The sequence below is a fragment of the Aphis gossypii genome, chromosome X (genome assembly GCF_020184175.1).
Source record: "Aphis gossypii isolate Hap1 chromosome X, ASM2018417v2, whole genome shotgun sequence".
NCBI classification, from domain to species: Eukaryota; Metazoa; Arthropoda; class Insecta; order Hemiptera; family Aphididae; genus Aphis; species Aphis gossypii.
In genome coordinates this window covers 58,367,684-58,439,772 of record NC_065533.1, presented here as the reverse complement: position 1 = coordinate 58,439,772, position 72,089 = coordinate 58,367,684, and the positions used below count along the sequence as shown (strand labels likewise).

At 38.9% G+C, this 72,089-nt stretch overlaps 1 protein-coding gene and 4 pseudogenes across 2 annotated transcripts in view; 4 read left to right on the top strand and 1 right to left on the bottom strand.

Annotated features, from left to right (window-relative positions):
- Nucleotides 1-11,810: 11,810 nt before the first annotated feature.
- Nucleotides 11,811-14,123, top strand: LOC126552867 (uncharacterized). The gene is made up of 6 exons (XM_050207959.1): nucleotides 11,811-12,043; nucleotides 12,102-12,444; nucleotides 12,508-12,708; nucleotides 12,908-13,104; nucleotides 13,260-13,399; nucleotides 13,506-14,123. Exons 2-6 carry the CDS (start codon nucleotides 12,151-12,153, stop codon nucleotides 14,078-14,080), a joined length of 1,407 nt encoding a protein of 468 aa, XP_050063916.1. The 5' UTR covers nucleotides 11,811-12,043; nucleotides 12,102-12,150; the 3' UTR covers nucleotides 14,081-14,123.
- An 8,493-nt stretch (nucleotides 14,124-22,616) lies between these two features.
- Nucleotides 22,617-23,895, bottom strand: LOC114120625 (uncharacterized; annotated as a pseudogene).
- A 15,748-nt stretch (nucleotides 23,896-39,643) lies between these two features.
- LOC126552953 (5.8S ribosomal RNA) lies at nucleotides 39,644-39,801 on the top strand (annotated as a pseudogene).
- Nucleotides 39,802-47,035: 7,234 nt separating this feature from the next.
- Nucleotides 47,036-49,740, top strand: LOC126552549 (uncharacterized; annotated as a pseudogene).
- Nucleotides 49,741-71,584: 21,844 nt separating this feature from the next.
- The window catches only part of LOC126552548 (uncharacterized), a 1,903-nt pseudogene continuing 1,398 nt past the window's right edge, over nucleotides 71,585-72,089 (top strand). The window contains exons 1-2 of the transcript XR_007606087.1: nucleotides 71,585-71,767; nucleotides 72,083-72,089. The exon at nucleotides 72,083-72,089 is cut by the window's right edge and continues 1,398 nt beyond it. The product of XR_007606087.1 is annotated as an uncharacterized LOC126552548 (transcript). The remainder of the gene's footprint in view (nucleotides 71,768-72,082) is intronic.

The window sequence follows — 72,089 nt, the reverse complement described above, 5'->3', positions numbered from 1 at the left end:
CGCAGCCAAAGTGTGCCCTTTTGGTTGTGGGTAGTATTCTTTTATAAAAATTACAGGATCTTACAAAAACAAAATGTATGACATTTGATCCCCTAGAGTACCAACTAAATTCACTTTCCTTATTGGAGAGTTGTTGAAGTCGAAAATCGAAGAATTATTACTACCTACCTACTCCAAATTTTTTCTTCAAAAAAAAAAGGGTGATCAAGTGGGTAACACTCTGCTTTACAATAGGTATTAAGTAAACCTTGGACCTAATGTAGATCACTATAATGGATATGTTTAATTTGAATGCAATGATAAATTATATCGTATATGAAAAACGATTCTAAAGGGAGATGATTTGTCAGCCTAGAGTATATATTTTCCAATCTGCTGTGAAAAAGATGATTTATATTTTAATGACCTGACCCCAAAATTAAATGTTGTACAAAAAATTTAAATTTAAACAACTGTTGTGTGTTTCAAGTTTTTATGAGTATGAATTTTTAACTATAACAAAAATCTAAAATTATTTGATAATAAATCGTTATTTTACGCTTGAATTAGGATCCCATGTAAAAAATTAAACATGGGATAATTTTTTTTTTAAATTTGCTCAACTTTTTTTATATTATTGTTAGACAAACTATAAAAAATCCAATAAAAAAAAATGTGCCTTTGTATTCTTATAATTTTTTTATGACTTAAAGAATAATTTAGAATATTTATTAAATTTTCAAGTATTTTGACTCAGCCAAAAATATTTTATCGACACTTCAAAAAAAAAAAAAAAAATTGTCTGTAAATAGCTCATAAAAAGTCAAAAAATTTTGAAAATTAAATCATGTAAAGAAAATGCCAATTTAAATAACTGCTGAAATTTTAAATTATCTACGACTTATAAATAAAAATATAGGTATTATAACTGTGTGAGGATGACTGATATATTGTAAACCCTATTATAGGTACGAACTATTAATCAATTTATTGAATTCCTCATTAGTTTGTTATCGAAAGAATTAACTTAAGTGAAAATAATAAAGTACAAATTAAAATTACTTACCTCGACCATCACTTGTAATAATATCATTATTATGCAATAATATTATACTATACTCCGTGCCACGAGAGAGTGCGACTGGGAGGCGACCAAAACGTGTTCATTTCCGCGCATAACAGTGAGCGAACGCCACATGGTGGGGGATAATTAGCCTCTGGAAGTCGGAGCTAATTCATTTAGATGCAAGTGGCGATCGCACTCTCTCGATTTCTAAAAATTTTGAATCGACATTTGGGATTCTTCCAACCATTTTAATGAATAATATGCAATCAGCAACAAACGTCTTTGCATAATGAGATTCGTAATGGTAAGGTACATGTAAAATATACATGCATTCAAGTGTGTGTGTATCAAAAAAATCAAACAAGAACACCGGAAAATCCCAAAAATAAACAATAATTTTTCGCTTCTCGCTCGTCTCCGCCTAGTATGTCTGTTTGATATTTATTTATAGTTATCATCATGAAAAAAATTATAACAGTTTTTAATAAATAGCAGTAATAAAATAAACAGAATTAATACAAGTATAATAACATTTTAGTACTTTTAGAAAATATTAGAACGTAAAAATAAAAAAAAACTATGAAAATATATTAGGGTAATCTTCATGATATACTAAAAACTATACCAGTTAAAATGCAATGAGTAATAAAAAAAAAAACTGTGTAGAAATGTGTATATAAAAATAATTAAATTTTTAGATTAATCTATTTTAAGGAAAATTATTGTTTTTGTAGAACTATAAGTAGGTATTATATATAATATAATAGTTTAATACATTAAAAATTATGCGAAGAATAAACCATTAGAATTAAAATAATTAGGTAATTAGAAAGATCACTTAAAAGGATGTCAGTGCAATATTCGTTTTCTCTCTCTGACCCATGCGCATTGAGCAACATAGATAAAACGCATTTACTGAGAATTGTTTTATTATGTGTTTGAAAAATCTTAAGAGTAAATTCACTCATTACAAAAACGATAAAGAATAATATTTTTGAGGGTATTGTTGGCGTGGCAAGTGCCTATAATAACAGTAGGCTGGCTTCTTCGCCTTACTTAAACAAATGAATGCGCTTTATAATAATCAAATATAACAACAATGATAATAAATATATAAACAGAAAAATGCAAAAAGATTGTATTACAATTTGTTGGCCCTACAACGGCGTAACCAAGATAAGTATAATTATAAAAATAAGGACCACACGGCACAACTACAATATAAGTGAATAAACTACAAAAATGGTAACTAAAAGTAAATAATATAAATAAATGACATAATTTAATAATAATAATACAGGCCTTATAGCGGCACAGTGAATACAAGAAAATAATACAAGAAAAATATGTGGCCCATACGGCGCACAATAAATTAATAATAGGTATACATTTTTAATAATAATTAGCCTTTGACGGCTAGGCCCGTCGGCCTTTAAACAGTGAAAACAAACAAATATAGTCGACCAATACTCACATGTGATTGTGATTGATGGCGGATTTTATCCCAATGCGACCGCACCAGAAACTGTGACGACAATTGCCTAAAGACGGCACACCGCAGTGTTATAAACAAAATGTCACAGTCCAGTACGTGCGACCACCAAGTCACAATCACCAACGAAGAGAAAAAAATCTTTTTCTGCAGCCCAAACGATGACACGATTGACAAAACAACGTTATTCACAGGCGACCGCTGGCAAACTAAAAAATCAATGACAGTTAGACGCTGGACAATATCAAATTTCCTCGAACGATACTTTACCAGACGGACGATTCACAAAACTAAGAGGTGACGACAACGTGTTTTTCAATAAGAAAATGGCTGCAGATACAGGAACATGAACACTTTAGTTGATGTGCACACCACGAAAAAGAAAACACGAGAGAGCGACGGTTCCGACGACATTCTACACGAAGGCTATGCCGCTGGACACCACAAAATAAAGATAAATGCTTCAGTGCCACCACACAAAACTGAAAAAACACACGAACTTAATAAAACTTGTGGGCTGTGGCACTGAGAGCATGACTTTAACTTTTACTGAAAACATAACCGATAAAATTGAAAACGTAAAACAAAACGAACATTTCCGTGCGACGATAACAGCGCGATGGACGCATGTATATGTTCGGAAAGTATTCTCACGGACTGTAGAATTCCGGACTGTAAATTGGTAGACTGTATTGTTACGGACCGTATAAATCTGGGAAGTATACTACCGGACCGTATTCTCACGGAAAAAAAAATACGTACACCGTATAGTCTCGGACCGTAGAAATGCGGTATAAAATATTCTTCAAACAGTATTATGCCGGACTGTATTGTCATGAACCGTATAAATCTGAAAAGTATACTCTCGGACCGTATTTCCCAGGAAAAAAATACGCACACAAATCCTAATACACGATAAGCGCAGTCTATTAGTTTAAAAGTCTATTATTAATTTTAGACGCTTCATACCCCCGTGTTAAGGGGTTTGATATAGGCAATTTTATATTTATTATAATTTAGAATGGAATTTTACAGGAGCACGTTAGATATCTGGCCGGAGAAAATTGATAATGACATATTAAGAATATTTATTATTTTAAATTATATGTAGAAAAAATACGATTAGGAACTCTCTATGTTTGGAAAATTAATAAATAGAATAATAATTCTTGGAAACAAATACAGTTGAGAAATTGTATAAACGAAAACATGTTATTTGGAATCCGCATAGTTTTGCAAATTAATAATTAATGTGAAACACGTATTATTATGGGTAAATTGGAAATACATATTATGTATATTGTAACTATATTATGCAACTCGGTAACTTTTGTAAATTGTAACAAGTTACTCATCTTCAATTTAACTTGTAACATGGAACTAGTCACAAATTTTCCTATAACTTTATATGAAAGTTAAAAGTTATAAGTTATGTTATTCTTTTTGTGCTTTAATAATTTATAAATGGGTATAATTAGTTCATTCAATGTTTGTACGATTATGGTTAATATATATTTTTATAACGAGTTACAATAAATTTAGGAACTTGCCCAACCCTGCCAACATATATATGTTAACTTCAGGACTACGCAATATACAAATAGACTTAAAGTACAGTATCCCCCCCCAATTTCTACGAGGCCTAGTATATTTTAGCTTATGTATATATATATTGTATATCATAAATACATTACTTCTGAACTAAGATAAGTTTTAAACTTATTAAGTTTGAAAAATATCTTTTGGGAGTACTGTAGATACTGGAAAAGTGGCAAATGGCAATTTACTAGGTATTTTCCAACCATGGTCTGCTAAAGAATACGGTTAAGAAGAAAAAAAAGAAAATTGAAAATTGAAAATCGAGTTTAATAATTGAAGTGTCGAACATTTTTTAGCAAATTCTTGTATCGTATGATAAAATTTGTTTCCCTTAATCATATTGTAAAAATACAAAATGTACATGTACGAGTCACGAGTCAATGGCGGGAGCCCCCCCCCGTAAATACCTCACTGCCTATCACCATTAATGAAACCTATTGTAGTGATCGTGATCAATCACAAACGTTTTTTACTTTTGAGTTCTACTTTGTGTAGATGGTTGGTATTGGCATTGATTTTAGAATATACATATAATATTTATATATATTTTAGATATATTCTAAAATCAATGGTATTGGCAATGTGGATTAGGTGGAGACGAAGGAGAGGTTTAAATGAGTCAAAGGAGACAAAAGTTTGAAATATTTTAAAGTTTTATTTATTAATACTTATTAAAATAAAATAAATTTGTGGACTGAGCGAAAAGTCTCTGCCGACAAATATTAGTTACACTGTTAAAAAATACTGGGAATCGTCGAATCGACTGGTAGCTATGTGGAGGACTTGCTCCACGACCAACTAAGTCCTACAAGTGTGTAAGTGTGTTAGCTAGACCATTGATTATATAGTAAACAGATAAGCAAAAATCTAGGGATTTTCAGCTACTAAAATCATGTTTATAGTTGTTGCCGATGGATGGCGTTGTATCAATGAACAACTATTTTTATATAAAATAACGTTTATTAATTTAGTTATTAATATCCGAATTCGGTCGTAAGTTCGTGACGTCAGTTCTTGATAATTTTTAACATATAAGGTGTGTCAAATAAAGCAAATATTTTATGTTCATCCACGTAAAAAAAGGGTTTATCCACCGAAACATTTAACAATCTTAAAGCACTTAGATTATTTGTTCCTTGGTCACATATTATAAGTTTTGGAAATAAACCAACATTTAATAACTCTTGTAAAACATAAATTATAAGTGTTTTTAAAATATCATGTTTAACAGCTGAATGAGCTAAAAAATAGGCAATTGGAATTTTCCATGACATATAAACGCCCCTAGCTATGAATACTAGATCAGTATTAGCAGTTTTATTTGATCTTCCGAGTCTCCCTAAATCTTCAAACCCTTCGATAAAATCAAAATCTTTAGAATATTCAAGAAGTTCTTTAATTGAAATTTTTTTTGCTGTTTGATTATTTTGTTTAATTTTTTTTTATTGGAGTTTCAATAATTGTATCAGCGAAAATATTTTTTTTTGAAACAGGACTTGGCATATCTATTATATTATTAATTCTATTACGTTTTGGAGTATTAAGTATTTCAGATGTGAATGGACTAGGAAATAATAATTCTACTGATTCGGTGGTTCTTGATTTTGTATATGTTTTTGATGGTTTGTTGTTGAATGGAGTTGATGGTGATAATGTAACAGGACTAATGTCTACAAATTTAATTTAAAATAATGAAAAATAAAATTCAGGCTGATATAAATGTTTTTAGAAGATTATAAAAAATAAAAAATGTATTAATTAAAAAAAAGGGTGGTCAAAATTTTTTTATAAATCTTAACTACCTTCAAAATAATTTGCAAATAACTATACTTTTAACTAATTTTTATCAATATTTGAACTTCAAATGCTAATAAAAATAAAAGTGACTAACTATTTTTTAATATATATTTTTTTATTTACTACAATAAGAACAACTTATAAGAAACTTTGTATTAAACTTTCAATTTTCTTGAGCACCCAAATTTTTTTAAATAATAATAATAAAAAAAAAAAACCACTCCGTTTAGAATTGTTCTTATTGCAGTTAAAAAAAAAAAAAAATTAAAAATCGTTAGTCACAATTTATTTACAAGCGTTTAAAGTTCAAATTTTTACGAATACCTATGTCAAAATGTGTAAATTTGCAAGTAATTTTGTATTTTAAAATGCATAAAGTTTGTAGTATTTATACATTATATCTATAAGCTTAAAAAATTCAACTCAACAAAGTCTTAAATGATTCAATAATATTATAAGAATACATAGATACAATTTTTTTATTAGCATTTGAAGTTTAAATATTGACGAAAATTCGTCAAAATCATAAATATTTGCAAATTATTTTGTAGTTAAAATTTATAAAAAATTTGTTTGAGTAGCTAAGAGTTGAAAATTCAATACAAGATTTTTCATAAGTTTGGCTTACTATAATTATAAAAGAACTTAGATTTGGGAGTATTCAGGTCATTAAAACACAAACTACCTTTTTTACCACCAAATTTAAAATACATCTTAAGCTGACAAATCATTTCCGTTCAGAATCGTTTTTCGTATACAAAAATTCAATGATCCTTATCATTGGATTTAAATTTAACACTACTGTATATAATAATGATCCACACAACACCGTACTGCAAAGCCATTAGACCACCCTTTTTAACTTCACAGGTAATTAATTTAAAGCTTAAACTATATTGTATATTTATGTAATACATAAATATAACATTTAAATTCCACGTTTTTCTACTGAAAACGTCTATAATTTATTGACTAAAAAAAATATATATATAAATTTACCATTAGAAGATGAATCTTGTTTTAATTCATGATAATTATAAGGTATAGCAGAAATTGTCAGTTTTTGTTTATTAAAATTCATAAACGACTCCAAAGAAAAGTGTTCTTGATAAAGATATCTACAATTAAGTTGAATGTTGATCATCATCGAGTGATAATAACTTTGGATTTCCTTAAAAAAATAATGTTTTTAAACGTAAATTCTGAATTTTTATTAAATTTTATAAATGGGTATAAAAGAAACTAAATATTTGATTTTGTCTAGTGCACTATTTCGATTGAGCCGGCCCTGAATAAAAGTGTTGTTGTACATGGGTACTCTATAGTCGCGGCAACGAAAAATGAGCGTTGGTACCGCGACCCGTTGTTTTTACCCACTCTTACGGCCAATGATTCCCAACATAGTGCAGCTGTCGTGCGTGCTAAGTCGTGCGGGCGTTTTGTTCAAAGATTGATAACCACTACTAATAAACTGCCGCTTGGCGCATGACGGTCAGTGCTCATTTTTCGTTGCCGCGACTATACAAGAAAAATACCATAATCATTTAGCTATAAACAATATTTCGCACTGCTGAAAGAATAGTGACACAACTCCAAATTGTTGTTTTTCGGATTTTCATTGATTCTAATATAAAATTCTCTGCTCTTTATTTTAGTTTATGTGATTAAAATATGTTATTTCACTCAAACTGACTTAAAAACTGTAATATGCCATTATTCTTGCTGAACGAATTAATTACTTTCGTGCAAGAATAGTGTCACAACTCAAAATTAATTTTATTTTTTGAGTTGTGACACTATTCCTGATTCATTCGACACAATATTATTTACAGTAAAACGACACATTGTTTTTTTACAACTGGGTGTCTGGGTAATTTGTAGTTAGTGACTTGGACATAGTACGTAATATACGACGTATACGTATCCTTATCTTCAATTGCGAGAATTAAGTTTTTTAAATCCTATAAATAGCATGAATCAGATATTATACTATTATTATTACAATAATATTATGAGACATAATACCATCATTGGTTTTAGTATTATCAATATCTTGATATTTACTGTAATCTATGTCTTTAATTTTTTTTTTTATTATTAAATATTTGTAGACTAAAATGTTCATTATCTATTAGTGAAATAAGTAGACAACAACTATTCGATCATTACTGGCAATTAGGAAATGTAGATAGACAAAGAGATTTTTTATCTAAATGCATTGAATATGGTAATGTACCTAAATATAGGTATCCTCGTACAACAAATAGAGACTTAAATTATTCATATAACTTTTGCATAAATAACATTAAACATAGAGTCTGTAAATTATTTTTCAAAAATACACTTGCTATTAGTGATAGACCAATCCGTACGGTTATTTCAAGAATAAACAACTGTGGATTTATTGAGGCAGATAAACGGGGAAAACATAAAAACCATAAAAAACTTGATTTTGAAATTAAACAAAGTGTCCGAGACCACATAAACTCTATACCTCGTATTGAAAGTCATTATTTAAGAGCACAAACAACTAGGGAGTATATTGAAGGCGGAAAATCTTTGGCTGACTTATTTAGAGATTATTCATTTCATATGACCTAACCTTTTTTATAAATGTATTATTATTTTTATTTAATTCAATTACGAGGTTATTTAAATTTATTTTATTATAATATGATCCTGTTAAAATAAAATATTTGTCGCATTACCTATTGTTGTTGATTGATATTTAATAACTTCCTAATATAAATGCATGGTTAAGTTTTAAAAATGGGCTTATTTTAATTAATATAATAATATTATATTATTTTAATTTACAATAAAATGTTTATTTCCTACTTGATAGAAAGATACATATAGTTATAAAAAATGATAATTTCAGTCACGAATAGACGTACAAACAGCTGGTTACCAAAAAATATGCTTTTTGAGTTGTGTCATTATTCTTTCAGCAGTGTGATTTATTTTTATTCCGCCGTTCCGCGTATCGCCCGTTAGGTATATTGAGATTTATTTTTAGATTAGAATTATAGAAAACCGTATTTAATATCGGTAGATTATAGCTATACTATAATATCTATTAATATTTTATAATATATTAATATCCACAATATTATATTAGGAAGTATATTACAATTTTGAATACTTGACGATATACCTTGAAGAAGTCCGTCTCAATTTATTTTCGTGATCAGTGTTTTCACTTATCATATTATTCTCAATAATTATAATTAATAATATATTTTTTTATATATTTTATAAATATTTGTTTTTGGTGTTGCGATAGTTTTTTTTTTATTTGACAATGGAACATGAAGGATTTATGTACAGAAGTAACGGCTGTAAAAATGGAATCTTGTAAGTATTTATTAATAATAATTAATATTAGGTAGTCTGTATTATAACATAAATAATTAAAACAATCGAAAAAATTCCTTCTATAAATAAATAAAAAATTAAGATTTTCTATAAGTTAATAAATTATTATATAATTGCAATTAACCAGATGAGCTTCAGAATAGTTTTATCAAAAATAATCATTTAGTTTAATTCAAATGTAATATAATATAATAAATAAATATCTATTATGATCGTAAAAAATAATGAGAAAAAGAGACAGATAGCACATACGTAGGTACATTCATTTTTTTGAGTACACTAATTTTTAAAATTAAACCACATGTTTAAGCAAATAAAGGACGGTCTCAATTCTGCAAATTTAATAGTATGTAAGTAACTTAGTACTACGTGTTAGTAATATTCATTTCTAATATGGAGGGGAAATTTTGTCACAACAACAAATTTGGACTGTTTAAAATATAATAGGTAGCTTTTTGAAGATATTATGTTATTGAACAGTAATTTTATAATATTTACAATTATTTTGATAAATTTTTCATTGTTTCTCTAACCAGACATACAATTATAAATAGTTAAATTAATAACAAATATTATTATTCTGTACATTTATACTAATTTAAATAGTTAAAATTAAAATTAAGTAATCACATGATAATCATACAATACAATTTTTCTTTAAATCAGTTTTGTTTTGTTTCATCAAAATGTAATACAAATTATATTCTATATAAAATAATTTAGATGGGGAGACTGAATAAGTTTTGAATATTATCATTTATCATTATTTGAATAAGAACAGCTGTATAGTTAATAATAGTTTTTAATTTTGATGAAAGTGTTATAATATTTTATTGCTGTAGGCACCTTTGGCTTTTTCTTAAGTTTTTTGATATATTATTGTTGCCTCAATTCACCTGCTTCTTTGTCTCATAGAACAATATAATTATTCAGTGGTGGCTATCCTCAAAAAAAATATGTGTTGCTGAAAATATATTTTCTGAGGACCCACCCACCTTCCAATATTTATTAGAAAATAAAAATTACCAATATTCAATCATCAGTGGGTATATAGTTCACATATTTTTCCAATTGTTAGGTGTTATTTAAACTGTGTGATAGTTTAAAAAAATATATACAACACTATATTATAAATTAGTTACATAATGAATTATACTTATAACCTATTACTTTAAAGTTTAAAACAAGAACAACTAAATCAAAAACTATATACTGTATAATACTATACAATATTGTATATATTATATAAAAAATAATGATGACGACAATATAATAATATTATAGTGTAGTAAATCAAAAATGATTTACTACCCTCTTATGTATATATCTGCACACATATGCAGATACATATATAAGGATTTATATTATGAAGTAAATTGACTTACCCTTGTCTGACTGTAGACTTAACAGCAATTGAATGCACCCAGTGTAGAAAAAGTGGATAGGTGTGATGTTAACTCACTCAAATATAATATCAATTAAAATAAAACACAAATGACATAACACTTACATTGAATTAAGTAATAGGTTTATTGTTTTTAAATTAAGACACGAATAAGCATTTATTTTACATGAATTGGCTCTAAACGTATGTCCATCACCAAAGGCGCACGTAGGGAGAGTGATGTCGCGCCCCAGAGCCCGATGGTTGATGGGTGTCTCCTTTGGCCGATGGTGTAATAAAACTATACAATGGTCAAAGGACATAACAGTGTCTGACCACATATGTTCACTATCGAGTGAACGATTTACTGGACACATGTGCGACTATGTACATGCAAGGGACTATAATGATGCCACCACCATAGCGTTATATGTGGCTATCATTACAATAGTCTCATAATCTCAAAAGTTTAGGTTAGTCATAGTTTAGTTTTAGATTGAGATATAATAAATTACTTCAAGGAAGAATTACCTATAGGCAATATATTAGAGCAATAAATAATTTAATATACTATATTATTACTATGTACATTTCTATGCTACTTTTATAAAATCTTTATTTATTTATAACTAAGCATAAAAAATTACATAACATAATTATTTATTAATCATAACATATTTGTCTGAAAACGATTTATTCCAGAACTTGTATTTAGTAGAGTATTTAGTATTGTTTTGTTTTAATTATAAGTCATCCATCCAATCACCCAACCGGATACCCACCACCCACCTACCAAATTTTGTGTGTGTTGCTCAATTAACATATCCACCATAGGATAGCCGCTACTGCAATTATTAATGTACCGGCCCAACGCCCATGTTTATACTCTAATTAATTGTGTAAAAATGTTGTTAATAGAATAATTACAATATAGGTAGATAATAATATTAATAAATTATCACCATTTTATTAATAAAAATTATAATATATAAAAATTGATAATAATTAATTTTTTCTTATTTATAATAATTAGAGACAGGATTTATATGTGCTTAAAATTATAATATTGTAAACAAAAAAAAAAATTAGAAAATTAGATAAATACAATTCCAACATAACAATACTTTTTTTTTAGATACTTTAAATGTAATAAAGCTTCATCACATTTATTTACGGGATCAATTAAAAAACTGAGAGATAATAGCATTGTTATAATTCAGCCACATACAAATCATGTGGGGGATGCAAACAATACCGTCCTCATCAACCGCTTTAGAAATGTATTAAAACAAAGAGGATCAACGGAAAATACATTGTTAAAAACCATTTATGATGAGGAAGCTAGAAGGTATATTACATATAATATAATAAATTGAACATTGTGTAATAATAAGTATAATATATAGGCATTTGGTAGCTGCATCTTTATACCCCTGGTCAACTGCAGAGTCTGTTATGCGTTTGGCCAGACGAAAATCATTGCCCAGATTACCGAATAATTTAAGGGAACTTGCCACACTCTTTGATGACGAGCAACTTGGAAGATTTAGTTGTTGTGAAGCAAATTTTTTCAGATGTTGTGTACAAGACACTGATGGTAAAACAAACATCATATTTGCTTGTACTCAACTTATTCATACAGTGTTACTGAACGATGTAAATGAAATCCATGCAGACGCCACCTTCAAAATAATCCCAGCTAATATGGGATATCAATTATTGGTTTTGCATTGCATGATTCAAAATTATGTAAGACAAACAAAATTATGAATGTCTTTATAAAATAATAATACTTTTAAACATTTTTTATAGTCCATACCTATCATTTACGTTCTGACGGAGAGTAAAACGAGAAGATCATATGAATGTGTCTTTCAATTTGTAAAAAATAATTTACTACCTACATCAAGACCAAGTATAATTATAACAGATTATGAAAGTGCTTTGAGGGATGTACTATTATCAGTTTTTCCTGGAGCCCGATCTGTTGGGTGCTGGTTCCATCACAACCAAGTAAGAGTTATATTATGTTACCTACTTTTAAAATTTTCATAAACATTTATAACATATAGGCATTAACGGACTGGCAAGGGTTGCCAAGATGTGATTGCCCGTGTACACTTTGAAAAATAATTTAAATTAACTGCTTCTAAGAATTATTTTTATTAGGTACCTATATATTACCTAATCTATATTTGTTTCAATTTTAAAGGCTGTATGGAGAAAATTGAAGAAACTGGGTTATTTAAACCATATCAATAATAATGACAATGCTCTAAAAGCGTTAAAATTATTAATGTGCCTTCCTCTATTGCACGCTCTTAGTATTGAAAATGGTTTTTCATTTATAACAGCATTTGCTCGAAACCATGGAATTCATTTGGAACAACTATTTCAGTATTACCAAATGTAGGTATTTTATGCACTAGAAACTAAAAACACAAAATATTAAATTTAAAAATAAATACTAACTAGAGTATAAAAATTTAAACTACAATGTATCAAAACAATACTAGTATTTACAATTATGTACAGTACAATGTATATACAATTTTATGGCATAGGTACTGGTTAAGAAATGTTGGACCACACATCATATCAGTTTATGGATTACCTAGGAGAACCAACAACAACGTTGAGAGTTTCCACAATTCTCTGAAAGCTAAATTTTGCACCAACCATCCAAGTTTATGGATATTTTTAGGTAAGTTAATATAGGTATAATGATTTTATTGTTATTTCATAACACATCAAAATATTCTTTTGAAGTTTACAATATAAATTATAATGGTTAATTTTATTTATTTCAGATCATTTAACTAATTTAAATAAAAACTACCACATTATTGTCAATCAGCTGAACAATAATTTAAATCCAACTAGGCATTTAAGAGTCAAATTTATAGCCAATTCAATGCGAATCAAAAATGCGAGTCAACAACTAAATTTAGGATTGATTTCCATTTGGCAATTTTTGCAGAGATGTTCTTATGTCACTGAAGGGTACGAACAGAGACAACGGATTTGGGCTCTGCGCAACAATGACGAGATGGCCGATGAAGGACAGATTGAACATTTTGAACAAATACCTCCTGAAGAATTACCTATAGAGGTTGATCTTAATGTTGGAGACCCACCAGCACGAAGGTCTAGAGAATTACCTTTAGAAGAAAGGGTTGATGTTGCTGATCCGCCAGCAGAAAGTTCTGTATGCATGGTGTGTATGGTAGTAACGGTAAATGGCACTGCAGCCGAGTATATAATTTTGCCATGCGGCCATGCATGGGTATGTGCATCATGTGTGGAACGCTTAGAGGTGCCAAACTCGGTTTGTCCGTTGTGCCGAATACCTAATATTTCCTTTCAAAGAATTGTTTTCTCTTAAATTAATATATTATAATAAAATATTATAATAATATATTGTTAGATTGTATTATATTATTATGTTATTAATTATAAGATGACAAAATAAAAGGTTAGATGTTGTCATGAGTTTGTTATCTGTTTTTTATCTTAGTAATATTTTATTTAACTTGGTTTCACAGAAAATATAGTATAGCAGTATATTTACTTATTAGTTGTTGACATTTAAAAAAAGTATAATAATAATTTTAGCAATTTTTAAGAAATATAAGTAACTGATTTAAGTACTTTCATTATCCACCATTTGTTTAATTTTGATTTAAGACATTTACAAATCTATTTTTTAGACATTTTTGAAATAGACAGTGTGAGAGACTAAGAGAAGTAAGTCTATAATCAGTAAAATTTTCAGAAACCCCTGATTTATATGAAGGAATGATAAGGGATTTTTTAAAATTTTATAGGAAATATTCCAGATGCCTTATTGTAAAAAAATATTTTAAGGTATCGATATAGTTTTGCATGTATTCTATTAACCATCAAAAAAAGAGGAATTTACTGTTATGTTTATAATATTTTCTTCTATTTAATTTAAAGTAATATGTGTTAAGAAGATTGAGTCACTAATATGACATTTATCATGCATAATAAACCCCTGTACATTTATGTAACCATGAAATAAAAATATGAAATATTATTTCCAACATTGCTAAAGAATAAGTTAAATTCATAATACCATTAATATGTTTATAGTCACAAGAATAAGGATTAGCAACATCTTAGAGACCAGACCTTTAAGCAATAAGTTCCTGTATTTAATGTAATAATTATTAGCTTTCATATCAAATGGATTTTTTAGTTTTTTGGAATTTAAACATTAGGCACCTATATGGCATATTTAATATGTTACGTCACCGTCGTCACGATATAAACTGTAAACCTATTTTTTTTTTTATTAAACATGACCATTATTCTATTGTTTAAATAGTTTTAAATTAGTATCTTTAGTAGTTTAGTAGCTTACAAAGATCAAATGATGATAATAATAAATAATAATAAACATTTTAAATTGCCTATTTAAAATTGCATTAGAATGTTAAAACCATATTATTTGATTGTAGTAATAAACTACACCGCTTGATGGCATTAGTATCATTTAAAATTAAGTTTCCGCAGTTATACGGTCCGGCCTAATACGGTTCGAAGAATATTTTATTCCGCATTTCTACGGTCCGCGACCATACGGTGTACGTATTTTTTTTTCCGCGAGAATATGGTCCGTGAGTATACTTTCCAGATTTATACGATCCTTGACAATACAGTCCGCATATTTTGAAATTCCGCTATTATACGGTCCGGAATAATACTGTTTGAAGAATATTTTATTCCCCATTTCTACGGTCCGGGGCTATACGTTTTTGTTCCTTATTTATACGGTCCATGCGAATACATTCCGAGATTTTACGGCCCCCCGGTATATTGTATTACCTTTGATTGCGTCATCGTGGTTAAAAATAGCGCGGGCTACCGCGGCGGACTGCTGTCGACCGCAGCGAGCAGCAATTTACAGTGATCGCGGCGGTCAAAAATTATTTGATTATAATATTATACACAATTTTAATTAAATACAATATTTTAATTTAAAATTATTCGTTTATTTATTTTATTAATTATAATATAGTATGGCAGATGAGACTGAATAGTTAATTGATCTTGTACATAACTATCCATATTTATATGATACTAGTCATTGTGAATACAAAAACATTGTGACAAAAGTAGAGAAATGGAATGAAATTGCCGGAATACTCAATCTTTCAAGTAAGTAAAAATAGTTTACAAATTATAATTATTATCAAAATAATAAAGTAGAAAACGTTTTGGTTTCAATTTTTCAGTAGTATATTAATTGATTAACAATATAATTATATTATTACTTATTATACTTTTACATTATTACATATTAATAACTAATTATTATTACTATTACTATTAGATACTATACTTGTTAAGTAACTAGAAAAATTTTTTAGAAAAAACTCTAGAAAATTATGTATATAATTGAAATAATTAAGGAAATTTTATCTAATAGAAGTGGCTACATTACTAGATCTCTCTCTTACTCGTTGAGTGTTTGAAAATGCGTTATCCGCAAGCCAAATATTCTCTTCTTCTGACTCATCTGTGTTTGCAATTGTAGAGGTACTTCTAAGATAATTGTGTAAGCAACAAGCTGCCTTGACAACATGTTCTGTAGTATTTACATCCAATTCAATAGGTCAAAAAAAACTCGCCACTTTTGAGTTAAAATACTAAAGACATTTTCGACTACACGCCGTGCTCTACTAAGTCGTTTATTGAACACTTTTTTGCTTCGTCTTGTGCAACTACAGTTCTCGGAAAGGGGCGCATTAAAAAAGTTTCCAGTTTAAAACCTTCATCTCCGACGAAAACATGAGGGAGAGGTGTGGTTGTTACAGGTAAAGGTTTTGGTTATAAAATAGTTTTGCCTCGTATAAACTCACGATAAAATGAGGAATTTTCAAAAATACTGCTTTCACTATGACGACCATAACTACCTATATCGACAATTAAAAACTTGTAATCGGGATCTACTATTCCAAGCAAAACAATTGAAAAAAAATTCTTGTAACAAAAAAAATTTGATCCGTTCTTAGGAGGACATTTTATTCTAACGTGTTTTCCGTCAATGCTGCCAATACAGTTAGGAAAATTCCAACGCTCTCTGAATCCAATTTCTGATTGTTTCCATGCCTCTTCCGTAGGTGTAGCCAAATATAATGGTTGTAAAACATTCCATAGTTCTGCACATACTTCTTTCACAATACTAGAGTCAGTAGTGCGTCCGACTCTGAAAGAAAATGCTATGGTATGGTGCGAGTCTCCTGTTGACAAATATCTGAAATAACAAGTAAATTGTACATTTCGGTTTCTCCAAGGGGCGTTAAATGGGGGAGGGGGTGGATGACCTTTCTCTAGTACAGAGATTAATAAAAATAAAAATAATAATAAAGTATTTATATTTAAATTGTATTTATATGTAAATTGTATTTAAAATGCATTTATATATATATATTTGAACTTTGTTTTAATTGACAGGTGAAGCTGTGAAGCACAAATGGAAGAATCTACGTGATTCGTATATTAAATATATTAAGTTTTTAAAGGGATCTACCGGATCTGCTAGGAAATACCAAAATTGGCCATGGGCAGCTCATTTAAAATTTTTGAAAGACACAATAGTACCTAGAGCGACTACTTCAAATGTATCACAGACCCATGAAATATCACACGTTGATGAAACTTACGAGCAGGATGACACGGTAGATAACGAATTTATTGATACTTCGCCATCTCAAATGCGACCACCTACAAAAACACCTAAAAGGAAAGAAGTTACTGGAGACGTGGCTGCGGTAATAACATATCTTCAAAACAAAAAAAAAAGTAAAACTGATACAAAACCTGACCACATAGATAATCTGTTATTGTCATATGCACACACTTTTAAAACATTTTTGCCAAGAACACAAGCCATTCTTAAAATGGAGATATCGCAGTTGTTTGGACGAGCTGAACTCAACGAAGTTGACGCTTTAACTCCATCCTCTCCAATGTTCTCAACAACTTCGTCTTATTCGGATAATAACTCAAATGTGGCTGATAATTTCACTGGTAATACCATCCAATCACTCAACTATTCAAACCTAGAACTAAGTACCGACACACCAATCTCGTCGCCACTCGGATTATACCAGGTTTCTCAGTCAACCAGAGATATATACGAAAACGCGGCAATGTTCATTGATACACAACCAAATAACACTCAGACACAGTAAAAAATTTTTAAAATATACTAAATACTACTTTACACCACAGGATTGATTCATTTTTATTAATTTTTAATTTTTATTAATATTAAAGACTACTTTTTCATTTTTATAAATATTAAATACTACTTTTTCATTTTTATAAATATTAAATACTACTTTTTCATTTTTATAAATATTAAATACTACATACTACCACAATATTGTTGTATTTTTATTCCTTACCAAGGGACCTACTTAATTTTATATCAAAAAATCGATTCCTACATCAATTAAAATAAAAACTTATTTTTAGTTCATAATGTGCATATATATTCATAAAAACTTACCTTAAACAAATTGCCAGCCTTTCTTTTGAACAAATAGGCTTTCTCCAGTTTGTGGTGATTTTTGATATCCCCGGTGATACAAGTTCGTGTAATTTCTCGAACTGTTCTCGAGTCATACGGAAATAACTTACAAAACGGTCTTCGTAAGAACTTAATTCTTTGCAGAGGCGATGAAACTCACCAAACTCTTCTCTTCCTTCATTTAATTCATGCACCCATTTTCTTCTTTTCTTGGTTTTCTTCAGTGCAAGGAAAAGAAGAAGTTCTTCGTCAGAACTGCTACTAGATATCATTTTTCAGTTTCAAATTAGGTAATTTTAGTCACCATATTAACTAGCTTATACCAGAACGAAAACGGTGTAACAAACGTGTGTAACACAAATGGTGGAATACCAAACAACAGACCACGCTAAATTGCCCGCGCGTTGTTTGACATCACAGATCGCGGCGGGCAGCCCGCGTTCTGTTTGACCGAGCCTTTATCGCCGCCGCCGACAATGACCGCGGTTACACAACGCACCGCTACGCAACGCATCGCATGAAAATGATAAAACGAAACCAAACGAATACAACACAATGACATATGAACGCGAACAGGGTGTAATATATCGATTTATCTAAAAAATACTGTTACAAAACAATTTAAACATCATTTAAATTTACTACATTTTTTTATTATTTTAAGAGATGAATATTAAAATCAATTAATAATAAAATATAAAACCGATATGTCATATATTCAAAAATAGTATTCTCTTTTTGTAATGGGTGATATTACTCTTGGATTTTTTAAACACTTAAAAAACCGACTCTTGGTAAATGCGTTTTGCCGACGTTGCGTGTGGGTTAGAGAGAGAAAAAAATATTGCGCTGACATTTTCTTAAATATTAAAACAGTATAGTTAAAACCTATTTTATTGCAAAGTGTGAAAAAAGTTAATCCTGGGCAGGTTTACAGTTATATCATATAGGAACATAATAAAATTATGTATTTTTTTATACAGTACAAATTATTTTACATAATGAGAGTATTTACTTTAAAATAACCACCTTTTAAGAGACAATTATTTTTTTTATTTTTGGGGGTGCAGAAGTTAAAATTGGTTTTAGACAAATAAATTTAAATTACAAATGTCAAATTTGTAGTTACGAATTATTACGAATTGATACCTAATTTGTGAAACCATTTCGAACACTGTACGACGTTTTTCCGAGTTTCGGGTGCTGGAGACAACCGACACTGGCACCCGCAAATAGAAAATGGATTTTGGGCGGATATACCTAGGTTACACATTCCAAATTTGTGGCTACAAATTATTACGAATTGGTTACTAATTTTTGAAACCATTTTTTCACCAAAAATTTTACTTTGTGGTGCCGGGGTCAGTGACCTGTTTCCAAAAAAAGTCTACCAAAACAGTTATGAAAAAGAAAGAATGTTCAACTCAGGGAATCAGACATTTCGGCACGGCTGTTTCGGTGCTGAAAATTTCGGCGCGTCGTTTTTTTTTTTTAAATTAACTATTACTATTATGAAAAATAATCTTAATAAAATCTTCAATAGTGCAATACTACCAAATATAGCTGTTATTTTGTAACGTAAAAACCGATTATATAGGTAAGATAAAGGTGTAGGTTATTAACCCACATATATTTAAAAAATACAAAATAAATAATATAACAATAAAGTTTTATATGTTTAATAATACATGATTACATGGTTGAAATATATATATTGATACCTGACGTTTTTATAATTATCTATTTAAAAAAAATGAATTAATAATATACAATTGAAATTTATTTTACAGAAATATTATGAGCGATTCCCTTTAAATATTCCATACAATTTCTCATATTATATTCACTAACTAGTTTATGTAATCGATAATTTAGGTCGGTATATTTTTTTTATTTTTTAGGGGGACTGCCTTCGGCAGTTAGTTGCGCCATAAAAACATCGAGGCTTGTTTGAACCCTTCTTAGGCAATTTATAAATGTCCAAATTGTTGGGCCATATACTCCCATTTCAATATTCAACCTTCTATTTGCTGCTTCGGCATGATTATTTATCCTATTTTCTGAATTTAAGACTATCATATAAATTTCAAATTTCTGGAGGGAAACGCGCATTTCTTCTTCTTCGACCATTACGGTTAATTCGACCTATATAATTATCGTCGATCCATTTTAATAAATTATTTAATTCTTCATCAAGATTTTGAGCTAATAAATCAACTGCAAAATCAAGGTCTTCTATTTTTACAAATGCTAATGAAATTATCATTTTAACAGTTATAGAAAAATCAGCGTCATTGTTATATCGAGTTGTGAGATTTAATGCACCAACTTGCTTTTTAAAATTTTTCGACAAATGAAATAAACACCCATATTTTTTAACATTAGGAAATGCTTTTTTTTATTGATTTTATGGCAGCTTGTTCATAATCGCATGAAATTGATTTAGGATTTTTAGTTGGTCTTAAATTTTTCATATGATCATATGTTACTGATTGTTTATCGAGGATTTAAATATAAACCATGGGCAGTATACCATATAAATATTCAACTAATATTACATACACTTGACTGAATAATGGAGGTGCAACTTTAAATGTACCAACTATGTACCAAACTCTCAAATTTTCCAAAATATCAAGGCTCTTAGATCGAGCAAAAAATAATATTCTATTAGAACCTGGACCACTATTACTTTGTAAAAATATTTCCTCATTACCGTTTGATGGAGAATACATAGTATACGCGGGTGGGATGTGTAGTGTAGTTAAGTCGATTGGATTATGTGGTGCCATTTGGATTTCTTGACGTTTTCGGCGAATCGTTTTTTTTTAAAGTTGAATTATTTGGCAAAGTATCCTGAATTCAAACAACAAAGAATATCTTTTTAAATAATTTAATAAATATATATATATATATATATATATGTATATAATATTTTTTTCTAATTAAACAGGCCTAGTAAAAACAAAAAGCTGTCCGAAATTTGTACTTACTTTAGCTGCTTCGGATAAAGGTTCAACACATTCGTTTATTACAACTGATGTAGGCTCCATTGTTTGAAGTGCACGTATCTTAATTTTTGTAATTGCAGCCTTTACTTCAATTTTAGCTGCTTCAGAATCATGAGTATGGTCGTTAATTTTTTTTTGTATAATAACCGAATAGCATTTTCAGTGCTGCCAGTATTTAATATATTAAGATGTGTTGGTGCAGAGTACGGTGTAAATCCTGTTCAGTGAACCGTTTATTTTTCTGATTTTGAATACCGATTTTTTTATACAGGTTAAACCGTGTATTTAGAGTGCTCATATCGGTGTAATAACCATGCATCAGTGTACCTTGATATATAATACACCGTGTTCCTTTGGTTTAATTTCTTGTGTAATAACAGTTCAATTTTCTTTGATTCAACGGGGTTCATACATTGTATTATCAACTGGTATATAACAGTTCAATGTTTAATACAGTAACAGTCCATACTATATAATATATACATTGTACATTGTACATGTATATGTATATACTATAATATATTAGCAATGAATTTCGTATTCTATGTTCCCCTCAACTCTATCATGAAGACCTAAAGGTCTGACCTTTATTTAAAAATGTCTATGCTAGATTGACCATTTACTACTTCCTCTCCCCCATAAAAAAATTAAATTAAATCCTGACTATAAAATAGGTTGATTATCTTATAATTTTAACCAGATTGAAAGGGTTTAACAAAAGTTTTTCAGATTCGACAACTGTATTATATATAGTTTCAGAATATATAATATATATATTAGGTATATAATATATTGCTTGTCACCCACATAGTTCCATTATTATTATATAATAGGTACTTATTTAACTATAAAATTAAACTAAAAAACATGAATGAGGAACAAATATTTATTAAATTCATTATAAAATGTGTATAATAATATGTTTAGTAAGATTAATAATATACAAATTGCTTTTGTCTTGAAAATTATAAATACATAATTATAGTAGGTTTACCTTAACCTAACTAAAAGAACATAATATAAACAGTACATAATTATTTGAAATGTTAAAATATATAGTAGCAATGGCATATTAGCTATTTATATAACCAATATAGAAATATAAATTTCAATATAAGAAAAAATCATAGTTGATATAATAGAATAAAAGTAAAAACCTTAACAAAACACTTTCAAAATTAAGAATGTACATTATTAACATGTAGTAATAATATATGTATATAAAATTACTATAATAATACTTGCACTCAATAGGTACATTTTTTTATAAATAAGAATAAAATATAAAAGAAAAAATTTGAACTTTTTTATACGATCCATAAAGGTGATTATTTACTAAATAATAATTACAACATTAAAGATGGTATTTCTTTTGAGACTAGAAAGCCAGAATGTCTAATGTAATTGTCTGTAACAAATAATTTTAATAATATTTTAATATTTTTAAACTATTATAATATATTATATAAATGTAAATACTCACCATAAATGATAAATGATGGAGAATAATTTTAAATTAATAAAACTTCGTTTTGTTTTTCCTTTATAACTGAAAGCAGATAATATTTTATAATTAAAGCATGTGTCAATTGCTTGTTTTATTGCTGCACTGAAGGAATTAATACTTCCAACTTTCATATAAACATAAGTTTTCTGAAATTTCAAAAATTATGGTATATATATTAAAGTATTTTAAATAGATATTTAAACTATAACAATATTTATGCATAGTAGTTAGTTCAAGTTTTAGACATGAAGTAAGTTATTTAAGTAAATATTTAAAATATACAAAAATATGATTCAAAAAGTATATATACTCACTAATTCTTCTTGATTCTTTAACCCATCAGTCTCATCTGATAAAAGAGATTCTAGTAAATCTACTTCTTCAATGGATTTTGCCGGTAATAAATTAATGAAAGCAGTAGGTAATGTGGGAATTGGTAGAGCTAAAGATTTCTTCTAGAATCCGATTTCATAATAATTTGTCCAAATTTTTTATGGCATTCACTATTATAGTGTTTGAAGTATTTGTCATATGTAATTGTATTAAGATCTGTTTTAACATTGATTTTGTCGTCTTTCTATCTATGATTTAATGGCCAACAGATTTTTGCAACAATAGTTATCTAAAACAAACATTCTAAATAATATTTTTCCAACTACAATTAATTTAATGGAATACAAACCATTTATGTTCACACTTTCAGTCAAACTACAATTAGTAGAATTTTCAACATTTTTAATTACATCATTGTCAATCATAAAATTGCATTCATTACCAGAGTTTCATATAAATTCAACTATTTCATTAATGTCATCTAAATGATCGTTTAATATCAGAACAAATTTAAAAAAAGCAATTTAGGTATGTTATTTGAAAATAACTTAGCACTTAAGTAGTATTTAGTTGTACCTTCATAATTAACAGAGTTTTCTTGAAATACATTATTTAAAGATGTATACTCTGGTGTCAATAAAAGATCATCATATGGTTCACCTTAAAAATAAATTTGATCTTATTATTTAACTATTTGAAGCTAATAAAACCTATGATCAATTTTATGCATTACTTATAAGTATTTATAACCTACTTGTTGAATGAGTTTCATTAAGATAATTCATTGAAGCTGAATTATTTTGTTCATAACTAGAACAGGCTGGCCTAACAAATCAGGTAGTAACTAATAATTTTTAAAAATGATAAGTAGGGCTCGGAAGTTGATGACCTTAAAAACAATAAAAATGACCATAAAAAAGGTAAAAAATGTCCTAAAAAAATTACAAATATTAGTTTTACATTAATAAAAATACATTTTTTTTTTAAATATTTTACTCTATTTTACTATAAAATTCAAAATATAACATAAAAATGATAAAAATGTCCTTAAAATAGGAAAAAAAAATTAAAAATATTTGTTTTATAAATTTATCAATGCTTACACATTATTTAAAAATCAAAATCATTGCATTATATAATTATAGGGTATTTTATGTTATTGAAAGTAAATGAAAGACGATTATCTGTTAATAAATTTTTATATTTGGAAAAACTTCTCTCCACGTCTACTGAAGTGATTGGGGCAAATCTGAAATGGACCAAATCATCAGCACTGAAATCATCCGGAAAACACTCACTTGAAGCTTCTTCATCATTTAAAATTTTAGAAATTGTTGACATCGTTTGAAATCCAGTAATTTTGGCAAGTACCGCTTTAAATTTGTTTTTTATTTCATTTCCAATTCTATTAACTGCTGCTGATTCAATTTTTATTATAATATCTTGTACAATTTGTATTGAATCATAAAGCCTGAGTCCTGAAGTTTCTAACTTGGTAACTTGGTAAGTTCCAAAGTTTGAGTTAATGTAAATTAAATTATGTTTTACATTATCATCGCTTATAAGATCCTGTGCTTTTTCAACTGACGTAGAATCATTTTTGTTTAGTCCCATAATAATTTTCAAAATTTTAAAATGTTTACAAAAATAAGTAGCAGCTTTTAACCATGTACCCCATCTTGTCAATACCGGTTGTGGTGGTAGAGGAATATTAGGTGCCATTTCCTTGAAATATTGAACACGTGATAGACATTTCAAAAATATTTTTTTGATGTTCGATATTAACTGATCTTCTTTTGGGAAGTGTTTTCGAATCTCTTCAGCAACTCTATGTAATCTATGGGCCAAACAACTTACGTGTTCCATTTTAGAGTACAGGATTTTTAGACCTCTGCCAGCTTTCATCAAATAGGGAGCGGCATCACTTAAGAACAACAAAATATTGTCATGCTTTATTCCCTGGGGCCATAAAATATGTAGAGATGTATCTTATAATTTGGCGATGGAGGTAGGTTAGCTTTTTCTAAAATTTCTGAATTAAGCAAAACTATTTTTCCCGGGCCTCCGACTTCCTATGTACCGACAATCACGTTAGCCACATACCGTCCTACTGAATCCGTGGTTTCGTCTATAGAAACCCATAGCTTTTGGTTACGCAATAACTTCTTATTTTGTTAATACAGTCTTCGTAACATTGAACAACATAGGTTTTCCTTAGCGTTGATTCGTCAGGAATATTTTTGTGCGTGTATTTTTCCAAAAATGCACGGAATAATTCATTTGATATTTTGTGTAGGGGAATATTTTATATTTATTGGCTGATAAAAGAGCTTGACATAAATCATAATTTTTTATATACATAATGTATACGGAAAAAATGATCTATGGCAAGCTGATCTGATTGAAATGATACCATATTCGAAAAAAAATAAAAGTTACAAATATATTCTCTGCGTCATAGATTGTTTTACGAAATTTGCATGGGCGATAGCATTAAAATCAAAAACTACTAAAGAAGTGTCAAATGCAATGTCGGAAATACTACTCAAACGTTCACCAAAACTATTATAGCTTGATAACGGTAAAGAATTTTAAAATACAACATTCGATAAATTAATGAAAAAGTATAACATACACAAATATTCAACGTATAGCACCATGAAAGCATGTATTGTAGAACGTTTCAACCGTACATTAAAAGAAAAAATGTTTAGAGAGTTTAATGCACGAGGTTCATACAATTGGATTTCTATTTTACCTTCATTGATTAATGAGTAAAATAATACAAAACATAGAACAATAGGGATGACTCCGCCGCAAGCTGATTTAGACCCAACATCAGTTGAAATAAAAACACGCAAAATTATTAATAGAAAAAATAGTTTAAAAATTGGTGATTACGTTCGTATAAGTACATATAAAAGTGTATTTACAAAAGGTTATTTACCAAGTTGGTCTGCTGAAATATTCAAAATTATCAAAATTAATCAAACCATACCTATTACATATCAATTACAAGATTATACAGGAAAACCAATTGCTGGCTGTTTTTACTCTGAGGAAATATGTAAAACAAATTACCCAAACGAATATTAAATCGAAAAAATTATTCGTAGGAAGGGGACACAGATATTTGTAAAGTGGCTGGGGTTTGACAATACACATAATAGTTCGATAAATATAAGTGACACTAGAAAATAACTTTAGTTGAGTTTCTACCATGAACGTGTTCGGTAGTTCTCATTCTGGTGAAATAAAAAAATTTAATTCAAATCTTGAACATTCGATTAAATCATATTTGGATAAATTAAATAAAATTGAACATTTAATTGAAGAAAATCATACATCTATTCAATTACAAGAATAACAAACAGAAAAGTTGGAATTAACGTGTATAGATATAACAGAGCATATGATAAAAGCTGAAGTTACATTACAAACTATTCTAGAAGCTGTAAACAATTTGAAAAAAACATTACCTGCTATACATAGTCAACTCAATACTATTGAAACTTATTTTAAAGACAAGCCATAATGTCTACAGGCATCATTGACATTCAATGCATTCTTGGAGCGAATAACAAATATATGATTAAAGAGATATCTATTGTAGACACAGAAACATGGGCTACTCAACACTGGATTTTTAAAAATTCAAAATCTAATCAAGATAAAAAAAGTCGAAAAACTAACAAGTGGCTATATAATTTTCATCAGCTATCTATAGATTACGGTGATATTGAGTATGAAGAACTTGGCAGAATATTGAATTTGTTAAAGTTTAACTGTATTTACACCTAAGGCGAACAGAAAAAACAACTACTTATAGAGTATATACCACACGTCGCAGTCATCAACATTAAAGACTTGGGTTGTCCTCGACTGGATTAAATATGTGATGAAGAAAATTTACCTTGTTGTATCTTTCATAAGGACTTAAATCCTAAATATTGAACATTTTATAAAGTGTTTGCTTTAAGAAAATGGTTTGTAAATAATTCATAAAAATTGTAATCATGTTTTTAGATTCTGAACGAAGTGATGAATGTATTCATTTTACAATGGTGTGTGTTTTTTTTTTTTTTGTTTTTGTGTCTGTGTACAGCATAACTAGTCGAAATAATGCTCCAATTTCAAACAATGGGGGTGGTTTCCGATGTAAAAGTGAATATCCTTGGTGCATTATAGAGGTAAAAAGTTAACATTTTCCAACTTTTTCAAAAAAATCGAGAAAAACAAAAAAAAAATGACGGAAAAACGGCAATTTTTACGCAAAACCAGTTTTCGACCAAATCCAAATTCGACCAAAGTTTTATGGTTGTAATTCAAAAACTAATCACTGAAAATACTTGAAATTTTCACCAAATGTTAATGTCAGTGGTATCCGTATATAGTTAAATTTTCAAAAAATTTTGACTTTTTTTGAGTTATTTATAGACCACTGAAATTTTCGATTTTTTTGAGAAATTTTTTTTAAAGTGTCGATAAAAAATGTTTGGATGACCAAAAAGTTTTGAAAATTTAATACAAGGTTCCTTATGAGTTGTTTTTATTGTAGCTAAAAAAAAATTAAAAATCGTTAGTCACAATTTTTTTTTATAAGAGTTTATAGTTCAAATTTTTACGAAATCTGTCGAAAACGTGAAAATTTGCAAGTAATTTTGAAGTTGAAAAATTATAAAATTTTTTTCTTTTATAACTAAGTTTTGAAAATTTGGTACAAGGTTCTAAATACATTTTTCTTCAAATATCTGTAAAAAAAATTCTACCGGATTCAGACAAAAAATTTTTATGAGTGTTTGAAATTTAAATTTTTACAAAAACCGCGTTAAATAACAGTTTAGCCTCAAACGATTTTTGATATTTGTTATTATTCAAAAAGTGTAAATCGTAGATACTTGAAAATTTTACCAGTTTTTAAGATTCGTGTTTTATTTACGTGATTTAAATTTCAAAATATTTTGACTTTTTTTGAGCTATTTATAGACAACTGAAATTTTCAATTTTTCTGAAAAAATATTTTTGAAGTGTAGATAAAATTTTTTTGGCCATATAAAAATACTTGAAAATTTTATACAAAGTTCCTCATATGTTATTCTTATAGTGATTAAAAAATTATAAGAATACATAATCACAATTTTTTTTTATTAGCATTTGAAGTTCAAATATTGACAAAAATTCGTCAAAACCATGAATTAAATTATTTTTTAACAAAATTATTTTGTAGGTATATTTCATAAAAATTTTTGTATAAGTAGCTTAGAGTTGAAAATTTAATACAAGGTTTTTCATAAGTTTAACTTACAATTATTATAAAAGAACTTAAATTTTGTTGTATTCAGGCCATTAAAACATAAACCACCTTTTTCACCAACCACTAGAAATTATATCCTAGGCTGACAAATCATCTTCGTTCAGAATCGTTTTTCGTATACAATGATAACTATCATTGGATTCAAATTTAACACTGCTATAATATATAATAATGATCCATACGGCACCTAATGTACAGCAGAGCGGTACTCACTTGCCACCCGGCGGACCGGCGCTCGGACGCACTCGTACCGCGCGCGAGGGCGCGTATTAGCAAACCCTCTATAGCCCCAGCGCCGTACGTAAATACACGCATTTCATTGGTTCATTTGAATTACCCGCCAACATATTAATCTGTGCATATTATATCAATTATTATTATCATTATTATCGTTTATCATTATTATCAAAATAGACATATTATAAATTATATTATTAACCTAAATATTAATCATATATTAATAGATATTTATAGCCCAATTTGAATTCATTATCAAAAATCAAACTAGCAACAATGCTGAAAGCTGTTTTCAATTTTGCTAATTTATTTTTTGTGACATATTATTGTTTTTTTCTATTCAATTAAAAATGTTGTTTGAAAATATCGTAAAACAAATGAATGAACATTTTATATGTGAAATCGATTGGTCAAAGTCAGATTTGGAAAAACAAAATATTATTATTAGAGCAAACATAATTGATATGGAAAATGCAATTGAATGGGTCAATTTGTTTAGTTCAATATCAAATACAAATTGGATTGTCAATTTTGAATTAAATAATCCTCAGAAGTAAGTTCAGTTAATACAGTACCTAATGCATTTATTTATAGCTTTCAATTATATGTTTATATGTTAAAAAATATTTAATAAAATAAAGCAAAACAAAAAAAATGATTAGAATTTTTTAGTTGGCCTTCACAGTTAATTATAATGAAAATATTGAAAATAAAAATAAAATATATGATGTGAAAATTATTGTAGTGTAGAACAGTATTACTAAATAATTAATAGGTAGGTATCCTAATATTTAACAAAAACTGTTGTGATTTTTACTCTGATCATTCAGATAATTATAATTATGATTTTTTTTTTTTTTTACATATAATATAAAGAAACTTAAATAAATATATTAAGTTAATTTCCCTCTTAAATAATATAAATACATAATTAACTAGCTGTAGACACTAAAATAAATTATTTTTATATTTAATTATATTCAGTATTATTAATAGTAAATAAATTTAATATATTATCTTTTTAATACTTTAATAACTATTAAGGATTTAAAATGTTAATCATTGATATTTTTTTTGTGTAGTGTAAGAGACTACAATAATATGAGTTATAATTGTACTTAAAATTTATAATACTATTAATTTGAGTAAATTATTCACATAATAGGGTCATATTTCATAAATACTGGGTATGTCACCATGCAGCAAAGAATAAAACCAACGACAGTAAAAAGAAATGTCACTTGTCAAGCATCTTTGGATATATTGCTTAAAAAAAATAATAAAAATACAAAAAGAAATGATGAATATCTAAAAAGAGAACAACCACTTTGTGCAATAATTCATTTAAAATTTAATCATAACCATCCATCAATTCATGTGGAGCATTGAAATTACTTAGAGTTCCTAATGAGGTCAGTATAATTATTATTATTGACTATGTTTATTTCTTTGAAAAAATAATGTGTAAATAAATAAATAAATATTTTTATACATTAACATATATATTTTTATAACTTAAAGACTCAAGAAATATTTTTGTCATATTTTATGATGGCCTAACAGCAAGTGAGGCTATACATTTGCATGAAAGTAAGCTCATCATTCATGAAAACTCATGCTCTTTATTAGCTAATGCTTCAATAAATCCAACAAAACGTCAGATATTATCTTCATGATGAATGGATAAAAAACAATTTTGGATCTATTCATGAACCACTTACACAATTAAAAGAAAAAATAGAAGCGTATAAAAACATTGGTATTAAAGTTAATTTGTTTTATTACAATATGTATTATTTTAATGTACAAATAAAATTAATATAATAGTTTATAATTAATATATTTTAATTTAAATAATAATTTTGGTTTTATGAAGGTGTTACGATTTGTATTCAAGGAGAAGCTACTTGGGCAGTGTTAATTGTAACACCTAGAGATGTGAGCTTGAAAATTTTCAATTGAAAAATTTTTTTTTCATTGAAATTTTCTGAAAATTTTCAATGACTGAAATTTGCGGTTTTCGTAATAAATAACTATAATAATAAAGACTGTGATAATAACGATAGTGATAACTGATAAATGATAATATTTCGACTATTTTATGAATCTATTTATAGGTCTATTTGTGGGTATGTTTGTTGTTTATTGTAAGTGATTACTGATTACCAGATAATTAGCCAGTATGGATAAAAGCGTGAATTGTGTGTAAACTTAGATGTTGTGCAGTGTACATGTTTGACTTAATTCATATTTATTTGTTACATAATTATTTATTATTAATAACATGGGTAAAAAATTAAAAAGTGCGCTGTTTCATTTTACTCGGGAAACTAACCAAGTTGGTGATATAGGTAGTAGAAAAGAGATGTACATTTGTAACTATTGCAAATGGAAAACAGTTATAAATGTTACTAGGATGTTTGAACATTTATTAAAAAAATGTTCAAAATGTCCACCAATTGTTGGGCAAACGTCGGGTCTAAGTCAATTAACACATGTACGTAGAAATTCAGACTCGGACTCTGATTCAGTAAATATAACCACATCATCTGTTCAAAAAAGAGTACCAATGAGTATAATGCAATTTGTGGATTCAATCAACGACAATGAACAGGTAAGGTTAAGAGTTAAGATGGTAATTTATAATATTGAGACCTGAGGGTATTAAATATTTTTAGATTGAGATAGACCAACATTTTGCCAGAGCAATTTACTCAAGTGGTACACCATTTCATGCAGTTGAAAATGAACACTGGAAATTATTTTTCAATAAAATCCGTCCAGCTTGGAAAATTCCATCGCGTTATGTTCTTTCAAACAATTATCTTGAATCAGAATTTAGTAGTATAAAGAATAAAGTTGATTCCAAAATTTCTGATTCTTATAGTCTTGGTCTAATGTGTGATGGGTGGACCAATATTCGTAGAGAATCTATCATTAATTATGTTATTACTACTCCCCAACCTTTATTTTATAAAACTTCTTCTACAGGAGCTGAATCACATACAGCTATATTTATTGCCAAAGAAATATCTGTAGTACTTAATGAAGTCGGACCAAAAAAAGTACTGGGGATAGTGACAGATAATGCTAAAAATATGAAAGGAGCTTGGAAGATACTACAAGAAAAATATAATCATTTGCAACCTTATGGGTGTGTAGCACATGGATTGAATTTACTAGCTAAAGATATATCATCAATAGAGTCAATAGCAATTATAGTTAATAAAGGAAAAGAAATTGTTAAGGAAATAATTTTTTCACACAGATTAGATGCAATTTTTAAAGAAAAACAAGTAGACAAGAAAATTACTTTAAAACTTCCAGTATGTACTAGGTGGGGCTCTCATGTAATATTTTTAAATAGTATCATTAAAAACAGAAGCGCATTAAGATCTGTTGCTATTGATGAACGAGCCGAATATTTGTTATCTAATACAACCAAGATACAACTTCTCGACGACACATTTTGGAATACAACTACACAACTTTATGATATATTGAAACCCATATCTAATTGGATAACTCAAATTGAAAGTGATACACCTCAATTAAGTTTAGTACCAACAATTTTCATGGATATTAAAAATAATTTTGAACAAATTTTAACACCGTCTCATATATTATATGACAAGACAAGTAGAATAATGTCATTTTTAAAAAAAAGAACAGATTTTTGTACTAAAAGTATACATAAGGCAGCTCATTTGTTAGATCCAATGTTAAAGGAGAAAAATTTAATGCCTGAAGAAGAAATGGAAGGAATTGAATGTATATCTAATGTTGCAAGGTATACTGATAATATTGATGAAGCAACTGTGTTGGCTGAATTTGCTCAGTATAAAGTAAAAGAAGGGCTATGGAGTAAAGAATTTGTCTGGAATACAGTTAATAAAGTATCTGCAACTACATGGTGGAATGGGCTATGTTCTTCATCTCAGCTTTCCAAAATTGCTACAAAAATTTTACAGCTCCCCCCAACATCAGCCGCATGTGAACGAACATTTAGCAGTTACAGCAATATTCATACAGTAAAAAGAAATTGTCTGACGAATGACCGTGCTGGTAAGTTAGTATATATAAACCACAACTTAAGACTCTTACAAAAAAATCTTGAAAATAAGCCTACAACTGTTCAAACTGTACCATCACTTATAACATCTACCTCATCAGAAGAACATATTTTGGATATAGACACTATAAATGTAAATGATTCAGAATTAAGTGGCAATTCATCAAGCAATATGTCTGTTGATACGTTTTCTTACAATCAGTCAGATAGTTCATCAGCTATTGTTTCAGTACCCAAGAACAAAAAAAAACGTATACTTGAATCAGATTCGAGCATTGATGATATACAAGAAGACTGTGAAAACCAACCACAAAAAAACTCAACTGTAAATCAACAAGAAATGATTGTCACTGATGATCATATAAATATGACCACTTTAAAAGTAGGAGATTTTATAGTGATTGAGATGTCCTCAAAAAAAACAACTAAGCAATACATTGGTTTGATTGAACAAAAAGTTTCTTGTTCAGAGTATTGTGTGAAGTTTATGAAAAAGAAGCCATCAACTAATTCTTTCATTTTTCCACTCATTGAAGAAACATCATAAATCACTGTTGATGAAATAAAATGTGTTTTAGGTACACCAACTATAGGAAGAAGAGAACTATATACATTTTCAGATGATTTAAGCAAATTTCAAAATTTATATTAAAATAATATATAAGGTTAAGTCGTTAAGGTATTATAATATAATTATATATTATGTAAGATGTAAACATGATATGACATGTACAGATCTGTCAGATGTACTAATTAATAAAGATTAAATTAATTTGAAATTCTATTTTTTTTTTAAAAAAAATTGTAACAGAACATTTTTAATTAATAAAATATACTATATAGTATATACTAAACAGTTTTTATTTTTTAAGTAAGTAAAATGTATTAAACAGTTAGTAATTTTATTTTTTTAAGTAAGTTGGTAAGTTTTTAAGTTTTTGTGGTACAATTAACAAATTGTCTGTAACTAAAAAATGTAAATGAAAAATTTTCATGAAAATTTTCAGGATTATTGAAAATTTTCAAGAAAATTTTCAAATAAATAAATTTTCATGAAAATTTACAGCTCTAGTAACACCTATTATGGAAAGAGCTCAAAAACTTAAATGCTCTCAAGAAATTATTTTTATTGACTCCACTAGTAGTGTTGACACCACTAGTAATAACATAACAGTTATTTTAACACCATCTAAAGCTGGAGCTATACCATTAGCAATACTTATTCATAATGGAGAATCTGAAGAAAGTTACACAAATGCATTTAATTTATTACAAAATTATTTTCCTTTTTGTTTTGGAGGCAACAGTGTAAGTAATTTTGTTATGTTGTTTTACATTCAGACACTACTATATTATGAATACCCCAGTTTAAAAAGTAAAATCTAAGTTTTCTTTAGTATTAGGTATAATATTAACATAAAAGATACTAAGGCTGTGTAAATTCAACTATTCTTCAATTATTATTATTTATTAAATATAGATTATAATGAATGATTATAGTAATTTTATAGGTATTCATTATTTTTATTTAAAACTATTTAGGGCCTTTAGGGGAATTGTATTATAGTAATATTAAATAAAAACATGTAATACTTAATAATTATTATTTATTAAATTTTTTTGTTTTTTATTTACCCATGTAGTCACCTATGGTTTTTATGAGTGATGATTCTAGAGCAGAAAAAAACTCTTTGCATTCTGTATGGCCTTCTGCTAAGCAATTTCTCTGCCATTTTCACATGGCACAAGCTGAATGGCGGTGGTTACACGATAGTAAAAATGGAATTAAGCTAGATGATCGCTGTCCACTAATGAGACTGTTCCAAAAAGTAAAATCCATAATTATGTTTTATGTTATATAATTAAAATTAGAGTATAATATCAAGTGATGTTCCCATATAATTTATTAAGGGTATACTCAACACAATTTAACAATAAATTATAAAAAAAATCTTGAGAGTATATGGTGTATATAGAGTATACCTTATTAGATAACCACTGATAATATTCTAATATACATAGGGTTTGAATAAAATAACTAGGAGAAATTGTTATTTTTATTATAGGTAATGTACGCAGACAACATGCATGATTTAGAAAACTCGATAACTGAAATCCGTAATATGTCTACCAAATTCAACAATTTTGTGCAGCGTTTTGAAAAAAATTATAACAGAAAAGAACAGTGGATTAAATTTTATAGATTACATATTCTTTACAGAAATCATGAAACCAACAACTACGCGGAGGCTTCTATCAGGGTTATAAAAGATATACTTCTTAGTAGGACTAAAGCATATAATGCAGTAGCTTTAGTGGATTTCATTATTAATGTTGGCGAAAATTATTTTACTCTACGTTTGCTTGATCATGCACATGAAAGGCATTCTGAATCCTATAGATTTTATAGCAAACTATGCTCTAAAATGAGACATATTGTAAAGAATGATGTTAAACAAATAAATAATTGCACATATTCTATACCTAGCGAATCAAATCCTAAAGTTGTATACATAATAAATACTGAAATGGGTATCTGCTCGTGCAAAATTGGATGTGCTGGAGCTTTTTGTAAGCATCAAGCTTGGATTCATGAAAATTTAAAAGTACAGTTACCTAACCTACCACCTATTACACATGTTGAACGCCATGCACTTGGTATATTAGCATTGGGTGATAAATGTCCAGAAGCAGCGTTTTTTCTTAGTCTAAAAGAATCTCTTCCAGATACATCAGCTAACAATGAAATTACAGAAATTACACATATGGGAAATGATATAGAGCAAAACTCAAATAATGAAATAGTTGAGCCTACAAATAGTGCTAAAATAATTTATTTTAATGTATCAAACAATACAGAGTTAATTGCAGAGACTGATGCTGAATGGTTAAGATTACAAAAAATGATACCATCATTGCCTCTCATTATTCTTCAAAAACTGGCAAAAAATTTAAAAAATATAAAAACCAACCAACAATTTACAAATTTTATTCACTCTGTTAACACATCTGCAAGAACTATAAATAGAAGAGGTAAAATAAGAGTCCAACCTACTTCTATCAGCAGAAGAAAAGGTAATGTTACTCGGGGTTCAAAAAGAATTCCAGCAGGAAGGAGACCTGAACACTATGTGGTTAAAGGAAATATTAGAAGACCTCACAATTTAGATCAAAACATTTTAAAAAGTAAACCAAATGCTAAAAAACATGGAAGAGGCCATTAAAATATTTAAGTTAAATATCTAGTTTATATCTTTGTAAATCTTTTAATTTTTAATTAGGTACTCATCCAAAAAAAACCCTTGTATAAAATGTTTATAATAATGAATCTTTTATAATTTTAAAATAAGTGAAATTAGTTTTTATCATTAAAATATGTACTGAGTGAATAATTCTATTTCAATAGTTAACCATTTTCTTATTCAGTTTCATAAAATGTACTATGAATGAAAATTGAAATTCAAGCAAAGATAAATAAATAAAATATCCTGTTAACATACATTAAACTCCTATTTCAAACTATATAGATACCTATATATTATCATTTTTAATTGAAGAATTTAAATATTATATGATTATACATATATTAGGTATAGCTTGATAAAAGTACAACCAACTCACACTATTGTATACTTATATACACACAAAAAAATAAAACAAAATAACAAAAAGTTATACTTACATTTAATCCATTAATAATACTGATAATATTAACTATTGAAAATATTTTTTAAGAATGTTATAAACGCCACTATATTGGTCATTAATAAATAATAATTTATAGGTATTGATCTTATGATGATTAAAATCAATAAATACAATTTAGCAAAATTTATAGGTATATAGGTAATACACTATATATTATATTATTATATTATATATATTATAAATTACTACCTATTTTTATTTTAATTAAATAATTAGGTCAAACAAAGCCACAATATAATAAGGTGTAAATTATGTAAAATATAATGCATAATATAATAATTATTATGGTAGTTATAATTAAAACGATTAATATATGATTAATATTTAGGTTAATAATATAATATATAATATGTCTATTTTGATAATAATGATAATAATAATTGATATAATATGCACAGATTAATATGTTGGCGGGTAATTCAAATGAACCAATGAAATGCGTGTATTTACGTACGGCGCTGGGGCTATAGAGGGTTTGCTAATACGCCGCGCGAGGCGCTCGCCCACCGCAGTCGGCACCACGCCCACCGCAGTCGGCACCACGCCGGCGGGCGGTCGGGCAGGACCGCGCACGCGCCTGTTGTAAAACCGAGATCCCTGGTTGATCCTGCCAGTAGTCATATGCTTGTCTCAAAGATTAAGCCATGCATGTCTCAGTGCAAGCCGCATTAAGGTGAAACCGCGAAAGGCTCATTAAATCAGTTGTGGTTCCTTAGATCGTACCCAAGTTACTTGGATAACTGTGGTAATTCTAGAGCTAATACATGCCGACAGAGTTCCGACCGTCGCGGCGCCTCCGGGCGTCGCGTGCGGGAGGAACGCTTTTATTAGATCAAAACCGGCCCGTCGCGGCGCGCTTCGTGCGCGTCCCGATCGCGGCCCGCGCAAAGACCTGGTGACTCTGAATAACTTCGAGCTGATCGCACGTTCTCCGTACCGGCGACGCATCTTTCAAATGTCTGTCTTATCAACTGTCGACGGTAGGTTCCATGCCTACCGTGGTGGTAACGGGTAACGGGGAATCAGGGTTCGATTAGAGAGGGAGCCTGAGAAACGGCTACCACATCCAAGGAAGGCAGCAGGCGCGCAAATTACCCACTCCCGGAACGGGGAGGTAGTGACGAAAAATAACGATACGGGACTCATCCGAGGCCCCGTAATCGGAATGAGAACACTTTAAAACCTTTAAACGAGGATCAATTGGAGGGCAAGTCTGGTGCCAGCAGCCGCGGTAATTCCAGCTCCAATAGCGTATATTAAAGTTGTTGCGGTTAAAAAGCTCGTAGTCGGATCTGTGTCTGGGCGGTGCCGGACCACCCTGGCGGTCCGGCGTGTCGCGGCCGGTCGCGTCGCGGGACCACGCGTCCCGTCGGCGCGGCCGTCGTCGCGCTCGTCGGCCGTCTCGGGGTGTTAGTTACCGGCACGTCGGCCGGACGTATTGTCGGCAGGCGGACACGTGTCTCGTGCTTCCGGCGCGCCGCGCGGCCGTCGGGGTCCGACGACGGCGGCCGCCTACTCCAATCTTGCTGCGCGGTGCTCTTCACCGAGTGCCGTCGGCGGGCCGACACGTTTACTTTGAACAAATTAGAGTGCTCAAAGCAGGCTCAAATCTGGCGGGGCGGCTTCGCGGCCGTCTCGTCAAAAGGCCCTGAATACTGGTCGCATGGAATAATGGAACAAGACCTCGGTCCCGCGCATCTCCGCCCTTCGCGGGCGCGCGAAACCGCCCTCCGGGGCGTTTCCGTGCGCGGGCCGCCGGGCCGCGGGCGTCAGTCGCCCGCGCGTCCTGCCGGGCCGGTTTTCGGGACCGGAGGTAATGATCAACAGAGACGGGCGGGGGCATTCGTACCGAGACGTTAGAGGTGAAATTCTTGGATCGTCTCGAGACGAACTGACGCGAAAGCATTTGCCAAGTACGTTCTCGTATGATCAAGAACGAAAGTTAGAGGTTCGAAGGCGATCAGATACCGCCCTAGTTCTAACTGTAAACGATGCCAGCTAGCGATCCGCCGGCGTTTCATTAACGACCCGGCGGGCAGCTTCCGTTAAACCGAAGCTTTTCGGTTCCGGGGGAAGTATGATTGCAAAGTTGAAACTTAAAGGAATTGACGGAAGGGCACCACCAGGAGTGGAGCCTGCGGCTTAATTTGACTCAACACGGGAAACCTCACCAGGCCCGGACACCGGAAAGGTTGACAGATTGAGAGCTCTTTCTTGATTCGGTGGGTGGTGGTGCATGGCCGTTCTTAGTTGGTGGAGCGATCTGTCTGGTTAATTCCGATAACGAACGAGACTCTGTCCTGTTAACTAGGCGGGTAAACCCGGGTCGGCGGTGGGCGCGGCGCGGGCGGTTTCGGCCGTCCGCGTTCGCGTCTCTATTGGCTCGGACCGGTATCCCCGAACGCGTTCGCCCGTCGTCCACGGCGGTCGTCGGGCGCGGCCGCGCCATCCGCGTTCCGGCGTGCGGCGGGCGTGTGTCGGCGGATCACGATACGTTACTAGGGCTACCGCCGGCTCCCAGGAGCTTAAACTCTTCTTAGAGGGACAGGCGGCGGACGAAAATAGCCGCACGAGACTGAGCGATAACAGGTCTGTGATGCCCTTAGATGTTCTGGGCCGCACGCGCGCTACACTGAAGGAATCAGCGTGTGTTAACATTCCTGGGCCGACAGGCTTCCGGGTAACCCGCTGAACCTCCTTCGTGCTTAGGGATCGTGGCTTGCAATTTTTCCACGTGAACGAGGAATTTCCAGTAAGCGCGAGTCATCAGCTCGCGTTGATTACGTCCCTGCCCTTTGTACACACCGCCCGTCGCTACTACCGATTGAACGACCGCAGTGAGGTCTTCGGACTGGACGCGCGTTATTCGGCCCCCCCGGGGGCTGGGTCGTCGCGCGACCGGGAAGATGACCGAACTCGGCCGTTTAGAGGAAGTAAAAGTCGTAACAAGGTTTCCGTAGGTGAACCTGCGGAAGGATCATTAGAGACGGGCCCGCGGCGCCGGCGTACACGCGCCGGTCTCGCGCGCGCCTCATCCGACCCCGTGGCCGCGAGCGCTCGCCCGACTCACGTCGACGACCGCCCGCGCGCCGCGACCCCCGACCGAGCGTCGACCGAAAGATGGTTACCGTCGAAAGACCAGTCGCTCGCGCTCTACCACGCGCACGACGAACAGTTTCATCTACAAAAACAAAAAACACCCGACCCCGAACGGCGGATCACTTGGCTCGTGGATCGATGAAGACCGCAGCTATCTGCGCGTCGTCGTTTAATCCGCAGATTATACGAACATCGACCAGTCGAACGCACATTGCGGCCTCGGTGACCCGCGGGTCCCGGGCCACCCCTGTCTGAGGGTCGTATACCGGATACTCGGCCAGACCGATGCGCCGCCGGCACGCCCGTCGTCCCGTCTAGGCGGCGACAACCAAGGCGACCAGCGCGCGCGCGCGCCCGCACCGGCGGCGCGAGATTGGCGGCTCGACCGGCGCTCCAGGGCGCCCGGTCGTCCGTCCAAGTTGTGACGGCAAACAGTCACGGGTTCTCGCGCCGTAAAACGGCACGTCCCCGTCCGCCCGCCGCGCGAGAGCGCGGCCGGGTCGGCTGAGAGCGTTCGTCTCGACCGCGGTGTCGCGCGTGTTCTCGACACGCGCTCGCGCCCGGCGGGACGCGGCGCCTCTCCGGCTTCCGAGAAGCGGACGCGGACCGTGTCCGGGACGGAGCGCGGACCGCAGACCGCCGCCGTGCGAGTCGGTTCGCCGACCGCACACGCACATTATGATGTATACATACGTTCCGACCTCAGATCAGGCGGGACTACCCGCCGGATTTAAGCATATTAATAAGCGGAGGAAAAGAAAACAACCGTGATTCCCCCAGTAGCGGCGAGCGAACAGGGAAAAGCCCATCGCCGAATCCCGCCGCGCACTTTTGTGTCGCGGCACGTATGGGAGTTGTGGCGTACGGGCCGGCCTCGTTGCCGGGGCGCACGTGACGGTCCAAGTCTCCCTTGAACGGGGCCATGGCCCGCAGATGGTGCCAGGCCAGTAGAGGCCGTCACAGCGTTCCGGGATCGGACCGCGCCTTCGAGTCGGGTTGCTTGAGAGTGCAGCCCGAAGCGGGTGGTAAACTCCATCTAAGGCTAAATACGGCCACGAGACCGATAGTGGACAAGTACCGTGAGGGAAAGTTGAAAAGAACTTTGAAGAGAGAGTTCATAAGAACGTGAAACCGTTCGGGTGTAAACGGACAGAGCCCGCGAGTCCCCGCCGGGCGAATTCACGGTCGGTCCGTAAAACGGCCGGCCGGATCTTTCGCTCGGCCAGCGGACGTCGCGACTCGTTGGGCGCCGGCCGAAGGGCCCGGGTGGCGGTTCGTCGCGGCGGTCGCGTCTCGGCGTGACTGTTCGCGCCGAACCCCGGTGCTCCTGGTCGGCTCGCCCGACGGCAAGAACCGTCGACGCGGCCCCGTCGCAGGGGGGGGGGGGGTCCAGGTGCAGGGTCAAAGAGTACGTGGACATTGTAAGGTGCTTCAAGTGCCAACGTTTCGGGCACAGGGCAGCCATGTGTCTGGCGAAGGCGGACACTTGTGGACGTTGTGCGGTCCAGGGCCATAGGGCTAGAGACTGCCAGGGCGGGCCAGTCAAGTGCGCCAACTGCGGTTTGAAGTTCCAGTCGGGACACTCGAATTGTGTGGCGATGGTAAAGGCGACCTTCATACTGGACTATAGCAGGGCTAACGGGGTGGAGGTACTTCTGCTTCAGGAGGTACTGACCTCGGGTGAAAGACTGTTAGGATTCGACTACGGCGCCGTGAAGACGGTTTTCAGCTGTAGGGATGGTAGTGCAGGGGCGGCCATAGTTGTTCTAAATCAGGACATCGAGGTGGTTGCCCTGCAGGGGCTCTGCGATAGGTACTCTGCTGTGGCCAGTCTCAGGAAGAGATCTGGTCAGGCGGTTGTCTTCGTGTCAGCGTACTTCAAGTACAGCATCCCGACACGAGTCTTTACCGATAGGTTAGGTGACGTTTTAGACAGGATCGACCAAGACGTTCTGATAGGGGCCGATGTGAACGCGCACTCACCGCAATGGTTCAGTCGGCCGGGGAACAACTCGGGTTCAGCCCGGGGGACCCATGTAGAGTCCCTCATCGCGGAGAAGCTTTTGACGGTGCACAACCAGCCCGGTCACATCGACACGTACGAGAGACCGGGTATGGGGTCATCGAACATAGATGTGACTCTGACGAGAGGGGGCTCCTTGACGAACTCGATATCTGAGTGGGAAGTGCTCGATGTCACCGACAGCGACCACAGGACCATCAGATTCAAGATCCACGTCGGATCAGGACCGGAGGGACCTACGGTAGGGAAAAGTCGTTTTAATGTTAGGAAAGCAGACTGGGATAGGTTTAGGCTGGTTCTGGCCCAGAAGGTCTTCGGTGACCCGGAGACCATGGTGGGCGATTGCGGACGCATAGCGGAGTCCCTGACGCGTGCTCTTGGGCAGGCGATGGAGGCCTCCATGCCCCGTTCTCGCAAGTGAACAAAACCGCCATGGTGGGACGCTGGGCTCGAAGAGTCCAAGAGGCGCCTCAATAACTTCCGGCGCACAAAGGACTATAAAGTCTCGGATAGGGGTCAATTCAGAACGCTCAGAAACGAGCATCTGAAAAAGATTAGGAGGGCCAAGACGGAGTCTTGGAGAAAGTTCGCTACCTCCATAAACTCGGACATCTGGGGCCCGGTCTACCGTTGGGCTAGGAATGGTTCTATGAAGAGTAGGATTCCCAATTCTGTGCTCCGAGGAGACGGAACTTTCACGGTGACGGCCTTGGAGACGGCTGAGTGTCTGCTGGAGAGCCTTATCCCCAGGGATGAAGCTGCTCCTGTCTTTGACAGAGGGTGTGCAGGAAGAGTGAGACCGGAGGTCACGGAGGCGGAGGTTAAGAGTGCTGTCTGGAGGATGGCACCTAACAAAGCTCCGGGACTGGACGGGATCACCGCTGGAGTGCTCAGGAAGGCCCGGGGCGTTATAGGTACGCCGCTAACCAACGTCTTGACAGAGTGCCTCAGGAAGTCGGTTTTTCCGGACTGTTGGAAAACAGCAGAGATAGTTGTCATCAAGAAGGGCGAGGACAGGGACTCGAGTCTTCCGAAGTCATATAGACCGGTTAGTCTGCTTTCGGTACCGTCAAAAGTGCTGGAGCGACTGGTGGTGGACAGACTGGAGGCGGAAACGGGGGGCGCTCTTTCAGCGGAGCAACATGGTTTTAGGGCAGGCAAGTCCACAATCAGCGCGATCAAATAGTGTCTGGATTGGGTGGACAACAGTGAGGACATGGTCGTAGGTATTTTCCTGGACATCTCGGGAGCCTTCCACAACCTGAGATGGAACGTTCTTATTAGGAACATGATGGACTTAGGGGCATCCGATGCCACAAGGTCTATCATACAGAGTTATTTGACGGGCAGAAGGGCGGTGCTCTCGGTGGAGGGAGCGACAGCTTTCGCGGATCTCACCAGAGGCTGCCCTCAAGGCTCACAGTTAGGGCCAAGTCTGTGGAACTTATCTATGGATAGGGCGTTGGTCACCAACGAAGACGATAGGGTCAAGCTAATCGCGTATGCGGATGACCTGGCGGTTCTTATCGCGGGCTCCGATCTTGAGGAAATTTAAGGGAAAGCGAGAGCAACGCTCGGCGCCTTGAGCGACTGGGCGAGCCAGAGAGGTCTGACCTTCTCGGCTAGTAAGTCTCAAGCGATCCCTCTGAAAGGAGGACTACGGCCAGGGTTCACCATTCCATTCGGGACAGAGGACATCGTGGCCGTTTGTTCAGTTAGGTATCTGGGTGTCGAGCTGGACAGTAGGCGAAATTTCTGGGAGCACGTTAGTCAAGTGGCCGGAAAGTCCGATTCTCTGTATAGTAGGCTCAGGGCTGCTTCGTCCGCGGACTGGGGCCTTCGGCAGTCCACCTCCGCCGTAATATACAGGACAGTCTTCCTGCCCCGTATCACGTACGCTGCGGAGATCTGGTCTGGGGGAGTTCTTACGTCCAGGGCGATAAAACTCCTAGGCAGTAAGCAGAGGAGAGCCCTTCTCTCTCTTACAGGGGCATACAGAACGACTTCAACGGATGCGTTGCAGGTCGTTGCTGGGCAGATGCCTCTAGACTTGGAAATTCGTTGGCATGTGGTTAGGACCAAAAGGAAAGCTGGCCAAATCTCGGAGGAGGAGATGAGGGCTCAGTGGGATAGGCTTCTGGACATCTGGCAGGACAGGTGGGACGTCAGCGAGAAGGGTCGTTGGACCCACTCGATGATACCCAACATCAGGAGGAGACTGGAACTCACTCTCGAGATGGACCACTATGTGTGCCAGTTCATCACTGGGCATGGGGATTTCAACGCCAAGTTGACGTCCTTCGCTCTGCGGGGAACTGGCGGATGTAGGTGTGGCACTGAAGACGAGACGGTGGACCACGTGCTCTACAGGTGCCCGGCTCTCTCTGCTGAGAGGAGTCGAGTCATCAGGCTCATAGGCGAGGACGCTTGGCCGTGTCCGACTGAGGTGTTTCTGGACACTAGGTCGAACTACTGTGCTCTGCGCCGCTTTGCTAGGGAGGCCATCGAGGCCAAGAGACTCTCGGATAGGTTAGGCTAATGGATTAGGTAGGCCCGTCATAGGCGACGGAAAGGGTTGGCGGGGACCCTGGGTTGGCATTTAGGCGTCGGCTCAATCTCCGCCTCAAGGCCTACCACTAGCCGGCTGGGGAGCTAGAATAGTGGGAGGGGCAACAGCCCCGGGTTGATCTACCGACATCAACCATAAATCCAGTCAGTGCCACGGGAGAGGGGAGCCCCTTTGTGTACCGGTACGGCCCGCCGTATCCGGGATACATCGCCCCTCAAGGTTGAGGAGCCTACCTCGGCTGGAACGTGGTGGTTGTGGGACAAGCGCTAGATAGTTACAAACCCACCGCACCTGGTGAGAGGCACGGAACCCAGGCGGCACTTCGCTGAGTCGTCCCGGGCCTCTAGATAGGTACGGGCTTTCGGGCCCGGTGCTGGTGTTCCTCAGAAGACCCTAGACTATCGGGGATAAAATACTGGTAGCCTAGAGCCACTTCTCGCCTGTTAGTAGCGCCCAGCGCTAAGGCGCGGACGGAAGGAGGTAGGCGCGAGCCAAAAACCTGGAGACCAATGTCCCTATCTACTCGGGGTCGATGAAGGCCCTAGGCCGTAAGAGGTCGTAAGAGCCAGGAACAGATTTGGCTATACCCCGACCAGGCTATAAACAGGACGCAACTCGCGGTCGAGCCCGCCGCGAGCCGGAGGGATCAGGGCTCAACACCCGGAACCTGGAAGCAGGTATAAAATGCAAGGAGTAAACCTTCCAAAACACAATATGTCAGGTCTGGTAAACCGCATAATTGTTACCGCCTCAGTGAAGTCGGATCTCACAGAGGTAGTTGGGTCGGTGCCCGTAGCCCCGCCGTCCCCATCTCTACCGTGCAAGGGCGAGCGAAGTGGTGGCCCCACAACAACGACACCGGCTAGAATAGCCAACGAATCAGACAACGGCCAAACACCGGCCACGCTCGTACCCTTTCCGACTAAAAACTTGACTGCTCAATACGACAACGTTCCCCTCCGGCTACGAAGGTGTAATGGCGACTTAAATGACGAGAGTATAATTGACATGGATACAGACACTGAGACTCAGGCTGATGAGATGAACGGAAATCCAAAGCGATTCAAAACCGGCAGTCCGGAAAAAGAAAATAATATACCCACTCAAGTCATAGAGACCGCTCTAAACAATGTTGACTCTACGCTGAGCAACATAAGAACATACCTGGCTGACATGACTGCAGCCACTAAGATCGGCAAGAAATGGGCTTCCGGTATGGAGGATTTTCTAACGGATATTCTGGTGAACACCAAAAAGATAGCCCTAGAAGCCGTGGAAATCATTGGTATCAACAAGCATACAACGAAGGAGCTCCATCAGGCAAAGCATAAGATAACTCCACGTGCAATTAGGAGAACTATCAACCACTGGCCTTACCACGGATAATGTAAATCGCACATATGCTCAGGTCACCGAGAGCACTAAATATACTGGTCCAGAAAGGCAGATCCCCCCAGCTGAAAAAGTAAATAGAGGTCCAGGAGAGTACCCACCTATCGGAAAGCCTAAACCGAAAAATACAAGCACTAAAGCTAAGGCAGATAAAGATAGACTCGATAAGGCAAAGAAGGCGCCAGTCAAGCCGAGTCTCAGAGTCAGGGGTACAAATGATATGACATCACTTTGGAAATCGATAAAACTGGTGCTGGAAAAACCTAGAGTTGATAGCGCTAAGAAGCTTCAGAACGGAGATATTTTACTAGTATCTACTGACACGGACACTATGAGAGCTATCAAGAACATGAGTGGTAAAGACGGATTCAATGTAATAGAGGAAGGTAATAGGAAACCCAAAGTCAAAATAAAAAACATACCGGCGGATTACTCGGCAGAATTCATAGCTGACGCAATAATGGATCAGAACCCGAATTTGAAACCAGAGTCAAAGGATGACGTTAAACCATTGTTTAAATGCGGTCCCTGAAACCGACAGGTGGTGGACTGGGTGGTGGAAGTCTCGCCAAAGGTCAGGAAGTGACAGAGCTATGCTTAATAAACGCACATTTATCGGATTAATTTCCACCTTCCCGAGACCATTTGTGACCGCACCACACTGCAGGAGATGCCTCGCAGTCGATCATACAACCAAGAACTGTACAAATGACATAAAATGCCATCACTGCGCCACAACAGGACACGATAAAGAAAAATGCAACAATAAGGGAGATGCACCAACGTGCGCACACTGCGGTGGTAGACACACCACAATGGGCAAGGAGTGTAAGACGTGGGCCCAGGGAATTATAGTTGTCCAACGCATAACGGACTACGGAACACAACCAACTCCCTCAAATAATGATTAATATAAAGCTAAAAGTAGCGCAATTAAACATGGCTAGATCGCTGGCGGTGTCTTCCGAATTTTACACATACTGTATCATAAATAATGTGGATGTGGCCATTATACAGGAGCCATACACGAGATTCGGAGTATTAATAGACCTTTTAAGACCTTTTAGCAGCCCAGGCGGCATATCAAGGGCGGGTCAATTGCTGAGTCAGCACATTCCTGCCACGTGCCGTCTCCTCAGCAGGGGGCTTAACTTAACTTCCAAACCACTGGACTTAGAGCTTAGGTTCAAACGGATTTGGAAACTGGAGTTAATTTAAATAAAGCACAAACTTGAACGAAAGCTGTGAGATGATTTTAAGAGCTTTTGTAAAAGTTATAAGTTTGGCGGCAAACTTCAAAGCAAACTCAAGATATACCGCTACAGCAGTTGTATATGCAAAATCCTAACTTTTGAGATACGGGACCTAGAACCTCGACTCAAAGGTCGAACAATTCAGGAGTCAATTTCAAGGCAGTACGAACTTGATTTGTAGCTGTAAGTAAAAAATTACAGCTTTTAGAGCTTTACAACAAAATCGGCAAACATCAAAGAAGACGGCGACGCCGTATCTAGAATCTGCAACTAGACAGATTTTCGCAACTTTGGAACCACTGGACTTAGAGTCCTGGTTCAAAGGCCAAGATACTCAGCGAAGTGCCACAAGAAGGTACAAACTTGAACGGAGACCGTAGGGCAAATAGGGCCAAAACTAGGGCAAGGGCTTATACCGCATAAGTCATTAACGATACCAGGCTGGCCTTATTATGAACCGTTGGTTAACACAGGGGAAGGGGACGGACCCCCCCTTAGAAGGGTTCAAAAATAGGGGATATAGCTCTCTGGGATCTATGAGTTCCCTAGATTCGGTTTCAACAGCGAATAGCAATGCAGGAATCTTAAAGCCAAGCAGGTTATACAACAGGGAAGTCATTGAAAGGCAACGCCAGAGTGACAGGGAGGCGAACTTGAGGAAAATAGAGGAGGCTAACAGCAAATTAAGAACAAATGATAAGAAGCAGGAAAAAGAACAAAAGGGATTGTTTGGATTCTCGAGTTTTGAAAAGTTCAGAACTTCCTTTAGGGGAAGCTCCAAGAACGACGCTATTAGAGAATGGGAACAAAGGCAGGAAAGCAAGAAGAACGAGAAGGGACTTTTTGCGACAATGGATGCAAAGGGTTACGGAATTAACCATGGCAATTTTGAAGGATGGGGAAAGAACAAATCAAGAGAAGTAATCAGAACTGTATACGTCCCGGTAAGAGTTAACTCAAACTCTCCACCTGGAAGCAGATCGGTAAGCAGAACCTCTACAGAGCTCCCTCCACACAAGGAAGGACAAGAAAGATCGGACCAAGATTTTGGTGAGGGTTACGTGGTAAGCAAAAAAGTGGGCATTTATCCAAAGTGCCCATCACCAGACACTGACGAAGAAATTGAAAAGGCTAAACTTAACAGTTGGATTGAATACACCCAGAATCAAGAGTTGTCCGTAGACGAGCCTACTTTTCTGAAAAGGAAAAGGAGCTCAACGTTAGCATCGTCATTGGCGATGGGAACCCTATTCGAAGGATATCATGAGGAAGACTCATACGTAGAGTCAGATGAAATCAACATAATCCCATCATGCACAGAGTATGATGGAGATTTTGATTCCTTGGAAGAACAGGGAGGCATGGACTCTGATCTAGATGATACCGAAAATGCGATGCGTCTAACTAGACCTTTTAACATCGGCGCGCCGGTAGGAAGGAGATGCCCCAAAAACAGATCTACAGCAAGACAAGACCCAGAAACAACTATAGGACAGTACGGGGTGTTGGAGAGCAAATCAGTTATCAGGATTAGAGGAGGTGCCAAAAGCAACTCAGGGGATAGTGAAAGTAACCAGATGGAAACGGATCCCCAGAACGCAACCAACAAAAGGATTCTTGAAACTTCATCAAATGATAGTACTCCAATCAACCAGAGCAAGATATGGAAAGAACAATCAACTGGAACCCCAAAGGATGAGATGGAAAAAGCTTGCTTTTACCAAAGAAAAGCGAGGGAAATGACTATGTACTTCGAAAAGTTCAAAACTTCGACCAAGAAGAAGCTGAACGCATCTAATAACTCGGAATTAGACAAAGGAGTAGAATTAATGAATGACCTAGTTACTGAACTTTGCTTAGAGAATATTCAGTACATAGGCAGATACACAGAATTAAAAAGACTGTACGACGAACTAGAGGACAGCAGAAAGAAGGTGAGATTCGTATCACCCCTTCCACCATCGACTGCTAGGAGAAACATAGCAGAAGAAATTCTGACCACGGATAAGGAAATGGAGACAACCAAAAATAAGAGAAAATCGAAGAAGAAGAAAAAGAAAAATTCAGCAGTCACAGATAAAGAAGGTTCAACATCAGCAGCGAAATCCCAGGACCATACTACGGAGACAGATGCCCCAAATTCGGGCGCAGAAACATCCAGGTCTATGGTGAGGAAAACCAGCAGCAGGGGCAAGAAGGAAAGAGAAAAAGAAATACTCAACAAATGAATTGAACAGACTGTCCCAGTCAAATTCATAGTTAACACGGGAGACAAAACAACAGAAGAGACGAAGAAGCTACTGTGGACACAAGTCGTCTCTAAGAACAAATCCCCGAAGATAAAAGACTCAGTAGTACTTAGCGGAGGAGATCCCATGATCACACCAGCAGATGACACGACTAGGGTGATAATGGAATCACTGGCTAAGGAAGGATTCGGAATACAACGAACAGGTGCATTCCTCCCAAAGATAATAATTTATGATGTTGAGAAGGACGTAAGGCCAGACGAACTGGCAAGAACTATCATTGAGCAGAACCCAGAACTTGGAATTGACCTGTCAGACAAGGACAAAATACATCCTAAGTTCAAAAGGGGCCCAAAAGATAAGGAAATTGTGCATTGGGTCTGTGAGGTCAGACCGGAAGTATATAAAAAAGTTATAGACAGAAGCGTTTACATCGGATACTCGGCATGCAGGATAAAAGAATTTTTGGACGTTTCAATATGCTACAGATGTCAGAAGTATGGCCACATTGCGGCCAAGTGCAAGGCTACCGAGATGGTGTGTTCATACTGCGCCGAAAAGGGACATAAAGTAGAGGAGTGTAAGAACAAGGATAAACCACCTAAATGTGCCAATTGTGGAGAGGCATATACGTCTCACCACAAGGCATGCTCTATGAAGGTTTTGAAGATCAGAACTAACGTCCGTAATACAGATTATGGTCAGCAACAATGAGCGCTTACACAATAAGAATAGTGCAGATAAATACGGCTAGAACTGCGACAGCAAACGAGGACCTCCTTAGATATGCCCAAAAGGAAAAGATAGACGTTGCCCTTATGCAGGAACCCTACGTTAGACGTGGGAGACTCGTAGGGCTTGAAACATCGCCTATCAGGATTATTTTATCACCTGAGGTGCAACAAAGAGGGGCGCAAAACATATTGCATGGAGCTGCAATAGTTGTGTTCAACCCAGCACTGACTGTGTTGTCCAGGAACGATCTAACATGCGCTAACTTTGCAGTAGCAACTATAAGTGCAGAAGATGATAAAGAGATTAACCTAATCTCAGCCTATTTCAAATACAGGGAACCCACAGCTGAACTTACAGAAGTACTCAGGAGAATCAAGAGAGAATGTGGTGACCGCAATCTAATTGGAGCGGATATAAATGCCTTCTCAACAAACTGGTACAGCAGGAAAACAGATAGACGTGGTCTAATCGTTGAAGACATGATAGCGGAGGAACAACTAATACTAGCCAATAAGAGACATCCCCTCTTCACTTTTTCAGGCCCCAGAGGCGAAAATAACATTGACATAACTCTTACGACAAGAGATTTATCAATGGAAATAGATAGGTGGGAGATTATTGAAGGCGAAATAAATAGTGATCATAGATTAATTAGATATAACATAGGAAGAGGTGACTCCTTAAAGAATTTTAAATGCAAATTAAGGTATGCCACGGAGAAAGCAGACTGGGAAAGTTTCAACGCCAAACTGGTTTGGCAGCTTAGTGCTGTAGACGATGACCTGAGACATGCAGATCTTGAAGATAGGACAGAACTTTTAATGCAGGCAATTACAAAGGCATCTAACAAAGCCATACCCAGGAGAAAGATAAGATTAAAGCAACATCCTCCATGGTGGACTAGGGAACTGGATGTACAAAGAAAGAAGATGAGAGCGGCATACAGGAAAATGAATTATTATTCAGAAGAACGACAATCACACAGGAACAACTACAATGCAGAAAGAAACAGCTTTGTTAAACTACTGAGAAAAGTTAAAAGCACCTCTTGGAGGAGATTCGCTGGGGAAATCAGAGACGATAAATGGGGAAGATGTTTCAGATGGATAAAAAGGGCTCGGCGGAGCATGATGCACCATCGGTCCTCAAGAAACCAAACGGAGAATACACGAAGACACTAAGAGAGACACTACAATACCTCTTGGACACGCACATACCTAGTAACCAGTCGGAAAACAGTACAATAGAAGAACCAAGAAGACAAATACTCAGGCATCAGAAGACGAACATGAACGAGGTCAGAGAAGCTATATGGAGGATGTCTACGACGAAGGCACCAGGAGAAGACGGCATAGACGCCTTAATACTAAGGAAAGCGTGGCCCTTTATATGTGAATACGTTACAAATCTCTTTGAAGATCTCATTGAACAAGGGTATTTCCCAAGACTGTGGAGATCAGCCGACGTAGTAACAATTCTTAAGGGCAAAGATAAGAGAAGAGAAGATCCGAAATCGTTTAGACCAGTTAGCCTACTACCGGTCCTCGGTAAAGCACTGGAGCATCTAATATGCACAAGGCTGAATGATGAAATAAAAGAAAATCTAGCAGAGAACCAACATGGATTCAGAAAAGGAAAATCAACGCTAACAGCTATCTTTGAAGTTAAGGAATGGGTAGCCAGCAGGAGTGAAAAATATGTATTAGGAATCTTTTTAGACATCAGTGGTGCTGTTTGCGCCGCTGCCGCCGATCGACACACACACACACACTCACGCACTGTTAACTGTTTATTTATATTGTTTTATTTTTATTAATTGTATTGTGAATTATTATATAATATGCTAATCAGGTATCGGCGCGTTATCTGCTGCCGCCGGTTCGCCGGTTCGCGTAGCTTAACACGGCCGCCGCAATTTTTGTCTTTCTCCGTCCGCCGTGTGAGATAGTCCGCCGCAATATTGATATACCGAACAAGAACGTATTCCTTTTTTTATAAGTTTTTGTGATTGTCGCTGGCGCTAATCGCCACTTACTCATCCTTGTTTTTTATATAGTACTTATATTTTACATTACATTGCGTGGGCGCTAATCGCCGCGTCATATTATTATATTATTATTATATTGTTATTAACTTGTTTATTTATACGTGTGCGCGAATCGCTACGTTTGTTGTTATTATATATATTTTTTTTGTGTGAATTTTATTTAGTGAATTATAGGCATAGGTAGCGGCTGGCCAGCAGTGCATCGACAACCCGTGAGTTATTTTTTATTGTTATTTATTTATTATTATTGTCTGGCCAGAAAGGCCTTTCTTTTCTATATTAACTATACCAAGTTACTGCTCTAATAGCGTTTTGTTTTATATTATAATTATTGTGTTATTGAGCCAGAAGGGCCATAACTCTTTTTCATTGGATTCTATTATATCTATATTTTATTCTGTTTAGCCATAAGGGCTACACAGCCTTTAATATTTACTGTTATTCGTTAGTTTAAGTACACACACACATATATACACACGTATACACACCACCGCATACTAGCACTCACAGGTCTTGCTCGGCGAACCTGGCCACTTTCTGTTGAGTGCTATACCTATATACACACAATTTACACAAATCGGTCGGTGTGTGAGTGCAGCGCGCGAAGCGCCTGGTTACCGGGCGCGCGTATTATTATTATATGCTCCCGGCCCGTACAGGTGCATTCGACAATGTCGCATGGCCACCACTCATTGAGGACATGACAGCACTTGGCGCATCAAAGGCCACGATTAACATCACAAAGAGCTACCTCATTAACAGACGGGCTACAATCACTTCAAATCAAATTACAGTAAGCACAATACTAACAAAAGGATGTCCACAAGGATCAGGATTTGGTCCAACACTCTGGAATATAGCAGTAAACCAGATACTAAAGAATACCACCAGCGAATACACACATCGCGTGGCATACGCGGATGATAAAGCAGTATTAGTTGCAGGAAACACTCGAAAAGAGCTGGTTGAAAGGACAGAAGAACACCTTCCCGATCTGATCACCTGGGCAGATAGGTACGGATTGAAATTCTCATTGACAAAGACAACAGGCCTAACCCTTAAAGGAGGGTTAACTCCAGGTTTTAGTTTTGCTTTTGGAGAGAATAGGATAAAAGTATCCGAGAAAATTAAGTATCTAGGTATTATCATGGATACAGACATGAAGCACAAGCACCAAGTGCAGCACATTATACAGAAAGAAACAAAAGAATTCAGCAGGATGAGAGGGTATGATCGGTAGAGACTGGGGTGTGGACTATCTAGCTGCACTCTTGATCTACAAAGCGTTATACATTCCAAGGATCACATATGGAGCATCCGCCTGGATGATGGACTGGCCAAAGACAGACAGAGAACGCCTATCAAGGGGACAGAGGACACCTCTACTTGCTGTATCAGGAGCATACAGAACGGCACCTACAAAAGGACTACAAGTCATTACAGGTCTCCTTCCACTAGATCTCCAAATACTATGGGAGGGGACAAGACAAGAAACCAAGAGAGGGTCAATAACGCCAGAGGCCCAAGAAGAACTAAGGAGTAATTTACTGAACATATGGCAGACGAGATGGGGTCGCTCTACTAAGGCGAGGTGGACATATAGGATAATTCCGGATATTAGATTCAGATTAAGCATTCCGATGGAACTTGATCACTACGTCACGCAGTACCTCACAGGGCATGGAAACTTTGCAGCCAGGCTACACTCACTGAAATTGATGGACTCACCGGATTGTAGTTGTGGTGAAGGAACTGATGATCCTGAACACGCGATATACGAATGCCGAAGATGGAGCGAACAAAGAACACGATTAGTTCAGACACTCATGGAGGAAGGCTTCGCATGGCCATGCGAACCAGACGTCTTTACGAGAACGAGGAAAACATACGGCGCCATAAGGAAGTTCGCTAAAGAAACGCTAACTGCGAAAGGAGAGAACGGAATAGAATAAGGACATACACACCCTGTTGCTGGGGATTAGAATTGCAGCATCAGTCTAATCCTACTTGATCGTAAGAGGCGACTAACAGGATTAACCAGGGTGCAATGACGGGCATACGGAGCCTATCATCCATGCCCAGAGTACCCTAGTTCCATTTCGGTTGATGGGAACTGAATGGGACAAAAAAGGCCAACCACTAGCCGGCTTGGGTAGCCAGAATAGTGGGAGAGGCGTAAAACCTCGGGTTGACCCACTGATGTCAACCAAAAACCTAATCAGTACCGCGGGAGAGGGGAGCCCCACTGAACGGAATCGGTTCACCGCTCCGAACGCAGTGCCCCTCAAGGTTGAGGAGCCTACCTCGGCTGAAACGCGGTGGCTGTGGGACCGGCGCTTAGATAGTAACCAAATCACTGAACCTTAGTGGGAGGACGGAACCCTAAGGCGAAAGCTGACCAAAATCAGAAAGGTACGGGGAAACCCGGTGCTGGTGGTCCCTAAGACGACCCGGGTGCCGCAAAAGCGGCAACCTGAACCTCTAAGGCTCATAATTAGCTCCTCTGAGCTACCACACGGTCCTTAGTTGTATGGCGCTAGCCGCGAAACCAAGGAAGTACTGTCCCTATCTACTCGGGGTCGATGAAGGCCCGCCTTGTCGTGGCGACCCCGCCTGACCGGACATCCCGTCCGGCGCTAAGAGGCCTTTCAACCGCATGGACTTCCGGAGGTTGGCAACTCCGGTCGTAGGAGCCATGAATAGATACGATCAAACCCAGACCAGGCTAGAACACACGGTACGCAACTCGTGGTCGAGCCCGCCGCGAGCCGGAGGGAACAGGGCTCTTGAAACCCGGAACCTGGCAGTAGGTCAAAAATGCAAGGAGATAACCTTTCAAATCACAATATGAAAGTTTTAAACGGAAATATTGTTACCGCCTCAGTGGAGTCGGATACCACAGAGGCAGTTGGGACGGTGCCTGTAGCCCCGCCGTACCCTTCTTCACCTGGCAAGGGCATGCGATGTAGAGGCCCCACCAAATTGACTCCGGCTATAGCAGCCAATGACATCGACAATGGCCATATCGATGGCCATGCTTTCTCCTAACCAGACTTTGACTCAGTTAAACATACTTAGACTCCGCGGTGGCGGTAATGACGAACATGATTCTGACATGGAATTAGACACCGATAACCAGGATATAACAAACAGCCAGAAAAGATTTAAATCAAACAGTCCTGAGATAACCCAAGACAAGACCACAGAAACCATTATGGAGGCTTTAAACCAGATTGATACCACCCTCGCGGGTATAAGAACTTACATGGCTGATATGATCATATCCACCAAGATCGGCAAGTAATGGGCTGGAGGAATTGAAAATTTTCTGTCCGAAATATTGATTAGTACAAAAAGAATTGCCTTAGAAGCGGTAGAAGTAGTCGGCGCAAATAAAAACATGGCCACTGAACTTAGAGAAACGAAACGGCAAATATATGACCTTCATGTTATGATTGGCGAACAGGCCCAATTAGACAAGGGTCCGTCACCAAGGAAAACATATGCAGTGGCCACATCCATTGAAAAGAGCCAAGCAACCAGCGACATGACTCCAGTTAAGGGTAGGACAGAGTTTCCCCCTATTGACCAGACAGTCAAAAAACCTAGTAAACCCAAGGCAAACCGTAACCGTCAAACACAGAAGCTCGATAAAGCTAAAAAGTTACCAGTTAAGCCTACTCTGATTATTAAGGGAAGCTCTGGCATTGATAGCGTATGGAAGGCAGTTAGGGAAAAGGTTCCCAAACCAAAGATCGACAACTGTAAAAAACTAGAGAATGGGGACATACGCTTATCAATAGCTGATAAAGAAACAGCAACAGCTATCAGAAGTATGGGAGGCGTGGATGGCCTAAGTATAATTGAATCGGGTCCAAGGAGACCGAAAGTTAAAATGAAAGCCATTCCAACTGAATACAGCGCAGAATTTATATCTGAATCAATCATACACCAAAATTCAAACATGGAATCAGTATCCATGACAGACATAAATCCACTGTTCAAGTGTGGCAAAAGAAATATTGAAACGGTAGACTGGGTCATTGAACTGTCTCCAACGGCATATAAAACCTTACTAAACAAAAGGACCTTCGTCGTTATGGTTTCGGTATTCCCCAGGGATTACATCTCCGCACCCTACTGCAGGAGATGCCTGTCAATGGCACACAAAACCTCGGAGTGTAAAGAAGATATCAGATGTTATCATTGTTCTATATTAGGTCACGACAGCAAGTCCTGCCCGACCAAAGAAAAACCGCCCACGTGCGCACATTGTGGTAAAGATCACAAAACAATGGCAAAACTATGCTCTGTATGGATGAACAAGATAACGGCTATCGAAAGAACAACCAGCTATGACTAAAAAATCCCTCAACATAGTGCAAATAAACTTGGCCAGGTCGCTGTCGGCGTCAGACGATTTATATAAATACTGCGTAACAAACAAAGTTGATATTGCTTTAATACAAGAACCATACGCTAAGCGGGGCAAGTTGATCAATCTAGAATATAACGCCACGAGAACGGCAAAATCCAAAATGAATGAGCAACATGGCATCTGGGCTGCCATAGTCATATTTAATAGCTCTTTAGACTTGATATCTAAACCCCAACTGTCTACAATGCACACAGTAGTGATTAGCGTTTCACTCCCCGGCCAAACCCCGATAGACATTATGTCAAGTTATTTTCAATTCAGAATAAAGACGGAACTATTCATACAAGAAATAAGTCGAATTAACACACAACTGGCTAACAGATTGATCTTTGGTGTGGATGCGAATGCCTTCTCACCCAGATGGTGCGACCCGAGGAGAAATGAGAAGGGAAGGCTCGTGGAACAGCTAATTTCGGATTTAGGTCTAACGATAGAGAACATCCTCGACAATAGATGGTCCTTTCATGGTTCACGCGGTGTAAGTAATGTTGACATCACTCTGTCCAGAATATTAACAGGCAAAGTTCGCCAATGGGGCATGGACGCTCACAGCGTTACGAGCGATCACTCTCTCATATCGTTCTCACTTATAGACGATTTCATAGTTGTTCGACCGGCCATAAAGCGGAGATATAAAGACAATAAGATAGATGCGGCATGTCTACAAAACAAAATCGAGGAATACTTAAATAAGAAGACATGCGATTTTGAGTCTAGTATTCTGTCCCATGAGGTTGGTTCAAAACCAACGACCTGGGACTTCAAAGCTACAAGGTTAACAGAAGCCATCATTTATGCATGCGACCAGATATTAGCTAAGACAATTAGGAGTAAGGTTGCCTTCCCCCCCTGGACGAACGCTGCCTACATAGCTCTAGAAAGGAAGTAAAAAGAGCACACAGAGTGATGCTCAGATCCAGATCCCAAGAGGACAGGGATACTTACAAGTCCAAAAGAAACCGTCACGTCGCTTTAATGCGCAAAATAAAAGAAGAATTCTGGATTACTTATGTACACCAACAATCCACCACAAGTCAAAACAAATGGGGCAAGCTTACAAAGTGGCTAATCCACGGAAAGAAAGAGCTGAGTTTACCAACTATTCTTGAGAAATCGGATAACACATATACGAGAGGTATCCAGGATACTATCGAGTACCTCATGAATGAGCTCATACCAAACTCACCGGATGATCCGGCTCCACCAATAATACATAGGCATAATAGCCCCAGGGACCTGAAGATATCCTATAATGACTTAAAAACAATTGTTTGGCGCCAAAAGAACCGGGCTCCAGGAGCTGATGGAATTACTATCAAGGTGATAATTGCTGCATGGCCAGTTATTGATACACGCTTGCTGGAACTAATAAATGGCTGTCTCACAAATAGGACATTTCCGTCCTGCTGGAAGCACGCTGAGGTAGTCATCCTATTAAAAAATAAAGACAAAGATCCATTAAAGGCTAAAAGCTACAGACCGGTTAGCCTTCTACCGGTGCTTGGCAAGATTTTGTAGGAAACTGTCTGCGATCTGCTTGAGTTGGACTCGGGGTCAAAGCTGAGCCCTAATCAACATGGTTTCAGGCCTCAGAAGTCCACTAAGTAGCCGAATGGTCAGATAACAATGGAAAGCATGTTTTTGGCTGTTTTTTGGATATAAGCGGCGCTTTCGACAATGTCAAATGGTCCCAACTTGCCACCGATATGACGGCTCTTGGATTATACCTCGGTGTATTTGTGCCTAGAATGGTTTACGGGGCCGCGGTGTGGGGTGAAACCGTCAACGATCGGATGATGAAACGTCTCCTTCTGGGTGCCCAGAGGAAGGCACTTCTGGCGGTGACGGGGGCTTACCGTACGACGAGTACGGAGGCTCTGCCGGTCATCGCCGGTGTGCTTCCCCTGGACCTGGTCGCGAGACAATGGGGTCGTGTGGCTAGGAGTAGGAGGACGGGGCTCGGGAGGGAGCAGGTCAGGGATATAGAGGAGGAAGGGATTGCCGAATGGCAAACACGGTGGGAGGCTAGTGAGAAGGGTAGATTCATATATAGCTACTTCCCATCAGTGAAAGAAAGGTTGAAGTGTAGCTGGCTGGAAGTAGACCATGAATCCACGGGGTGATGTCTGCGATTCCCGGCGGCCGTGACTCGCTCCAATGAGACGAGTAGGCATCAGGGATGCTGGGGTGCGGTGTTGTTGGAATTTGATAGAAAGAGATCTGCGGAAACTACCTTTAGGGGAAAGTACCGTGGACACTCATCCAGTGGCCTACGTGTTTACACTAGGTGCGCCTGGGGCGCGTGGATGATGCACGGTCCTACGGACCTGTAGACGCCAGCGGGGCGGGGAGAATAGAGTACTCACTCTATTGAAAAACAACAAATGAGGGGTCGCGACCACCGCGTTACCCGCGAGCGCGGCGTAATGGGCCGACCTCTAGCCCTCTAGTATCTATAAAAAGTAAATAGAAGGGAGGCAATGTCCTAGCTTTAGGCTACGATGGACCTCTGGCCGAAACGTCGCACTTTAGACGCTCAATCTTACAATTGAGGATAAGTACTACGGGAACGACGTCTGGATCCAAGTGGCAGGGTAAAACCCGGCGCGGACGTCTGGGATCGGATTCGTAGTGGCTGTCGGATTTATCTAACGATGTGGTTATTGATCGAATGCTGATCAGACGAAAGTTAACGGTGAGTATTCTCCCGGGAACCTAGTCACTCTGCCGGTGGGAGTATATCACCTGGCGGTTGCTTAAACCATATTAAGCAACGGGTTGGATAGTGCCGCGGCCTTACCAGTGGTCGGTAAAGAGAAATGATACATCTCAACACTAAACTGGAAGCCGAATGAAAACCCGGTAAAGCCCGAGGGGTGTAAAAACTCTCCGGGCCAAATCGGTGAAAGTCCTAGTTCTAGGCTGATCTCATTTGGCGATGCTTCCCCGACCGAAAGGAAAGGGAAGTGCCTCTGCTTATTGGGGGACGAGCTTCGGCTCATATACCTAATCTGCGGAGTGTAGGACCTAGTCCACTTTTGGAACTCTATGTCCCTATCTACTAGTGCCGTTTCGACTGCGGCGTAGTGTTGACGTGCTTTGCTACGGTTTGTCTTGCTCCGAGGGGCGCCCTCTTGCGGATTTACATTGCAGAAGCGTTAACTCCGTGAGTTCTTAATCGTTTTTTGTGATTCCGGTGCCTATAGGTGTATAAAAAGTGCGCGAACAGACCGGTGTCGATTTTGAGTCGGTCTGTCCAAAATCCACCTAGTGGGGAACGCCTTAGTTTTCCCCATAAGGATTACATGGCCGCCCGTTTTTCGGCCGAACTTTATAGTTGTAGGCTTTAGACTTGCATCAGCGGACCGACCACAGCTGCACGGAGGACTATTTCTGTCAAGGTCAGTAAAGTTAAGTCGTTATCATATTCGGACAGTTCTTCCCATAGATAGTGTCGCTATCAACTTTGAACAGTTCTTCCCCCTATTTATTCTTTGAGTGCCCAAATCTTGGTTGGAATTCAACCTAGAGACCCCGGTCCAAGTGCTATCGGCAACACTAGGGGCATAGTACATTTTCCCCCAATAGGGAACGAGGGCACCTCCCCCACCCCCCGGGGCTTTTGTACCTTTTCAGGGAAATCGGTCCGGAAGGTCACCAGGACCCACCCCCCACGGGGAAAATCGGGGTTTTGACCCCTTCCCCCCCAAAAACCATTCTCAAAATGGGGGATAGAGACAGTATACAGTTGGACGATGAAATGAACGGATCTACGATTCATATGGATGTTCAGGCGGGAACAAGCCAACAGCAGCTTATGAGGTCGCCACCGTCCCCTGGGGAGGATCCAGGGAGCAAAAAGCACAGGACGTCACCTGACCCAGCGCCAGTGGCCAGAGAAGCCATAAAGTGGATCCGATACACTCTGGAGGTAGCGGCCACAAAGAAGTCGTCCATGACGGTAGAAACTCAGCGCTGCTTGTTTGAAAAGCTAAAGGACTTGGATACAGCGGTACATGACATGGTGGTGTCAAATCTGCAAATGACCAGCAAATTGGAGGAGGCTAGAAGGTCGGCAGAGATCTGTGTGGGGGCAGCTGCAGTTTGGGACGGAGTTGCGCCTCAGAGAGGTGGCCCACGAACAAACCCTAGAGGCGGTTGTGGCCAGGTATAAGGAGGAAGGAGGCCATCAGAGAGCAAGAAGTAGCGGCAAAGCTGGCGCAAGTTCCAGTGGCGCAGGAGATCAATACCCAGAACACGGCAACCTTTGCGACAGTCACCAGGAGGGAAGAAAACAAATCTTCTGACCGGAATGATGATCGATCTAGATCAAGAGCTGAGCAACGAAACAAAATGACAAAAGAGGTCAAACAGGCGGAGAACATGCCTTCTTTTGTGGTGAAAGAGTCCGGTGGCAAAACGGTCACGGAGGTTAAGAATTTGATTTGGAACCAGGTGGTGGCGAAAAAGATCAGGCCAAGATGTCAGACAGTGACGACCAAGGCGGGCAAGGTCATCCTAAAGCCGTCTGACAAGGAGACGACCGATGCCCTTAAGCACATAGCCAGAGTATCCCTCTTGTTGAAAGAGGATTGTCTGCGGTGGCCGCGAGTTATCATCCGTGGCGTCAGCGCAGAGGTGGACTTGGTGGGGACACAAAAAGATCTGCTGGAGCAGAATCCGGAGCTAGGTTTCAGCGTTGACGTCGGAGAGGAAGTTCTAAGACCGGTGTTCAAGACCGGACTGAGGGATAGAAGCACAACGAACTGGGTAGTTGAGGTGAACCCGAAATATTACTCAAAGTTTGAGGACACGACACTCTACATGGGATTCATGAGGTGCAGGACGAGCGCTTATGACAACGTCACGCAATGCCACATGTGTCTAAGATACGGGCACCCAGCGGCCAAGTGCTTCGAGAAGGAACATGTGTGTGCGCATTGTGGGCGTAAAGGGCACAAGGCGGCGGATTGTCCGGCTGCGGAGGCAAACCCGACCTGTGTCAACTGCAGAGGGAGACACAGTGCCCGAGATAAAACGTGCTCGGCAAGGACGGCTTACCTTCTTGCCCAAGTTAGGAGGACTGACTATGGCACGTCCCAATGAGTGTCGCCACCTTGAGCATTGTGCAGCTAAACATGGGGAGAGCTGAGGCAGTCAACGATCAGCTTCTAGCTTACTGTCAGGACATGAGTGTCGGCATCGCGTTGGTGCAAGAACCATACACTAACCGTGGTAGACTGACGGGCTTCGAAGCAGCCCCGATGAGAACATATCTCTCTAAGGGAACACGAAGAAGGAGCGGTCCCAACCATGTGGATCATGGCGCAGCTATCATCGTTTTTAACGCTGACCTGGTCGTGGTTGCCAGGTCTGTTGGAACCACGGAGAACTTTGTTTCCATAGATCTCGACTGCGCTGAGGATAGGATAGTGACACTCATCAGCGGGTACTTCAGATACAGAGTCGTCCGCACCTGAGGTCCTCATAGCGCTAGACGCAAACGCGTTCTCCACTCGTTGGTTCAGCAGAATCAACGACCGGCGTGGGGAGGTCTTGGTTATGTGGCTGGATCACCACGGCTTGCGAACTGCGAACAAGAGGAGCGCACACAAGACCTTCGATGGGCCCAGGGGTCGCACCAACATAGATGTTACCGTTTGCAGTGAGGGTACCCTCGGGAAATTGAGAGACTGGGCTGTTATCCCGGCGGTGACTTCCAGCGATCACAATCTGATAAACTTCACCTTAGACCTGAGAATCAGAAAATTCGTTCACCGCGCCACCAAGTTCAACCTTCTCTTGAAGAACCAAGATGTATTAGTGCAGGAATATGAGGCCAGGTTCTCACAACGGGTAGAAGCGGCCGAAGACCTAGACACAATGGCCATCCAGCTTAACGAGGACATTGTGCATGCGGCAGTCCGCCATGCTCCCAGGACCAAACCTAGAAAGAAAGCCTTGCCGCCTTGGTGGTCACCGGAGCTGGCCAGAAAAAGGAGGGAGGTGCGAGCGGCTGCGAGACACAAGGCAGCTGGAGGGCGACAGCACTTTAACTTCGTGAGGAATGAGTATACCATGTTGTTAAGAAGAAATAAAGTGTCCTCGTGGAAGAACTTTTGCACCCTGGAGGGACATCAGCCCTGGGGCAAGCTGTATCGTTGGATGAAGGGTGTGAACAGGCCACAATCTGCGATCGGGCTGATGAAACACCAAGATGGAAGGGCAGTGAACAATATAGATGAGTCGGTGGATACCTTGCTTAATGCCTTGATTCCAAATGACCCTCTGATACAAAAGGACGCGCGTCTAGATATCATGGTAGGAGATCTGGGTTCAGTAGACGTGCATGTGCTCAAAAATTGCGCATGGGCTCTATCGCCGAACAGGGCTCCAGGAATGGACAGTATTACGGCCAAAATGGTTCGGGTCCTCTGGCCAACGATAGCCCCAAGACTCATGAAGATCGTAAATGAGTCCCTGAGGACAGCACAGTTCCCCAGCAGCTGGAAGGCAGCCCAGGTGATCCCCATTTTAAAAGGGCAGGACAGAGACACCGCGCTGCCTAAATCATACAGGCCGGTGAGCCTGCTGCCGGTCATGGGGAAGATCACGGAAAAGGTTATCAACAACCGGCTGAAAACGCAGATAAGTCCTAACCTCTCTGGGAAACAGTTTGGATTCACGGAAGGCCGATCGACTATGGACGCCATTCAAAAACTGCTCACGTGGAGCAACCTACGAACGGAGAAATATGTTATCACGATCTTTCTGGACATATCCGGAGCCTTCGATAACCTTACGTGGCCGGCATTGCAACGAGATTTGAGCAGTCTGGGAGCCAGCCAGCACATGAGATACCTTATAGCCGATTATCTCAGAGGTAGAACGGCCACTATGACAATAGGGGGCGTGTCTAAAACTGTCAGAGTTACCAAAGGGTGCCCCCAAGGATCGATTCTGGGACCCGTGCTCTGGAACGTGACGGTAGAAGCCCTACTCCGCACTGATTTCCAGGACTATGTGCATGCCCAAGCTTATGCGGACGATATAGCAATTTCGGTAGCTGGACCGGACAGGCGCACCCTCATCGACCGGGCTGAGGCCACATTATTGCCAGTCCTGGATTGGGCTAGGGACAGATGACTCACCTTCTCTGCCCAGAAGTCAGAAGCGATGATGACGAAAGGCGCCCTCGTTCCAGGCTTCACCCTAGCCTTTGGGGAGGAAAGAATAGTGTCGGTGGACAACGTCAGATACCTTGGGATGAGACTTGACCAAAAAAGGACTTTTTCACCGCATATAGACCACCTCAAAAATTCGTCGGAAACATTGTTTTCAAAACTCAGAGGCACTATCGGAGCTGGCTGGGGGTTCAAAAGGCAAAACATTATGATATTATATCGGGGTGTCTTTCTTCCAAAGATCGCTTACGGTGCCCAATTCTGGGTCCATAAGATAAATTCCCTACAGGTAGCCAAGAAGTTCGGTACTATCCAGAGAAGAGCTCTGCTTGGCATGACGAGCGCATATAACACCACTTCAACTGATGCTCTCCAAGTGCTAGCGGGAGTTCCGCCCCTAGACCTCGAGATAAAGTGGATGGTTCATAAGGCTGAGATTGCATTGCTCCCCGTTCAGCTGAGACGAAAAACCTGGGATACAAAGAAGAAAAGTCTACTTGACGAGTGGCAAAACAGATGGGAAAACTCACTAAAAGGTAGATGAACCTTCAAGTTTTTCCCCAATGTACGACACAGGCTAAAGCTACCCCTGGCATTGGGACACGAGGTCATTCAATTCATGTCCGGTCACGGAAACTTCCGAGCGAAACTAGCGGGCTTTAATTTACAACCGGACCCCACATGCGCTTGTGGAAAGGGGGATGAGTACGCGGACCATGTGCTGTTCAGCTGTTCTCTTCACGCGGAACACAGGGCATTCCTAGAACTCGCGGTCCACAGAGCGGGATACCTTTGGCCGTGTGATCCTAGCATTCTGGTCTCGACAGCTAAACTTTACTCAGCGTTCGTCAGGTTTTCCAAGATTGGGGCGTACATGGAGCGACCGTGACAAGTAGCAGGACGGGTAAGACACTCTGCGTGCCAGAGTGCCAAACCCCGCACGTGTTCTGACGAGTGTCAATGAGAGAGTTGGCAGAAGCGGTTCACGTGCGGGGCCGTCCTGAGGGGACACTCGTGCGTCGGGGACGCGGGCGGCGCTGACGCGCACAACTGTATACGGACAACCGGAGGCGCCGCGGTGGTCGAAAGCTGAGGTGAGTAGACCACACCTACATCGAGCCAGAGGGCTGGCGTCGGGGACCCGGGCGGCATGTGACTTCGGTTGCATGCCCCGAATTCCCTGTTGCCGGGGATCAGAATACGGCATCAGGGTGCTCACTTGTCGTATGAGGCGACTAAAGAGCGGCCTGGAGGGCCGGCGTCAGGGACGCGGACGCACCGAAACCTTCGGGGAATAGGGCGTTGAGGCTACCGAGCCTCAAACTCGGGGGTCGCGGCCACCGCGTCGCCAGCGCAAGGCTGCGCGTTAAAGGCCCACCAAGAGCCTGCTGAGCCAGCGAATCCTGGGAGATCGGGCCCGCTCGGTCGAACATCCCACCGTTGATGGTCTACCTAACGGGGGCGAGATCGGTACCACGGGAAGGGGGGGGAGCCCCACCGTCCCGAGTTATGCCCGGGCCGGTGCCCTCCTACTCTGGGCGCCCGGCGGCTTGCCGCCGTGCGTCCAGTGCCGGTTTGGTTTCGTGGTGGCTGTAGCGGGAGCTACTGTGTGGTTCATGCCAAAGCTGGCAGGCGAAAGTCTCTAGTGAACGGCTGTGCCGTCGGAGGGGTGCGAACCTCTCAGGCGTCACAGTTTCTCCTGGGCACCCAGCCGGTCTACCGTTAGATAAAATCAGCGGAGGTTGCCCGTAACCAAAAACGGGAAGTGATTGGATAGGTCACGACCTCACCAGAGGTGGCACACGGCGGCTCCAGGCCTGTGTTGTCTGGTACGGGGCTTCGGTCCCGGTGCTGGTGGTCCATAGACGACACGCTCGCGGCGTGGGCGCTTTGGCGCCCCCGCACGGGTGAACCTCTATGGCTCGTAACAAGCGCACAGCGCTTATACACGGTCCATAATTGTAGACGCAAGGCACCAAACCGAGGATACTCTTGTCCTTATCTACTATCTAGCGCAACCAAAGCCTTTGTGATTGCACCGGATCATCCGGGGACGGGGTGCCCCGGATGTTTCGCCCACGGGTCGCGACGTCCACGTCGCGGTAGATGGAAACAGCGCACTTAGGTGCGGCTGGCTAACGGCGACCCATTACCCCATGACGGCTGCCTCATGGCCTTAATTGGCTGGGAGGCAGCCAACTGGCCGTTGCTTTAACTAGCTGCGGCCAACTAGGGTCGGTTTTAACTAGTTGTGCCGGCCCCAGGCGCTACATGCTTGCCGTGTAGCGCCAAGTCGGACGCTAGCTAACGGCGGCCTATACCTCGGGCTGGGAGCAACCCTTGAAAGAAGCTGACCGTCCTGCTGTGTCGTTCGGTCAGTGGGCATCGCGGGCGTAACCCGGCCTCAGGGTCTGAGGGTCGTCTGTGAACGGGCGTGACAGGCGTCAACCCTTAACTGGGGTGATCGCCCAGTGACCTTAATTGGTTGACGGGCGTTCAGGCTCGGCTGTGTACTTAGCCGTATGCGGCCAGCGTGGAGAACGGACTTCCGGAGGTTGGCATCTCCGGTCGTAGGAGCCATGCATTGACACGATCAGACCCTGACCAGGCTAGATAAAGGAACGCAACTCGCGGTGGAGCCCGCCGCGAGCCGGAGGGACTAGGGCCACCATTGGGCAACCCCCTCTAAAAATGAATATGGATACACAAAACAAAAATTTAAAAGTTACAGGCACAGAGGAATCGGATACCTCAGTCCCGGCAGGTGTGGGTGAGCTCGCCACATCGGTCGCTATCAATAGCTCGGATAATGTAAGCTGGAATAAGGAAACGGCCAAATATGAGATAACGGACACGGTTAAAAAAGAAATGTTAAGAAAAGTTGATTACCTGAAAGGTTACTTCGAAGATGACAAATATTGGCCACAACCGCCATGCCCGAATATTGATGAAAATCGAGGGAAGTTAATAAAGGAGGTAGATATACTCCACTCCACGATAGATAATCTTGATCCATGCTTTAAGGTCGAACCAGAAATGAATCTGGATTCGGTTAAGAGGATCAATGACAGTGCAATACTAGATCTCAACTCATTAGCGGTCTTGGGACTGGCAAGTAAGAAAAAGTCAATCTACGACCACACTTTAAAAATAATGTATTCGCTTATAAATGCCCAGACAAATCTAAGTAATATTATGCATACAGAACTTGATGAAGACGAGCAAATGAGAACGTTACGTAGTCCAGTAAATAGCCCGATAAGACCACAACTCTCTCTGATACGGCAGGAGAGCCGGAAACCCGGCAGTGTCGGTGACTTCAGTCACCAACATGGACATAGACAATGAAATCAATCTAGACTGCGCGCCCGGTTCTTCTGGCGTACAAAAAAGACAGCAACCCGAGCCAGAAACGAGCACAGACCCTCTTGGTGAGGCTCAGAAAAAGACAAAAATAGACGAAGGCCCCGAAGAAAACGCGGGTGACCTTAGCCACTTAGTACACGCGGAACTCGACCATCTGAGATCCATCATTGATAGCGACAATGTTGCAAAACGCATAACGATCTCCCTATGAAAAGAACTGTTTGGATCATACAATCGCATTTGCTCTGTTGTAAGGGATATTACATAAAAGTACGCCAAGATGGAGGGTGCTTATGAGGAAATGATAAAAAATAATAATAAGAGCAATAAGACATTGGTGACTGTATTGGAAAACGAGGGCTCATATGCCAACGCCCTTCAATCTCATAGAAAAACAAATGACGTACTAATCAAAGTTCCAGATGAGAAGCCTAGTAAGGAACCTTCTAAGAAACAAAAAGGCAGAAAAGGCAAAAGCCTTCAACCAAATGTAATATCGGCCCAAGCACCAGAGCTGGTGTCAAATGATATCCAAAGTTCTAAGATAACAAAGAACACGACAGAAGACCCTTTCCAAGTTATCGGGAAGAAAAATAAGCCCAAAGGCAAAGTAAAGACCAAGATTGATCTCACCACGATGAGGAAAAAACCTACATCACCAAGATTCACTCTCAAAGATTCAGCAACTACCGAGGACTACCAGAAACTTTGGAAGAGCTTTTGGACTGTCTTAAGGAGTGGAATCAAGAATCCGCGACTAGTGGTTCACAGAAGTCATATAAAAGGGCCGACTATACTGGTCCCGGACAATAAAGAGACTACTGACGCACTTAGAGACATGGATATGGTCTGGGAAATTATTCCGAGGAGGCCACGTTTAATCTTAAAAGGCCTGGACAGCAGCCTCACTGATACGGAAATAATTAAAGAACTTACTGGGTGTAACCCGGAACTTGGTTTATCAGAAATCAATGAAAAAGACATCAGAGTGATATACCACTCTGGGCCAAAAGCAGATATAGTTACTGACTTCGTTCTGGAAGTAAGCCCTGGAGTCCTACGGCGAATAGAAGGAAAGAAGGCATACATTGGCGGTATACGAAGTACCCTGAGTCTGAATCATTCGGTCTCTCAGTGCTTTAAGTGCCAGAAGTATGGCCATACGGCCAAGTATTGTCGGGAAGAACAGCCCACATGTCGGAACTGCGCGGGAGACCACGACAGCCGAACATGTGCAATTAAAGAAAAGTTCAAATTCTGCAATTGCAAAGGCATGCATAAGGCATCAAGTGACAGCTGTCCTACCAAGACAGCTGCCCTGAAACGTCTCGAAAGGCGGACTGACTACGGTCAGCCACCCATGACAAGGCCCTCCGAAGACGAACAGTTATGAATGCCCTGAAAATAATTCAGGTAAATCTTAACAAGCAGACAATTGCCTCCGAACAACTGAGAGACATCTGCTTGAAAGATAAAGTAGACATTATTCTTGCTCAAGACCCTTTCATTGCCCAAGGACAAGTTTCGGGATTTGAAGGATGCCGGCAGAACCTCACTGACGACCACCCTGAAGCGGCCATAATCATCGTTAACAATAGAATAAAAGCCATAAAATTGGGACAGTTTACTACTCGCCATGTTGCGGTTGCTAGAATCGGAATTGGTCACCGAAAAGACGACATAGTGATAGCATCTGCTTACTTCAGATATAATCAGCCAACAACGATCTTCACTGAGCAGTTGACAAATATCAGTCTTGCATGTAAACGCCTACTAATTGGTGCCGATTGTAATGGCCATTCGTTAAGATGGTACAACGAAGACACCAACAGAAGGGGAAAAATAGTGGAGGAAATGATCGACGATCAGGAACTCTACATATTAAACGTCCCTCAGGACCTTAAGACCTACAAAAGGCACGGCATGGGAGAGTCTAACATTGACATCACCCTAGCCAGTATGTCGATTCACAACATGGTAAAAGGTTGGTCCGTCACTGATCGGATCGACAGTGACCATAGACTAGTAGAGATGGCACTGAGTCTCAAGTGTCAGACAATTGACAAACCTGACATAAAGTTCAACACGAAAAGAGTGGACTGGGACAAATTCAAGCTTGTACTTCTGGGTTTGAAGCCACAGATCCATGGCGATTCCTTTGACGAATTAGCAGATAGACTAACTAAAGTAATAATTAAAGCCGCGAAGCTCTCCATACCGACGCGTGGCAAAACGAAAACTGGCTTAATCCCTCCTCCTTGGTGGACAGACGAGCTTGTCGAGTCAAAAAGACTTCTACAAAAAGCGAGGCGAGAGAACCTTCATGAAACAAACAGACAAGCCTATGGACACCTTAGGAACCAACACTTACATAAAATCAGAACTGCCAAAATGAGCTCGTGGCGAGAATTTAGTGCAGATATGAATACCAATCACTGGGGCAAAACTTTTCGATGGGCCAAGAGCGGGTCACGAAAGAATCATAAGCCCACCACGGTTAAGACCCGTGAAGGCACGTATACTACCGAACTTAAAGACACAATAAACGCCTTCCTTGAAGCCTACCTGCCGGAAGACCAGGACCAATTAATACCTATGCCTTATGTTAATCAAACAGAAAATTCTGCTGTTGTGGCCATGAATGAAGTCAAAGAGGCCATATGGAAAATGAGACCGGATAAGGCCCCGGGACTTGACGGGATAACCGCCAAGATGCTCCGTGTGAGCTGGCCAATTATCTCAGACAACATAGTAAATCTGTACGAAATGTGCATAAGGATCGCAAAGTTCCCCACCTGTTGGAAGACTGCCAACTTGGTGATCATACCGAAGGCTAAAGGGAAAGATCCACTTTTGACGGGGTCATACAGACCCATTAGTCTGTTACCGACCCTCGGCAAGGCGTTGGAATCATTAATCGCGTCCAGACTAGAAAAAGAAACTGGCTTAAATGAGATCGGCCAACAACATGGGTATGTCTCTGGAAGATCTACCGAGACGGCAGTTAAAGCGCTTTATGAATGGGTGGATCACTGCCCGAACAAGACAGTTATTGGTATGTTCCTGGATATAACAGGTGCTTTTGACTACGTTCGATGGCAACCTATATTTGACCAATTAAAGAGCCTCAAGATTAAAGAAAGAACACTCGCACTCCTTGAGAGCTACCTTACAAATAGATGGGTTACGCTCACTATAGGTAATGAAACGGGATCAAGACAGATGACACGCGGATGTCCACAAGGGTCGAGACTAGGACCGACTCTGTGGAAGGTAGCGATGTCGGACGTATTCAAGATCACAGGCCCACAATCGCATATTATCGCATATGCAGATGACATAGCACTCGCCGCTGGGGGCGCCAGATTGGAAACAGTTAAGAGAAGACTGGTGGAGAGTCTTGACCATCTTAAATGCTGGTCAAAGAAATTCGGCCTAGAATTCTCGGCAACAAAAAGCCAAGTCATGACGCTGAAGGGTGGCATCAAGCCTACTTATACTATACCATTTGGTTCCGATGCGAACGCCCAGATATTTAAAGCAGCCAGGACCACAAAATATCTCGGAGTTGTGATAGACCCGAGAAGATCATTTTGGGATCACGTATTAAGTGTCTCCGATAAATCGACGGATATGTTCAAGCGCTTGCGCTCTATGACATCAGCAAACTGGGGAATCGACCAGAGCACGTCGATGGTCATATACAAAGCGGTATTCCTCCCGAGAATAACCTATGCTGCCTCCATCTGGGGTGAAGCACTCAAGCTCAAACGCTCAATAAACAAACTCGGAAGCATACAAAGGCAAGCTCTAATCGCCATAACGGGTGCATATAGGACCACGTCAACTGCAGCCCTCCAAGTTCTGTCAGGACAGCTACCACTCGATTTAGAAGTGAGACGCTTCGTCCTTCGCAGAACTTTAAAGACAAACGGAATATCATACACAGAATATGATCAAGGCCTCCAAAATCTATTAGAGATATGGCAAGACAGATGGTCATCACAGGACAAAGGAGAGTGGACACTCCAACTAATTCCGGACGTAAGAGTTCGATACGGATTACCACTCGTTATGGACCACTACACTAGCCAGCTTATAACTGGACATGGGGATTTTCGAGGAAAGTTTCATACTTTCAAGTTGGTACCCGCTCCAGGATGCGCATGCGGAAATGGTAGCGAAACGGTAAGACACGTTCTTCTCGCATGTCCAAGGACTCACATCCAGAGAGAAGAACTAAAGAGAACTCTGCAACAAGAAGCGATTCCGTGGCCACCATATCATGGGGCTATATTACTCAGTAAAAGTACCTACGAGGCTTTCCGAACCTTTGCTCGGGAAAGCCTTCAACAAAGAACAGATCGATGACCACAGACGACGAGGAATTTGGGCCCTGGGGTTGGGGCCGAGGATAGAATACAACCCCAGTACTCCCTGCTTGTCGTAAAAGGCGACTAAAAGGGAATGGCCAGCCGGGGCCGGCGTCTGGGACGCGGGCACACCGATAGCTTCGGGGACCGGGGTGCCGTGGGGATTCTGACAGCGACCTCATGAAGAGCGGGTCGATCACTACGGTGATGCCTCTGGGAGGCGCGGAGCAGGCTACCGAGCCTCTTACTCGAGGGTCGCGGCCACCGCGCCGGCGACGAGCGTTGCCCGGTGAGGGTCCACCGTGAACCCGCGGTACACGGCCCAAATCTCGGTAGGATCACAGCTGAGGCCTTGTGCCGACGAAGCTCAGTCCGGGCATCCCACCATTGATGTGCTTACCACACGGGAGCGAGAATGGTGCTTCGGGATGTGGGGGGGCCCCACGGCGTCGAGCAATTGGCGACGTGCCCTCACACGGCGGTCGCGCTCCGGTCTTGGCCGGGTTGCGGGCGCTGGCGGATTGGTTTCGAAGTGGCTATAGCTGGAGCTATTGTGTGGTTAAAAGACCAAACGCTGGGTCTAGGGGAAGGCTGCCGAGTGAGACTACTCCTTAGCGCCCACCCAGCCTACCGGTGGGGCTATATGCACCGGAGGTTGCCCGTAACCAAAAACGGGAAGCGAAGAGGATAGCTCGCGGCCCGACCAGGGCGGTGAAAGGCACGTGAACGCCCTAACCAACGGTACGCACGGGCGTTCTCCCGACTTCGGTGGGAACGGGCGTTCGTGCGGGACTTGTGGTCCATCGACGACACGCGGCCGATCGCTTCGCCGGGTAGCTCCGGTGGGCATCGACCGTGAACCTCCGCGGCTCTTGACTAGCGCACAGCGCTAACGTAAGGTCCGCGGTTGTAGCCGCAAG

Coding starts and splice junctions, on each gene's coding strand:
- LOC126552867 (XM_050207959.1), top strand. CDS start 12,151: ATGCGTTTGGCCAGACGAAAATCATTGCCCAGATTACCGAATAATTTA. Junction 12,709..12,907: donor GCTGGTTCCATCACAACCAA/GTAAGAGTTATA, acceptor TCAATTTTAAAG/GCTGTATGGAGAAAATTGAA. Junction 13,400..13,505: donor AAGTTTATGGATATTTTTAG/GTAAGTTAATAT, acceptor TATTTATTTCAG/ATCATTTAACTAATTTAAAT.